Source organism: Vigna radiata, chromosome 1 (assembly GCF_000741045.1).
Source record: "Vigna radiata var. radiata cultivar VC1973A chromosome 1, Vradiata_ver6, whole genome shotgun sequence".
NCBI lineage: Eukaryota > Viridiplantae > Streptophyta > Magnoliopsida > Fabales > Fabaceae > Vigna > Vigna radiata.
Genome location: NC_028351.1, coordinates 2680332 through 2752420, shown reverse-complemented (window position 1 = coordinate 2752420; position 72089 = coordinate 2680332). Strand labels below are relative to the sequence as shown.

The window sequence follows — 72089 nt, the reverse complement described above, 5'->3', positions numbered from 1 at the left end:
GGTGGAATCCACCCATGTCTTGGTTAACTCACGCAAAAGTTTAGCATTCAATGTCACTTTACCACTGAACTCTAAATACCAAAAAAATGGAGTCTTGGAGATGACTTCCCTTTGGTCCTCTGTCAACCGTTCGTTGAGAGCGCTAATATACATGGTTGAAAATGAATGACGCACACTCAACTGTCCATAACAAAATAACAATCCAAATCAAATAACAAACAAACACCATACACAACCCACAAGAAACCATAAAAAAACCCTAAACCCAAACCTAAAACCGAATACCCAAACACAAATCCAAATACCCAAACCCACAATAAAGGAACTTACCTTCGTCCAGCGATGCTCGAATCCGGAACTTGCCATTTCAGAGCAGTGNAGAGCAATGGAGACGACNAGATTGTGGAGAAGAGTAGTCCGTGAGCGTTAATGGAGAAGACGATAAATGTGAGAGAGAAACCAATTCTGAGACAGAACCAATCCTTCACATTCAAACTCAAAATGTCCAGGGGTAGAAAAGGAAAACATTCTCTCTCTAAAACTCTGCATTTTTCAGACAAAATTTAAAAAAAAAAAAAAATTTATTGGCCAATAGCATGTTGACACATGGCAGTGTCAAATGAGTGTCGAATTTATGGTGTCAAAATAACGGGATCCTTATCAGTACACACAAAAAACATTGGAACATCATTATCATGTTAAAATAATAACATAATCAATTATATTTAAACCTTATTTAATCTTATTCCAAAATTTAAAATAAAAAGATTATTCATCAATTTTTTTATATCATCCCTAAACACTTTTATCACACAATAAAATACCTTAATTAAATATTTAATATTAGAATTATAAAATAAAAATACAAAGATATTTTTTCTTTTATCCAGGTATTACAATTAAATGAAAAGTAAAAAAAACTTCGAAATGAGAGGTTTGGATAAATTTTTTTAAAATTTTTTGAAAATAAATGTTTAATTGTTTTTATGGAAATTAGACGGTTTGCAACAAGTGTTAGACACTTAACACTTAAATATTTTTAAAAATGTTTAGAAAAAATTTTAAAAGGCAAACTTGATTTACTCTAAATTGTATCATGTCAAGAGTCTCGAGAGGAAATATATTGCTGCTTCCTCAAACATACCGGGTAACAAGCTCAGCAGTCTCAGAATCCCATTGAAGAACACAAAATGTCTTTGAATTAAGATAAACAGATACTCTTGTGCTTCATCCTGAGACCAAATATACGTTTAGGGTTTTTTCTTCATCTATTCCTTTTCTTTTTCGTTTAGGATTTTTTCTTCATCTATTCCTTTTCTTTTTCGCTTAGGGTTTTTTCTTCTTCTCCTTTTCACTTCTTTTTCATTATCATGAAATGTAAGTCCATCGAGATTCACTTTTTTTCACTTCTTTTGTTCTCAATATATCTTTGCAGCCTATGTTGGACGTCCCGATATATACCGCCAAACATCCGTTTTTCTTGAGTTATTTGTAATTTGTCTTTTGCTTCTTTTGGTCTCAAAGAGGGTGAAGCACATATTATCTCTTTATCGTAACTGAAAGATATACATCTTGAGGAAGCAGCAATATTTTTCCTTTGGAGTGGACTTACTCTTGCCATGATTGTTTTCGAATAGATTGAAATCAACTTTATTTTTAATCTTACCAATTATTACGACGTTTAGGGACATATAATCAGTCAGCTGGGGTGCCAACAATCTCAATGTGAATTTTGTAATGCAACCATCCTATTGGCCAGAATAGGAAACTTTATATGAAATGTCTCAAAGAGAGTTTTGTAACTCTGTATTCTCTCTTTGTTAATTACTTCATTAGTAATACTTTTATTGCTAAGCTTTCTGGTGTTGTTGGATGAAGAAATGGGAAGCAAACTGCGTTTCTGACATGTATTCTTTATATTGTTGCACATAACACAGCATGCCATCTCTGCATGACCAGAAAATTCCAATTGATATGTTTTGTACAGCTTTGCTTATGAAGACGGATAGGTGTATCCGTTAGAACGAACATGTGAAGGGAAATTTTAGTTTAGTAAATTGCATACTCTTGACCTCCTAGAGCTAGCCTCCTGCATTAGGCTGCCTCTTTTACTTTCTTTTGTGTGGGATTATTTTCTATACCTGTGATCTTGAGTAGTGTTCTAAATGTACAAGCTCAAAATTTCTTAGAAAAATGATTGGGATGTTTTCGTCACTTGACCTCCCAGACTGAGTCTCTAGCTTCGTTCTGCCACTTTACTTTCTTCTGGGCGGGATTATAGGCTGATAGCTTGGTGGTTTTGAGTGGTATCTTACGTATACAAGCTAGGATTTTCTATGAAAAATGAAGATTGGAATGTTTTCCGCAACCTGACCTTTCCATATCTTAATTGAATAGATATTGTCTGGGTCATTTGAGACCCAAACAGGACTCTGGAGGTGGAGTTATGCTGGGAGTTATAAGTCAAAATTAGAATGGGCCTCCAGATTCTTAACATAAGTGCCACTTAAATATGACAGAGTATGTTCAAATTGAAAACAAATGAAATAGTGAGCCAAAATAGCTCAAAGAATCAGCAAGATTTTCAATTTTTGTACGATATATTAAAAATTGGAATTCCTAGTAGGTGCCATAATGACTGTCTTGTTCATCAGTTTAATTCTCAATTTTACTGTCATCCAGGGCAATGCGGAAGGTTTCTGATGGGATAGGACGTCCCACTGATAACGTTCAGGTATCTATATTATTTTATTACTATTTACCAGTAAAGCTTGGTAGTTATTGTATTCTTTAAATTTTGATATTTGTAACAACATTAATGATAAGTCTAGGATCAGATGAAAGTTGTTCAGTGCATTTCAGCTGTTATCCATTTTCTTTCTGCAGATTGGCATTATTGATCCTGATTGTAGGTTGATTGGACTTCACTTTTATGTTGGTTTGTTCAAAGTATGTAACTTCTCATCTAGTATCCGGTAAAAAATTTAGATTCTAACGACAATATGCTCTGGTTTACAGTGTCATGTTACAGAGTTATAATGATTCACTGTTCATTGACATTCCAGGTTATTCCCTTTGACAACAATGGTCAGCTCAAGGAAGCATTTAATATAAGGTAATTCTTTTTGTTCTCTTGGTGGTCTACACATGAATTCTCTTTATCATGTGATCTTTGCAGGTGTGCGTAAATGTTGTACTAGTAGCCAAGTCCATGACGTTGAGTAATGATTACCAGTCACCACTGTCTGAAGAAGGAACTGTGAACCAATTTCTTGGATATTGGTGGTGTCTTTACATAAGATTGGAAGTGATTTCTGAATCTCATGCATAAAGTATTTGGATCAATAGTGAACTTAGATATAGCGTTCTTTGAAAAAAAAATATAGGAAAGTATGAGTATACTTTTCCTGGTTAATTCAATGTATGTTTAATTGACAAGATGATTTTAAAAATTCGAACTTTTTACCTGGTTAGGCAATCGATGTACCTCATTTCCCTTGGGTCTCAAATATCCTTGCCTAAAAAGAAATTATTATTTAGGTTGATAATGCCTTTTTTTTTGTTAATAAAGAGGCTTCATATGCGTGTTGAGGGATCAATAGAAACTTGGGTGCCTAGGTACCACATCAAGTAGCATGGTATGCTTGGTGGAGAATTTAAGTTTTCGGTTCACCCCCATTAATAGCTAGTTTCTAAGGGTGGGTTTCCCAAGTGCTTGGGTACTCTTTATGGATACAAAGTTATGTTAAAGATAGAACATAATGGAAACTGTATAACAGATGGGTGTTTGCTGGGAAGTTGGAGTTGAGAATAGAAGATTTAGAAAAGGTTGCTTGAGAGATTTTGCTCTTAATAGATCTATAGGCATGTGTGAGTGTGTATCAAGGGTCTGAACCATAAGTACATTTCAATAGGTTAGTTTTGTTTGGATTGGAGGATGGATTTGAGAGAGTGGAAAAGAAGAGAAAGAGAGTGGGAGGTGAGGATACATATGCTTCAGCATTAGGAGGAGCATTTAAAATATGAATTGATGATATTAATTAGGGCAATATGATATGATTTGATTACTTCAAATAGGGAATATCTACACTAGTATTTGTCATTATTAATTATTGATTTTGTTCCTTCTAGTGTATCACGTCTTCATTATAAATAAGAATATTCATGCGTGTACACTTCACACAATTATAAGAAGTCCTTAAACAGATAAGCTTATCTTGATTGTTGCACCTAAATCTACACTAACCGTAGTTTTTGTTCTTCCCCATTTTTGTTTCTTTTCAATTATGATTTGTTTGTTTTCAGGCTGGAGGAGCCTGAAGTTTTGGATATCAAATTTCTTTATGGTTGTTCAAAGCCAACCATCGTGGTTCTTTACCAGGTTCTTAATTCTATTCTACCTGTTAGAATTACTGGCAACACACTTTCTGTGACATGTTTGAATACTCTCTTTACTATGGGTTGAAGTTTATTGGAATTCACAGATTTTGGTGGGTCTCTCTTAGTTAATGAATTATTTTATTTTGTTGTTTTCAATAAATTTTAACAAATAATTAATTGTGTTAGAAACAGTATGTTAGAGGGTGTGTTGCGAGCATTCCTCTTCTACCTAATGTTTTGGGGTTATTAGTTGATTAGTTACTTGGAATAGATTGAGTCTGAGGTGTTTATCTAAGGAGGCTAAATTTCTGTGGCTGGTTTTGGTGTAAGCTGTCCTCCAGCATGTTTAGTTAGACCAGGATGCTTACCCCTTTAAGGTGTCTTTTGCCCCAAAATTTGTTAAGGGAGGGAATTACGTGCGTTTAACATTTTTTTACTGTTGTAGACCTGCCTACAATTGGTCGAAAGATTACTCATACAGTCAACATGGAATCATTATGGTACTTACCATGTTCTGTTTTTGTAAAAGGGACTTTCAATAGCTAATTTAACATACACTGAAGAATTAAATAATTCTTATGGGCAAGCTCTGTATGTAGTTTGTCGCTTAGAAGTGACACAGTCGTGATCATCACATTGATATGTATTAGAATTGTTGACACAGGTATAAGACAATTTAACAACTGCCAAAGAGGGTTTGGGATTGATTTCGTAGTTTTACTGTTGTAGTCTCAGTTTGAGTGGGTATACTCATATTCTTGCATACCTTGTGTACTCAATGTTTCTATGATTCTATCATCTATGAAAATGTATGATGCGTTTTTTTGCATGTCCTTTATGCAACGCATTTGGTTGGAAACAAATCTGTCTTTTTATTATGATGGCTTTAATATTATATTTTAATCTATGACTGGATAATAAAGATGTTCATCATGTTAAAACATATGAGGTTGTGCTGGAGGATAAAGATTTTGTTGAAGGTCCATGGTCCCGGAACAATCTTGATAATGGCCCTGATCTATTGATACCAGTTCCCCCACCACCACTTTGTGGCGTGCTTATTGTTGGAGAAGAAACCATTGTATACTGCAGTGCTAATGCTTTCCAGACTACCCAAATTGATCCTGTATGTTAAATAATAGTTTTTGTTTCTTCCATTTAAATCATCCATTCTGGCGTTTTGGATTTTCATGAAATTTATGCAATAAGTGTTTTTTGAATTCCCTTCAATTTTAATTATACCTTATGTGCTTTTCAGTCAATTACGAAAGCCTATGGAAGAGTTGATCCTGATGGTTCTAGATATTTACTTGGTGATCATATGGGGTTGCTTAGCCTACTTGTAATAATCCATACTAATGAAAAGTACGTGATCTGTCTCGTTTTCATGTTTGCTTAACAGATTTTTTACTGTCTAATCCTGTTGTCTTATCATTTGGATTTGTTTTGTAGGGTTACTGAACTCAAAATTATGCCCCTTGGGGAGACTTCCCTTGCATCTACAATATCATACCTTCATAGAGGATTCGAGTATATTGTTTCAAGTTTTGGAGTAATTTGCTATTTCATTAGGCCACCTGTGAGTCTCCAGAACTTGAACCGATATACACTAATCCATCATCAAGAAATAGCATATTATCTTACAATAACGGAGGGAAAGAAAGAACATATCTGTTTTAGCAAGCATTTGCAATATTATTGTAATTAGTAAGAACATAAATAAAACACGTGGGAATTGGTACACCCAGATCAATTTTTTTCAATTGATATTTTCTTTTGCTCTAATTTTTTTGCTTGGCAATATTAAGGAAGTTAAGAAAGGAATCTGTATTATGAAGCAATTGTAATACATTGTATTCCATATTTATCTTGTTTTGATGACTTTGAATTGTATTATGCCCTATCTAATACTTTTGCTTACATATTCAGACATATCATATTGACAATTTCTGATGGTAAATTGCACAGTTTATAAAACTAAATCTGCAGTCTGATGCGAAAGGTTTTTCAAATGATATTTTCTTTTGTTCTAATCTTTTTACTTGGTAATATTAAGGAAGGAAAAAACGGATCTGTATTATGAAGCAATTCTTTGCTTACATATTCAAACATAACATATTTACAATTTCTGATGGTAAATTGCACATCTTATACAGGTCAGCTCACCTTCCTCCTACCCTAGTGTGGAACATATTTATCCAAGACATTCAAAAGGAAAGATAAAATTAATTTTTATATCAATGGCACATGGCTTGTTTAATTTTTAATTTTTTCATACATTTATTTAATCAGTAGAGCTTCAAGGTATCAATGGAATGTGCTCACTAATATCCTTAACTGATTATCCTTTTGATATTTTCTGGTTGTGAGTTTTATTAGTGAAACAAGAGTCTTAGCAATGAATAATGAGATTGAGCTGGAAGAAATTGAGATTGAAGGATTCTGTTCTCAAGTGCAGACATTATTTTGCGACGATGCTGATCACAATCAACTTGTTCAAGTTGTGTCTTACCTTATTTTCTTTCCATATTGGTTTTCTTCTCTTGATTTAATCCCTAATGGCATTAATGTTAAGAAAGCTATTCACAACCTAATGATTATTAATACCTTTTATTTTTGGTTTTCTATAATAATGGTTGATATTTTTAATGCTTTGCACCATTGGGCTTTTCAGTAAATGTAGCTATAGCAAAAGAAAATATTGGGCAGCATAGCATTTGCTGTATAGAAATTGAAAATGTAAAATAATTTTATAGGGCTTGAAAGATCCTTCCCACTCTCATTCTATATATAAGAAAATTGTAATACAAAATACATGATAAATAAAGTAATCCTAAACATAATATATTCATAATAAGTAAGATAATTCTAGACACAATATAATCATGATAAATAAGATAACTCTAGACACAGTATAATTATAATAAATAAGGTAACCTAGACATAATATAATATAATAAATAAGATAACCTTAGATATAATATAATGATGATAAATAGGGTAAATATTTCTAACAGTATTGTTTCGATGGGGAAGGTCTCCCTAGTCTTCCTACACACTTTTATGCCGTAAGCCGTCCGATCTCCTACTTCCCTTGCCGAGTCCTCCTGATGAATGCTCTCGTCCGTTGAATCCGACTGTGTACCTGCTAATGGCACACCGACACTCAAGTCAGTATTAGTTAATGGGATGAAAAGGTAAAGATAGAGAGAGAAAGTGAAGTAAATGTGCATTCAATGGAACCACCTACCTTTGACCCTGAACTCATATTTATAGTTTTCTTCATGGGCCAATGATTAACAAAACCTTAATCACGACCCAATAGTAGGCCTGTTATAATTAATCTGGTTTTACCTTAATCCTGAAAGCTTACCAAATTCTAATTTTATCCTTGACCGGACGTGCCAGTCGTCCGTCACAACAGTTTTGGTGAGGAATCCGTTCAAACTGGTATCGGATCAACTCCTTTATGTGAACGTCCGTCGCTGATCGTCGGTCATTCAACGTACTGGCGGTCTACCCGTACGGCGACCTGGGGGTTCAACGTCTTAATCATACCCGACGTTTCGTCTCTCAGTACTTTTTTGAAGAACATTTTTTGTGAGCATGGAATGCGGTGTTATCTTGTGACGATAATGCTTCATGTGAATTCTTCAAGGTTTTTCTCACAAACAGATGTTACACCCGGTCGCCAAGACCGGGCTTCACCGTTGTGTTTCTTCGAGTTTCGTTGCATGATTATCCCTACGACCGTCCGTCCCATTCCATACGGTACAAATATAATTTCACAATTCCTAAAAAAGGTGGTATAGGTTATTTTTTTTAAGTCAAAAATTGATTCCTTCTTTGCAAAAATTTAGCATTCATGTATTGTAATTTTTTTTTTTTCATTTCAAAGATCAGACAATAATTTATCTGCAAATCCATTTCTCTTTATATATAATGTATTCCCTAGAGAACTTTATACCAATATTAAATACATAATCTAGTATATTAGAACAAGTTTTCTTTCATTACATCTAATCATAAATAATTTAATGGAGGCACTTACACTATATTTGTGCTTTTTTTTAGTTTATTTATTTGATCAGACATAGAAAATATAGAGTAATTATCAGTAACGCTATGAAAACCAGAACTGGTGAAAACTGTTGTCGTTTAATAATAACATTGAATCCACAACTATGGTTAACTTTATAACTATCACAATTATATATAGTATTGGTTGAAATTGAGAACTGTTTGATAATTAACTTGTGAAGAGTAACTGAAATTATTTATTCATGAAACGTTGAATCTTTCAGTCATCAACAACGTCAAACATCAAATAAAAATAATTTCTTTTTGGCCTGCTAGAGAGTTGGAAGAGTAATTTTTTATCTTACTGTCTAATAATTCAGGAAGTCTTTATTTTCGCAATTGTTGAAATGATCATTGTATGTTAATTTGACTAGGATGCTTTTTTTATATAAAAAATCTCTGTTCTTCCATGTACTAAAATCTTTGAACTACATTTTTTGTTTTCAGGTGGTTGGTTTCCAATGAACCAAACATTATTCTTTATACAAAGATGGCACAAACTGAGATGAAGTGAGTTCAATTTGCTAATCTAAGAAACATTGGAAAAACCAGAAGACAAGGAAAATAAAGATTTAGCAAAACAAGAAGTTTAATTAATTCTTTTTAAGCCAAGAAGCTACATTGGTAATTGGTAGATATTTCAAATTATCAATCCCAGTAGTAGTAGTGTACGGCAGTCATTACCACCAACTAATAGAAAATATAACTGGCTATATTTCCTTATTCTGAGTATATTCTTCTTTGGCTTTCTCCTCCAAAATTTCCTCTGCTTCTTCTTCTTCCTTTCTATTTGCATTCTCCTCCTTGTTCTTCTTAAGAGCATTAATCAAATTCTCCAGGCAAGTCTCCACATCTTCATCCTCAGACTTTGGCATTAGATTTTCAGCAACATCAGCAGGTGACATTTCTGTCTCTTGCAACAATGTCCCAATTCTACCAAACAAAAGGAGAGACTCAACATCCAAGTGGTTCTTGGCCAACACCTTGAATGCATCAAAACAACAATATATATATATATATATATATATATATACTCAACTCCACAAAACCAGCTTGTAAGGTGAGGTCTGCACCCCACTTATATATTATAAATTGGTCTTATCTCTAGTCGATGTGGGACTTCCAACACACACCCCTCACGCCGAGGTATATACATATCGAGCGTGAAACTAGATATTAATGGGTGGTCCGATAACGGCCCAATAGCGGGTGAAACAATCTGCCCAACAAATATCGCTAGGATAGACGCTAACCATAGCTCTGATACCATGTTAAGAAAGAAAATAGGGGAAAAACTGTCTTATTAATTTTGAATAAAATATGAGAAATATATACAAGAGAAAGAATCTATAATTCTGCTATTTTATCCCTATAAATATTCTATAATAATGTAACATTATTATTGTAATTATTCTATAATAATATAACATTATTACTCCAAATCACCTATAATAATAACAATATATTCTCTCAATAATCTCGGGATAAGATTTATTTTCTAACATTCCCCCTCAAGCTGGAGCATACAGATTGTATGGACAAAGCTTGGAATACATAAACTCAATTTGAAATATGTAATTTGTCTTCAAAGGTGTCATCGGCGCGACGTCATTTCCGCTGTTCGCCACTATTGATGAACAACAAATTGCAAGAACAAATGAAGGGCCTGCAGCAACAAACTGCAGGGGAAAACAGCAACAGACTTGTAGGGATTACACTATCCTGCAGCGGCTGGAATTAAAAGGCTAATAGCCACAAACCTGTAAGGACTTAATCACCCTAAACAGTAACAAAACTTCAAGGGACTTAAGTGCCCTAAACAGCAACAAGCCTTCCGGAAATATCTGTCCTCCAGAGGCAAACAACAACAGAGCTGTAGGGACTACACTACCCTGCAGCGATTGGAATTAAAAGGCTAACAGCCAAAAACCTGTAGGGACTTAATCACCCTAAACAGTAACAAACCTTCAAGGGACTTAACTGCCCTGAACATATGGAAGGCCTTCAGGAAACGACTGTCCTGCAGCGGCAAACAACAATAAACCTTCAGGGACTTCACTGCCCTGAGTAGCAACAAAACTTCAAGGGACTTAACTGCCCTGAACATAAGGGAGGCCTTCAGAATAGAGAAGAAGATAGCAGAAGCAATAGAGGTAGGACTAGGTGTTGGTGCATCGGTGGCACAAGTGGCAGAGACGATGGTCGCGAAAGTGGTCGACGACGGTGGCCGGTGACAGTGGTCGAAGAAGGTGGCCGGATGGCAACACCGGACATATGTGAGACAAAAACAAGAGATTGCCCATTGAAATATAAAAGCACAGGTTGAAAAGGAGATTTTTAGGGGGCCGCCGATAGCGACGGCCACCAGCGGCAACAAAGACAAAGTAGAAAAGGATCAGAATATATATACGTAAATAAATATACACAAACATATATATATATATATATATATATATATATTTATCAAACTTACGAATTAATTCATTAACTCAGACAAGTTTGAGTTCCTACTCAAAGTCGTCGAGTTAATTCGATAGTGAACTCGTTTTTTGCCGTGTTACCATGCCATTTACCATTTGCTGTAGGTACTCTTTTTCATTTCAATCCTTAATTCATAATTGATGAACTATTTTCATGAATGTAGTTTAATATCACTATTTTGTTCATATTTTATAACATTCCTATCATTTTAATTCCGGATCATTTCTTACTTAATTTCCTTTTCTTTATTAACAAACTTTTAAAAAAAATCTATTGAATTTTTAGTCTAGCTTATTATCATTGATATTCTATTCTCATTTTAATATCACGGATGAAAATAATTTTTCATATTTTACCAAATGTTATTTTTAAAAATCAAAGTAAAATTACTTTTAATAAATTCAAATATCTATAAAGGTTATTGTAGCTACAACTGAGGTGGTAGCTGTCCAATTTATCATCAGAAAAAGTTGAAGTTATTGTCTTCTTTTTAGAATATGATGAAGCAAAAACCAGAAAAGGAAGCAGGCAGCCAAAACTGAGTATGAAACAGTATTGCAAGGAAACAAGAAAATGAAATCAAAGGGTTACATTGTTTCATGGCAACTAAATGAATGCCATATTCATCTAGCTAGGAACAAAACTATATCACATCCTTACATAACACTTTCAAAGGAAAACTCAACTTAAAATAGACCATAACGTATCACTCTATTGGACAACATAATATAACTAAGCACACTCATAATAACTACTAACATAATTTAGAACATTCACGCACAAACATAAGGATTAAAAAGATTCATAATGGTTTGGAGGTAGGCGTGGCTTAACCAAAACCTCCAGAGGAGTAGCTCTGGTATTGACAAATCCAAAGAACTCAGTCATATCAACAGGTTCAGTGGAAGGATTTGAGATGTCAAAGGAATGCAACATATTAGCCAAAGTGAAATGAAGCACGTTTAAGCCAAGGGACATTCCAGCACACATTCTTCTCCCACTTCCAAATGGTAACAACTCAAAATGTCGACCTTTCAGATCTACATGTTGATGAGTGGTGAGGAACCTTTCTGGTTTGAATTCTAATGGATCTGACCAAACACTAGGGTCTCTGTGGATCTTCCACAGGTTATGCATTAGCCGAGTTCCCTTTCTTATGTGGTAGCCACCTAAGATGCAGTTTTCTGTGAATACACGAGGTGATGAAAGAGGTGCTGGTGGATACAATCTCAATGTCTCTTTGATTATGACTTGAAGATACACAAGTTTGCTTATGTCTGATTCTCTTATGTATCCATCTTTCCCAATATGCATGTCAATTTCTTCTTTAGCCTTTTCCATTGCAAGAGGATTTCGTACTAGCAGACTAAGTGCCCATGTAAGAGTAACTGCAGTTGAATCAGTTCCACCCAAAATCAATTCCTGCAAATAAACATGTTCAAGCTTCATCAAGAGTCCTTCGAACAAAAACAGTAAATACTACTCAATCTTTGACAGAATACAATTTTGCTTCCATGTCCATGTTCATAGCTTTTTTAGTAAATGGTTAATTATTCTACTTACCAGGGTAGTGGCTTTGCAAATGGTATCAGCATCAAACCCCTCAATCGGAGCTCCATTAAGTGCTGAAATCATCACATCCATGAAGTCTTGATCGCCCTTAACCTTTCCACGGTGCTCCTCCAACCACTCACTCAACAAATTGTCCATTTCCTTAGCCGTTGCTTTCATGGCCTTCTCATGGCCCCCCAAATCCAACCACCTCAAGCAAGGAACCCCATCAGCCACAGTGAAAGTGCCCATCAAATTCATGAACTCCTCTAAATTCTTCATAAACCTTTCTGCCTTCTCCTTGCCCTCCACATGCGCCACACCAAAGTACCTCTTCCCCACCACCATCCTCACTATTATATTGAAAGTCAAATGTTCAAGCCATTCTTTCATGTCCACCAGAGTAGCAGCACCATAACTAGATTCATTCTCCTTCTTGTTGTTTACACTAGTATAGCATAAATCGTAGAGCTCTTTGAACGAGGTTTGAACCTCTGAGATACGAATGTGGCTGAGTTGCTCTATTCTGCGGTTGGAGAGAAACTCTTTAGTCACAATCTTTCGAAGCTCTCGCCAATAGGGTCCGTATGGAGCCCACCCTACGAAGGCTTGGTTGTAGGACATGACTTCCCCAGCAACGAGTTTAGGGCGTGATGAAACGGCAACGTCGTTTGTGGTGAAGAGTTCCTTAGACATTTCCCAGTTGCTGAGCACCAAAGCCTCTTTCACACCGAGTTTGATGGTGAACAAGGGTCCATACTTGTCAGCCAAAGCAGCTAAAGTTCTATGGGGTGTTTTTGAACCGTTTATCAGTGAAAGATGACCGAGTATTGGCCATGCACCTTTCACTATTGGAGCCCGTTTCTCAGAAGAAATTCTTCGATATAGATAGAAAAATAACAAGATTAGAGAAAGAAACGATGCAAGAAGAGTGGTGGTGTTTAAGGTTAAGCAATTTAGGAGAAAGTCCATTTTTGCTTGTTAAGGTAGAGAATATCTTGAAACTGTTTTTTTTCTTTCTGCTTTTATAAGGAAAGCATGGGTCTAAGCTTTCTGCATAGCCACATGTTTTGACCAATATGGCGTCATTTTTTGTTTATGATAATGAATCGAAGCATGTGTGGAATAGTCCAAATTTATGTAATGTTGTGTATGAAATATAAGATATTCTACTATAGACAACTTTTTGTTACTTGATCTGCAAGTATTATTATATATTAGTAGATAGTTCTGCATAATGGAAACAAAACTGGAAGACACGAGAAGGGTTATCATAAATACTTCAAATATTGATTTTTTTTATAAAAAAAATACATTTTTTTATTTTTAAATAACTTTTTATATTACTGTAATATTTTTTATTTTTGTTCCTACAAAATTAAAATTCAGTATTTCTATTCTTATAACATTTATTTCTACTGAACATAAAACTTATTTTAGGAAATTTCGAAAGTTCTAAATTGACCAAACTCACATAGTAGTTTATTTTAGGAAAAGTTTTTTTTAATAATTTCTTTTAATAATTTTTTCATAATGATTAATTTGTAATTGGTTTATTTCAAATACTTTTTTAATAATAAATTTAAACACACCAATAAAATAAAATGATATGATGTAATAAAAGTGTTAAAAGAATTGATAGAATATAATGATTTTTAAGTTGGCTGAACCGAATAATCGGACAACCTTGGTGACCAAGGATAGTTGACCAGGAAAGAAAAAAAGTGATATTTGACTCCTCTGACCCATAACAAGACCACATTCATGCATCTTTCACATTTATTAATTATAACTAATTATAATCAAATAGAAAGAAAATACAAAAGAAAAAGGAAAGAGTAGAAAACAGTAATAATTCCTTATGGTAGAAAGATGAAAAATAATTTTTTTATATTTTTTGAAAAATACAATTTGAAATATATTAAAAAGTTTGTTAATTACGTATTTTAGAAACATTATGAAAAAACATGTACTTATAAATATTACATTGACCGACGAACTTGATCGAAAAATAGAAAATAAAAAGATAACGTGATAATGAGAAAACAAAAATTATATTCGTTCGTTAAACTCTACTAAATTGCATCAAAATAATTATAAAATAGTTTAAGTTATTTATAAAAAGTGGCACCCAAGATCAGTGTCTGCAAAGTGCAAGTTCTCTAATTAAGAAAAATGTTCGGCAAAACAAATGTTTTATAAATTTGTTTCTGTTAATATTAATAAAATAAGTAGCTAAAAATGATCTTAGAGATTAGACTATAATTCATAAATTAATTATAAATTTTATTATCGAATATAGATTATTTTAGATATTAATAAATTTTAATTTATATAATAATGTTTAAACTAGTCAATATAATAATTAATTGTATTTTTTTAATTATTTGCTATTTAATTTCTTATGATGAATTAAATTTTTTAAGAAATTAATTTAAGTGATTTTTGGTGGTATTGAAGTTTAATTTTTAATTATTTGACGGATTATCATTCAGAGAAAAAAAATAATTCTAATTGGAGAATTGATTATCTAATTTGTCAATTTAGTACTTTTAAATTGACATTTTTATAATTGAGTATCATGTTAATTAAAAAAAAAATCATTCAGGAAAATTACATGAAAGAAAACAATAAGGTGGAGTTTTTTTAAAAATGAAAAAGATACTCATAAATAAACCTATATTAATTATCATATAGATAAATAATATTTGGTAGTGTAAGAAGTCTTTTTATCTTGATTAAAAAAAAGTTATACCAGTTTCATAATTAATATAAATCGATGGTATAGAAAAGCATAAAAAGTTTTTGGAAAGAAATTTTTTTATAATTGAATAAAGTGAAAATTGGTATAATAAGTGTATTTTTTATACTGGTATTTGACATTTCTTGACAAAATCACAACACTAATTATTAATGTTTTAATATATTAATATTTTGATTATATTTGTCTACATCTTAATAACATTAATACATGTGTAGAAACGCTCAATTCAAATATGTAATTTAACAAAAGTTTATTACTAAATTTTCTAGACAGTTTTATTACAACTTTTAAATAGTTAATAAATATTTTTTAATAACATTTTTCTCACACATATTACTTATTTAAATCACATAAATAAAATAGGATCCTAAGATTATATAACTATACATGTATTTCATCACTGAAAGTAAAACTATATTTGTTCAACCTAAACTCTACTAAATTTCATTTAAATAATCAAAGTAATTATAAAATAGTTTAAGTTATTTATAAAAATAATCACTATGATATATTGACGCAAATTGTGCCCGAATATTAACAGGGACATTAATAATATGGCAATTTAATTATATTAATATTTATAAGTTAATTTGATATTATTTTACGCAATCTTAGTACTGAATTGTAATTGGCATATATGTTGTAAAAAAAAGTAAAATAGTAAAAATTGGTAAACATCACTGGTTTTGGAGAAGTAATAATTAAAGAGAAAATTTAAAATGATCTATTTGTTATTTAACCTTTTTATTTTAAGTGTTCAAATTCCTGTTCAAAAGTATCTTTTTATTTTGAAACCTCTTCAAATTCACAAGAAAAATAAGAGATAATATCATACAACACTATTAAAAAGTAGATATCATGGTTAAAATCGGTTAGAAACGTTGAAAATCTATTAGGAAATAATATATTTTTGATAGATTTTTGATCGATCAAAATTCCTTAGTACAATAATATTTATTGATGATAACTTATATTTATCAAGTAATTATCGAAAAAACTTATCCGTAAATATATTTTGAAATTTTTATCGACAAATTTATTCGCCGTAATTTTTCAATAATAAATTATATAATTACTAACAAATTTACATAAAAAACTATTAATAATTAAAATTTCAAAATTTATTAAAAAATTAATAATTCAAATTTATCAACAAATTTATTTTCATTAATAATTTTATAAATTTTTGTAATGAAATACAAAATCCTTGACTCACTTCTGTTAATAGAAACTCCAATAAATTTTTAAATACATTTATGAAAAAAAAAATTAAATTTTTTAATAACTTTTCATATTACTGTAATATTTTTTATTTTTGTTATTACAAAATTAAAGTTCAGTATTTCTATCATATAGTTACCGACCTTTAAATGTGGGAAGGATTTCAAAAAAATAATATTTGGTAGTGTAATAGAAATCTTTTTCTAGGGATTAAAAAATAATACTTCAATATATTAATATTATAATCTATTAATTTGAATATGTATTGAGTTTCATAATTTTCATAATATTCATGTTTTTGAATTAGTAAAAAAGTAGATCGATATGTGCTTCAAAGTTGGAGGTTAATTGTTTTAGAAGAACAATATTAACTCAATTAGGAAATTAAAAGTATTGGAGTGAATCATTTACAAGATAAAAAAGCTAAAAAAAAAATAGAAAAAATGTTATTTATTAAAAATAACAGAGATATTAAATATTCATTTTAAAATGATAAAAAGTGCATTATGATCTTATTAAAAGTATTAAAAAAGGTAAAAATATTTATTTTAAAATAGAAGAAATACGATAATTATAAAGAAAAAAAATTGTAAGTAGATTTTTTTTTTTGTAATATTTATATAGAGTAGATATTATTTTTTCTGTTGAATCAGGTCAAAACACAGGATTGTCTATCCAAGACATAAAAAAAAGTTACAAAAGGGATCCAATTGAGAACGGTGTGAGCATATCACATGAAGAAGACTCACACTGCTTAACCAGAGCATATTATGGCAATGAGACCGTGCTTCACTGGACAAGCTAATGGCTTCTTTGTCGGTTTTTCCTCAGTATTTCCTATCTTTCACTGCAGAAGTACCAACCTATGGAAAAAGAGTTTTACTACCCATGTCATTTGCCATGATACAAAGGTAGGTACCTTTTGCATTTCAATTCTAGTTGCAGTTTTTTAAGAGTAAGAGATGGATGAGAGAATAATGTAGATATGATGTTATGATGAAGAATTGATGAGTTTTAAACTATAAAAAGTATAGAAGTGTGAAAATGGACGCCCGTGTACTAGGAGGCACTTTGAGTTGAGAGAGAAAGAGACAGAGCAGCAAATAGGTTAAGATATGACTGATGATATCACATAATTAGAAGAAAGAAATAGAGAAAGAATTATGAGTGTTGAACAATATAAAAATATAGAATTATTAAAATGATGCGTAGACACTCACACAGGACTAAGCAATTTGAGAGAGAGAATATTGTAAGATACGATTGGTAATATGATGTGATGAAAAGAAAAAGTTAAGAAAAATGACGAGTGTTAAGTGTTTGACCTGTTGAGGTTGAGGTATCCAAATAAAATCATTTTTTATGTGTTTATGTTACTTTACTAACTTTTGTATTTATTGTAATCAACTACGCTTTTGAGCTCTAGTTAATGTGATTATGATTCCAACACTGTATTTTTTGCCGTGAAGTCAAAGGAAGAGCTGTTGGTGGTTGTTGGGGGTGGGGCAGCTGGGGTGTATGGAGCAATTCATGCCAAGACTGTGGCACCCCATCTCAGGGTCGTAGTTATTGAGAAGGGAAAGCCTCTCTCCAAGGTTGTGTCACAATGCCATCATGCTATTCAATTTCTGTGCAATGTTCTCATTCTCTGTTATTCTTCTCATTGGTACCGTCTGCAGGTAAAAGTTTCTGGAGGAGGACGGTGCAATGTGACTAATGGGCATTGTGTTGACAATATGGTAGGTAGTCCTGCTCTCCTTGTGAAGTTAAAAACATGTATGTTTTTTGTGGGATAGTCTGTTAACTGTCTTGCACTAGCATATTACTTTTTCGTTCTCAGCATTTAGAGAAATGCAACAAGTTAATTTGGTGTTTGTAATAAAATGCAGGTGAGCAGGTCATTCTACTGGTTTCTCTCCTCTGAGGAATTAATATATTGTCAGTTTTGGTTTGTTTTGTTGTGTCTTGCATGTAATTATTTTATTGGATTGCCATAATAGAAGCTTGAATGTTTTGAATATGATTATTTTGTAGATTTTGGCAGAAAACTATCCGAGAGGTCACAAGGAACTGAGAGGATCTTTTTTTAATATACATGGTCCAGCGGATACAATGTCCTGGTTTACCTCTCATGGAGTGGAGCTGAAGGTTTTCCTGTGAAAAAATGCTCATTACTTGTTTCTGTTTCAACTTCCAAGTGTGCATTTCTGATTCATGATTAACTGCTCTTAGATTGAGGATGATGGCAGGGTATTTCCTGTCAGCAACAGTTCTTCTTCTATAATTGATTGTCTCATGTCCGAAGTGAAGCAAAGGGGAGGTATGTGATATTAAACTACCATTCTTGAGATTGAATTAAGACAGTTCCCAAAGAGGTTGCAACTAAGGGGGACTAGGGGTAACCACAATTAAGGTGGCTTTCCAATATATTTCATAAATTTCTATGACCAAGAACATTTATTATCTCAAATGCAGTGAAAGTTACCAAAATTTAATTTTACGTAAAATACAATATATAATATAAAAAGTTATGGTGTGAGATCATTCTCACCTGTTGTCTGATTGCTTTCTCCTTGGGCATCAGGTAGATTTTTCTTTATGTTACCAAATGATTGAGCTTTGGAAAATATATGTATCTGTATGAAAGAGTTTTTTTACTTTTTTTTTTCATATAAAGAAGTGATATGTTTTTCTATTTGTTGGAGTTCTCACAAGATGAGAATTGTTCTCCACTTATATTATTACACTATTTTGGCTATATTGTATGATAGTGAAATCTCTGACACTATTTATTATTCGTAAGTCCTTAAAATCCACTCTACATGAAGTTTTCACTCCACAAAATCAATTCTGCATGTCTAGCACTACTGAGCTTGATATGAGTAAATCATCGTACAAAGTAGTTTATGCCTAACTTAATCTTTCAAAAGGGGCTTTTAAAGTGAAGTTTTTATCTACTTATATAATATAATTTAGCCATATCTTTAGTCAATCTGTTTGTGTTTTACACTCATTTGATTTCAAGATTTCTATGATGTACGTTGAACTTGTCAGTGCTGAACTTTGCATTCTCAAATAGTTTCTCTGCAGACCAGAAAAGCTGTAGCAGCAATATCGATTTTATCTGGTGGCAAATTCCTTCTTGAGATTCAGCAGCACACATCTATTCATGTTGAACGTGTTGAAGCTGATTATCTATTGATTGCTAGTGGTAGTAGTCGTCAGGTTGTGGTGGATAATTGATTTATTTGAATTAAGAGGAATGAATCTTGTCATATTTTCTTAAACCAGTTTCTTTCTGTCATAGGGTTATACTCTTGCATCTCAGCTTGGTCATTCAATTGTAGATCCAGTGCCAAGCTTGTTTACTTTCAAAATAGAAGATTTGTGTCTGCGGGAGTTGTCTGGGGTAAAGTATCAATTTGTGAAGTTCTTGCTGTATGATAGTAAGAAACCTTAAGTTCTGGTTCCTTTTATAAACCTTTTTCTTTTTCTGCGGCCTTCCTACTTTCTTTAGTATAGTTTTTCAGTACAAGCATGCTTATTTATTTTTATTGTGTTAATGAGACTTTCTATTATTCTTTTCTGACTATAGACTGAGAAAGGAGAATGATAGGTTTGGTATTGTATATAGGAGAAGGAAGAAACTAGACAGTTAATACAGTTATAATTTTATAACTGTGACAGACATTATATAGTCTATTTAGGTGCCAGGAAGGGGTCTGGTCTGTTTTTCCTTGAGAGCTAGGAGGGGCTAAGGAGAGTGAGGTCTCTCGAACACCTCATTGGTGTCCGTTGTATAACAATCCAGGATCAAGGGATTTGATATATGGAAACCAATCCGTATTAATGTAGTCAGATTTATGCTGTTAATATTAGGATTTGATGTCATATGAATGCATTGTAGTTTGTGAAAGTTTTTAACAGTGTTCTCTATCACAATATTTGGGAAGTTGTTAACAATGGCTGAAGGGGTGGTTAGGTAAGAGTTACGGGTATGGTTGGAGGCTGAAGAAGCTTGTGTTATCGGATGGCATCTCCAATGTAGTTGTTTGGTGGCCGAAAATGTTTTACATAGTAAGCTGTGTTGAGAATATTTGGAGTTTTTGGACTTTACAGAATTGACTATGAATATTTGTGGAACTAACTCTTCTCTGCAACATTAAGTGCCAGCATTTGAGTTTAGTGCTTCTATGAGGCAGAAAATCTCTTCCGCCAGACCTCTGCTGCTACGATTCAAGGTTGCCCCTTCTCATTTTCTTTAAATGTGTCCTGATTTGGACACCTGTTTGCAATTTTCTAAGGATCTCTGGGTGAGTGCTGTGGGAATAACAGAATGATAGAAAGCCTTCTGAAAAGGACACACAACCGTCTATTTGATCAGACTGGAATTAGGTGTGTTATGAGGATGGAATTAAAGAGAAGTGAAAATATCCATACTGTGTAAAGAAATTATAGGTTGCATCCAATTTTCCAACTGAGGAAAGCTCACCTTATATATGAGGTATGGTCTTGAAGAGTGGTCTAAGTGTGGTTAGATAAGATTCTCTACTTATTCTGCCAGGGAGTGGTTTGATTTACCCTTTGCCTTTCACCTAGTGGTAGGGATCTTCAGTAGAGGGATTAAAGTGGACCTCTCGAGGGTATAAGTTGCTAAGATATTTTAAGGATATATCATGAAGGAAATAGAAGTTGGCAATGAACCAATCCCCATTCCTAGTGTAGATGGTACGTAATATTTTAGAACCAGTCATTGTGAAAATGGTACTATGTGAAAGTAACCATTAAGGAACATGGCAGAAATTGTCTGGTCAGGAAGCTTGAAAGGCTTCATCTGGTGGAAATTTTTCCATTGTTCATAGTCTGTACCCAGTAAGTTTGAAAGATCCACATTTTGAATGTGTTTTAGCTCAGATATCAACACCTTGCTCAGACGGATGAGCTTTACTACATATATCATGTAGATCTGTTTCACGGTTCAGAAATACGTGCTTAGAATGGATTTCCCATGATTTGAGAAGCATGCTTGTGAGTTTTGGTTCATTGCATTACCTTTGTCAAGGAAGCTGTCGCCGGTGGCCTTTCTCTTGCAAAGATTGGCAACATCATGAGTAGGGAATTTCTGGGACATGATAGAGAGCCTGGTGAGTTTAAGCCGGTTTTTAGGATTGAATTATTTCTAACATTTAACAAAGCTTTTTGCTGTTTACATGATATTTAGAGGTAGTTTCCACCATGCATTGCCATCTCTAGAGGACGGTATTGGAAACTCATGTCTCTTATTTCAATTATTACTAGGGTATAACCCATATACTTGTTGGATAACTTCACGGTATGCCAATTGGTCTTAAGACAATGTTTGATATACGATAGGAGAACAATAAGTGTGGGGGTCTTTCTAGCCATCTATTACAAATAGTCCTTGCTTAGTACTTCATTCGCGGTTTTGGCTTCAATTTGATCACTACATGGAGTCATTTACATTCTGTTTATTTACACACTGCATTCTTCATTTGGTCATCATGTTATATGTATTAAGTAGGGAATTCAAACTCATTATTCATGATTTGTACTTACAGAGTTGTTTCTGCATATATTTAAGCTTCTTTTCTACTCCTTTATATTTGGTTTCCTTAACTGTCAGGTTACATTCCCTAAAGTTAAAGTGAGGCTAAAATTGGATAGTGTCCAAAGGAATATACCTAAGCTTACACAGGTATGCTTTGTTTTTACCACAGGTCAAAACTAGTTTACCCCGGTGCTGTTATTACAACAGATTAAAAATTGAAAGACCATGATATTGTCAAATTTTAGGTTGGTCCCATGTTAATTACACATTGGGGGCTCAGTGGACCTGTTATTCTTCGGTTATCTGCTTGGGGTGCTCGTTTTCTGTTCAGTTCAAGTTACAAGGGTAAGGAAAATATTTCCCAATATTCTGCGTTAGGAATCTTTAAAATTATTATTAAAATTTAAGTCAATTCTGGTATGAAACTTCTTGAGATAATAGTATAGGATTTCAATTCATTTACAAATCATTCTGCTTAATATCTTCTAATTTTGTAATATTTTGGTATGATTTGTAAATCATTTTCACTCAAGCAAATTCTTTTATACTCTGCAGTGTTCCAACATCTCCACTTTCCTTTTACAGATATTTTATAATTTGGATGCAGGCAAACTTTTTGTGGATTTTATCCCTGATCTGCATGTGGAAACTTTGAAGTCAATTCTTTCTCATCACAAGCTTCAATATGCGGTAAATTATGGCTCTATGTGCTCTCTACAAAATTCTACAAATCTATATTTCATTGTATTAAGTTAGACGTGGAAGGTGATTTTATGATTTTGCTAATGAGATTCTTATCTTAATCAGTTAATATTTATAGCATAAATACATTTATCTGGCTCAACGTTTTATGGAACTTGCATGGTTAAGGAAGAAAAAATGGAAATTGGAATGTCTAATATGAGTCTGCAAAATGGGTTTGCATGGTAGATGCACTCTGTCTAATATTGTTGATTTAGTATAAACTTGTATCAAGACAGCCACAATCATGCTATAGTTTTCTTCTTTCCTCAAATTTTCTTTTAATTGAGTTTAGGAACTTGCATTAATTCAATGTAAGCAGTTTGATCAAAGACTAGTTCCATGTAAATTTCGATCATCGTATCCTTCACTAAAAAATTGTAACCAATTGTGTTCACATTGGTTGCACTAAGTTGTTTTGCTTGTGCCGTTGCAGAAACAAAAGGTACTAAATTCATGTCCTCCTGAATTTGGCATAACAAAAAGATTTTGGAGCTATGTGCTGGAAAGACAGGTTTCATAGAAATTCCTAGTTTTTTTTTTATGGAAAGTAGTGTGTTTTAAATCCCTATACTTTCATTAAACTTGGTATTGGTCACTGCTTTTAAATTGATGAACTTTGTCCTGCAATTTTTCAAAATATATGAATTTACTCCCTCTTCATGCTTAAACTTAGCATTTGATAATGGTATTTTACTACCAAGAAATTGATAGAGGAACTAAATTCACCTATTTTCTAGAATTGGAGGACCATGTTCATTTATTTGAAAGTACAGAGATTAAAATCAATTTCTAAAATTGCAAAAGTACATTTTTCTTTTTTTGCTAATTTAGTGTTGTAACTAACAAAATGTTGAGAAATTATATAAATAATGTTCATATGTAGGGTTTAAGTGGAGATGTCTTGTGGGCTTCTATGTCAAATAGTTCATTGATGTCCATAGGTTCTTTGTTAAAGGACTGCATATTTGAAGTGACTGGCAAGGTAAGGTTTCTTATCCTTTCTTTAGTGTTACTTAATTTTGTTCATATATTTTTTATTTAACATTTCTTCTGTCCTATCAAAGGGTCAATTTAAGGATGAATTTGTTACTGCTGGTGGTGTTCCCTTATCAGAGGTTCCCTTTCTTAACTTTCTTCACTTTTTCCTTCTTCCTTCCTACTCTAGCTTCCATTAATTAGAAATATTATTTAACTGAATATTTTTAAAAATTTTTCTTTTAAGATTTCGCTGAATACAATGGAAAGCAAAGTTTGCCCACGTCTATTCTTTGCTGGAGAGGTATATCAAATTTACAAAATTGTCTTTATTTCAATTTTTGAAGTAGAACTAGAAAATGTTACATGTAGAACAATTCATACAGCAGTTGTTTGTGTATGTCTCTTTCGTACATTATTTATCACATATCAGAGTGATAGAGAAAGATAAACACAAAACTGTTGTGTAAAACATTAAGGTCTTGGTAATCCATTAATTATTTAGGCATGCGTTAGCAAAAAGAATCAAATCAAATCAATGAAAATTAGGACTAAATTGAAAAAACAATAAGTATTAGAACTAAATTGAATAATTCAATGAAAATAAGGATCAAATTAGTATCTAAGCCAAAATCTTCTCTCTTAATTCCTTAACTAAGGTAAATAATTGCAAAAACTATAAAGTTTTGCATGTGTATTACATCTCAAACTATACAAAATGATAATGCAATATTAAATGTTTATTCTGCAGATTCTGAATGTTGATGGGGTAACTGGTGGTTTCAATTTCCAGGTAAAATGCATGTAACTATACTAATGAAGGGTTAATTGACATATGATTATTGATAACCTGGAATTCCAATTTTCTATTATTAGTAATAAAATCTTGTATGACATACATGTTGAATTGTTCAATTCTTACCACCATAAATAACAGTTCTTTTGGTCTTGAGGTATATTCTTGTCTGAAATTTCTATTCAACTTCAATTGTCATAGGATATTCTTGTGCTTTTATGTTGCCCCCATATTTGACTTTTTGTTTAAAATAGCATAAATCTCAAAGTATTATAATTTAGCATAATTTGAGGGTCCAGTTTTCCTTAGAACCATTGGATCATTTACTTTGGCATAAAAAGAAAAAGGAGAACAACTTTATGACTAATTGATTGATGTCTGATGGTATAATGAAGAGTCAATAGAGAGCTTCTTCATTGATTTTCCTTGGTTCTCTGTGCAGAATGCTTGGTCAGGAGGATTTATTGCAGGAACCACCATTGGTGGATTAGCACTTGAATCTTGTATAGGTTTAAAGTAAATGCTAATTTGCAAATTGCATGCTTTTGTTGGCAACTTGACTTCTCTTTTCTGGGTGCCAATGAGGACAAGTACTGCATTTTCCTTTTTTTTAGCATAAGCATAATTTAATGGATGAGATTTGATACCAAAAGTTCTTGAAAAATGAGATTCTTCTAGCAAACAAAAAATATACTTTTAACAGTCTAAATCATACCAAAGGAGAAAACATGAATGGAGTATCCACTTATTATATACTTTTTATATAATACAGATTTATATATAAAAAAAAATAGAAATGGCGAAATGGACCAACCTAATTCGTTTAAGTCCGACTAGCTTGATAAAAAAATGGGTGTGAATGAAATTTACAATCTACCCAGTTTAGTTATCGAGTTGACCTATTATTTCTTATTTTTATTTTATGTAATATACATGAAAACAGGCTGAAATTGGTTGTCAAATTGTAGGGTTTATAGGTTGTCATTTTGTGTTAATAAAGTTAGATTATGTTAATATGAAGTGTTGTAATGAAGATTGTAATTTCTTTTAAAAAAGTTGGATTGTTAGGTTGATCTGACTTGATCCACAAGTTAGCTTATCGAGAAACTAGCTAGTCTTCCGGAAGCTACCTTGTTAGGTTATCGAACTTGATGGGTTATCAAACTTGATGGGTTGGATTGGTTTGAACTCTTACGTCGAACATGTTCTTTCAGACTGTTTGTTTTTATCGGACTTGTTCGAACTCTTGTTTTGAAAATGTTGTTTCTAGACATTTTTTTTATCGTGCCTGAACTCATCCGGCTTGATTTTTTTATTATCCCTACAAAAATATGTATTAAAATTTTGAAAGTTCAATTTTAAGTTTGTTTTTAATAAATGGTGTACTTAGTTTATATTTAATTTTGCAAAAAAAAAATGGTTTGGTTTGTATTCACCTACCATGTTCTGTTTGTGCATAACACATTTGCCTCACAAAACATGTGGACTACACAGGGTATAAAATGCAAACTCATTTATTTATATATATATATATATATATATATATATATATATATATATATATATATATATATATATATATATATATATATTAAATGCATTTCAAGGGTTAAAAAAGTCAAATTCAACTCAAACATACATTTAAATACAAAATAAAGATATTAAACTCTAAGTAGAAAGGACGCTAAATATTAAATTGAAAAAGGAAATGCAAACCAACGTCAATTTTTTCATTAATAATGATTTATCTCAGTTGGTTTTTTCAACTTTTCACGTTTTGATATTTTTCTTTTTACTTTATTTATAGTGGTGCAAAACATTATAAATAGAAAATAAATGAAATGTTTAAAATACGTTAACAATGTGTTTGCATAAAACTTTTACAATTTTAAAGAAAATTTAAATGTATTAATTTTAAATTTCTTTCAATATTCAAATTTGTTAAATTTATTTTTTTTCTTAGGAGGGAGTATTCTAATTACTAGTATATAAAAAAATATTTTAATATCAAATAATATTTAATTATTCAAAAGTTCATTATCATTCTCATTTTTGGTGGAAGCTATTTTCTTGGAAAAGTGTGTAAAAGAAATAATTGGGTAGATGAAGAAATTTGTTTCTTCATTAACATTAGTTAAGGTTATTTATTTTGGATTGAGCAGTTGAGCTGAAAAATTCTCCAATTGACTTTAATGAAAAAAAAAAAACAATCTTGGTTGTGGTTGGATATGAGTTCTTTAACATTAAAGTTGATGTGAAAACACATTTATATGTAAAACTAAGTACCTCTTTGATTATTAGACACGTAATCAGGTGCATTAAGTCATATAACATCTCCAAAAGTCAAATCTACACATTTTAAAACTAAATTATGCAAACTAGAGGCCTAAACAAGTCATAATAGATTCGATAACATACCTTAACACCTCATTTTCATCACAACTCCTATACTTTAAATTTTCACTAGTTAGAATCTCCAAAATAGACTAAAACGCGACAAAAAAGATCAACATATGAATCAAGTATCAGATCCACCTTATATTTTGCCTAACTCAACACTTAAACAAGTTCTAATTGACTTAAAAACTGACCTTAAACTTGTGATTTTCCAATCCAACCATTATCTCAAAAACTCGCCTATTAAAACCCCAAAAATATACTTTAAACAATATTGCAAACACACTAAAAATGACTATCACTACATTCTAAAACACATATCAACTAATTCTCATCCTAAACAAATCACAAAAGACTAAATTAACTGTACCAAACCACAAATTCTTACATTAGACCAATATTTCAGGAAATCACCTCTTAATACTCCATTCTCGAACAAAATTGACCTATAGTTCTACTCATACCTTTCCTCTTAATATTTTAACCAAAATTAACACCAATACCATCGTAATAATTGCATTTCACAAGGTTATTCCAAGTTCACACATAAATCACACAAAACATCAAACATTATCCTCAATAAATGACAATTAACACCAAAACAAGGATTTTATACATAGACAACCATTTATACAACAACATTCATACCCTCAGTCACAATTTCATACATTATAATTCAATTTAAATACAAACACTAGCTTCCATTATCTTAGAGAGGATGCTATCAAGCTCTACACGATACATTACCTTTGCTACGAGCTCAAGAAATTCTAGAAACGTCTACAAATCACAAAATCATGATCGAAATCCTTAGGACCACAAATTAACAAAGAACCAAGAATAGAGTATGAACGACACATGCGAAGGGGTTCCTAAGCATGATCATAGACAGATAACAAAAGAAAAAAAAATGTAAAAATTTACTTGCTTTAAACCATAAACTGATCAAATAGGAATGAAGATTACTCAGTTGTGATCTTCTAGACATTTCTTAAACAAATGATCGAGAAATTAGATTTCTTAGAGATAAGGTAGAGAAACTCAAAAAACGAGTTTTGGAGAGATGATTTGTACTTTAGATAATGAGACGAATTTAAAAAAATTTATTTATATTATTAAATTATTGCAGAGTCTCATTATTTTAAAACTAAAATACATAGTCTCATTATTTTAAAATACTTATAAACTTTGGTACTCTATTTTCTATATTCTTACATTCAACAAATTATTTTTTAATTTAGTTTAATTTAAGTCATTTAATAACGTTTATAAATTTGATCATAAATCGGGTTTTGAATTATGCAAGTTTCAATTTTAATATTCCATCAAGTCATCTTAATATCAATTCATTTATATTATCGCTGTCAATAAATACACAAAAGAGTAATATCATTGAGTTTCGTCGTTAAATAACCAAATGACATAAACACAAAATCAAACAATGCAGAAAAAATGGACAGGACCATGGAAATGGAAATTGAGAGCGACACAAAGGGAAAAGAGAGAGAAAAAAATGAAAGCAAATGAAGACCGTGACGGAACTGAGAAAGATAGATAAAGGCAAGGGAGGGATGACGACACATGCATATATAAGTAAATAATAAAACATGAATAAATAATTCATTTAATATAAAAAATTAATTATATTAATTTTATTTAAACTTGTTAATATAATTAAACATGGGATTAATTTATTTTTTTTTTGTAAACATTCAAAACAAATGACAATTATTAAAAACAGAACATGTGCTCAATTATTAATTATTAATGAAACTTAGAAAAAAAAATTAAAATTATTATATTGATTTCTTTATTAAATTAAAATTAACATGTATATATTAATATAAGAATAAACTTCATAAAATATTAAAGAATATATAACAGCAATTATTCTTGTAACTATTACAGAATAGAAAATGAGAACTCACAGAAAAAATTCAAACAACCTTAAAAAAGTGATTTTAAAAAAAAGAATGTATTTTAAAATAATCAAATTAAAAACAATTCAAATTCAAAACATTTTCTAAGTCCTCACATTTTCACTATACGAAATGGTTATCATCTCATGACTAATAATAACCTAAACTAATAATTTTGAAAAAAAATTGTCAACTAATGCTTTTAATTTATTAAATATTAGAATACATTTTATATTTAATAATGGTTGAAATAATTTATTAAATAAAAATTCTATAAGCAAAACACAAACAAAATATTTAAAATTAAACCAATTTAAATTAAAAACAATTCAAATTCAGAATATTTTATATATACTATTCTCATCCTCAAATTTATCACCAGGAAATGTAGACAAGATTGGATTTGAAACTTAATTCTTTATCATGGATAAAATTTGCGTTCTTAATTATTTATTGACAAACTAATATTACAGTAACAAAAGGAATCTTTTCCTGTTATATGTTAACAAACAAAAAAAGTGTCTGGATGAGATAAAGAAAGTGCATCAAAAGCTTAAATAACGGATAAAAGTAAAAAAAGCATATGATCTTATTTTTAATGTAAACTCCTACAAAATATAAAACTAGTTGGGTCAATAATGTTGAGAAAGGTTTATTTGGATATTTTTTTATATAGGTTTATATTTCGATAAATTTAAAAAATTATTAAATAGTGTAATATTTAATGTAAATTATATAAGTATCATGCAATCTCTGTATGATATTGATTAAAGGTGATTCTTATCGAGAATCACATTTGACATTCCTTAATGCTTTTCTTTTTATCTTCAGTGACATTTTAGGTTTAAGTTACAAAGTTTTTTTTTTTGTCTTCAAGTTAAGGAGGTGGATACATGCGAAAGGTATTTTGATATTCAAGTTATTTATATGTTCGATTATTATAATAAAATCTTAAATTTATAATAAATATAAACATATAACTTTTTATTTTATGTGTATATTTATAAGTTTTGAAGTAAATTTTTTAATTGTCTAATAAAAGCATGACTTATCGTCTTATAAAAAAACTGTCTAGTTTGCAATAACTTAAAATAAAAAATATTTTTCTAATATTCTTTTATAAATGTTGACTGTCTAGTAAACGATAGACTGATCGATCATACGATACAATATATTTAATGTATATGTTACAAATAGTTTTTTAAATAAATTTCTATCTAAAAAAAACGAGTCCATGATACACAACCACGATTTACCCCAACTTCACCAAATAAAAAACAATTGGTGCAAAAAGTTTGAGTCCATGATAGTGACGAAGAAAGCGGCTTTAAGGAAAACGTAACAGTTGGGTTCACTTTGATGCTTTGGAATCGGAAAATCCCAAAATCCAATTCAACAACTTGTTTTATTCACCTTTTTCTACCCGTCTTTCTTCAAGTCTATTTCCTGCTAAAGGTTTCCATTGCATATTCCAGCATCCCAAAATGCACATTCCCATTACAAACCAACAACATTTTTAACTATATTCATTATTTTTCTTCTAAATATAAAAGAAATTTAATATAATATCCTATATCTCTTTAAAACTTTTATATGGATTTTTCCAACTTCTTTTTTCTCTTATAAACTATTTATTCTCTATTTAAATGATAGATAATGATATTTAGACAATATTTTTTTGACAACATTTGAACATTGATTATGTGTCAATCTGTGATTGGTTAATCAATAATAATAATCATAAATATTATTGTAGAATAATTTTTGACCAATCACATATTAACATATAATCAATATTTAAATGTTGTCTAAATATCATTATCCTTAAATGATAATCTTAAATCCATATCACCAAAACTTTAAATATTTAAAATAACATATTCTATTTAAAATAAAACAATATAAAATAAATAAATATGTATTAGAAAGTATATAATTTACTAATTTTTTTAATCAGCCTTCATGAAACATTCCTTGTCTTAAGGAATTTGATTCGCCACAGTTAAACCAACGTAGGGTGGCTGTTATACAGTGCTCACAACATTCTTTCTTTTTAAACGTTTATTTTTTGTTTCTCTCTGTTTTTTTTTTTTTTTCTTTTATTTGTGTTTCCTTTCAGACTCAGTTTGCCTTTGTTGGAACAAATTTTCTTTCAGTAGTTATTCATATATTTACCGAGACGCAACACTCGAACAGTTTCCGCCATTTTTCTCGGTGCTCACGTTCACGCATTTTCTCAAGCGGTATGCGCAGGGATTACGTAACGACGACACCGTTTCGTTGATAATTTATTGCCATTGGGTTCGAAGACGCCAGCGAGGGTGAATCGATCGCAGAGATGGCGGTGGCGCTCGCGGACAAGGTTAAGATCGGTGTCTGCGTGATGGAAAAGAAGGTGAAATGTCACTCAGAGGTTCTCTCTTTCATTAAACTTAATCAATTTTCTTCGTCTTTTATTTCGTCTTTTGTTTTGCGTTTTGATGATTTGGTACTACGGCGCCATATTTCGGATTTCGAAGCGAGTTTGAACTTCGAAGAATGCGCGCGATTCCCTGCCTCTGTTTTTCTGTCCTCATTGCTGGATTGGATTTTGCAGGTCTTCTCCGCCCCTATGGGACAGATTTTTGATAGGCTACAAGCATTTGGTGAATTCGAGGTAAGTGAACGAGTTTGCGTTTGCAGTGTTCTGATTTTTTTGTATCAGATGTGGTGGCTTGTTGTTGAATAAACTAGGAATAACAGAGTTTGGATTATATCGTAATAGTTTATTTTCCTTTCACAACTTTACATTTTCAACATATAAAAAATTGCAGTTGGTATTTATACGACTTTTACTATAATTATAAGAATTCACAAATCATCTATCACGTGAGATGCGTGATGATTCATTGTCAGCACATATACTGCTTACTCAAAGTTTATAATGTATTTTTATGAGTTGACTCTTAATGCATTGTTAGTATAAAATAGGTTATATTATGATATATAAATCTTTATTTTTAACCAAATTATAGTAAAAGTCAACAAACTTATCTGAACTTGATATTCTGTGATTACACGATAGAATACTATCAAAGCTCAGTACATACTCCATACACTATTTATCCTGTTTCTATTATATATTATTTTGTTGTGTGAAAGAAATGGTTTTGGTAATTCTGTTTTCCATTTTTTTTTGCAATGTTTTTTTCTGTTTATTTCTATTCTTATTTGATATTTTGTATTATTTGTAGGTCATACATTTTGGGGACAAGGTGATCCTTGAAGAACCAATAGAGAGGTATGATAGTCTTATTCGTATAGCTGAAACCTAGTTTGAACTCTAAATTTGGAGAGCAATATTTTGTGGTCCTGTTTGAGAAAAAAAAGTTTCACGTGAGAATTTAGTCGACTCTTTTATTATAATGCATCCAACCTAGGGAATAGGAATGTAACAGTTGGGCAGACAGAAATTGGGAATGCAAACTTTTGTAATTATAAGGGTATCAACAAAAAATACAAATGAAAATAAACTAAACATTCCCTAAGTTTTAGTTTTCACCATGGGAAAATGATGGAATTTCTTAGAACGTAGAAAGTTTCATTCACATGTATCAGTTAAACATTTATAATATCTTATTGTATGTTCGTGATAACATTCTTTTAAGTTATTTTGCTACTGTTTGTGTTTGCTATAACATTTATTTTTACTGGAGTTTGAGATTGCTGAAGTGTTTAAACTTTGTTGATTTCGAAAGGAACTAAAAACAACAGTGCCAACGTTTCTTTACCCCGCGCATAAGTTACAGCTGAACTGTTTTATTTTTGTTGACCTTGTGGATGTTTGAGGCTATGTGGTTCCACTAATGTTTAAATATTGTGTTATTTCAGCTGGCCAATATGTGATTGTTTGATTGCTTTCTATTCCTCGGGATATCCTCTTGAAAAGGCAGAGGCGTATGCTGCTTTAAGGAAGTAAGCTTGTTTATTTACCAACTTCATTTGATTTAAATGTTAAATGTATGTCTTGTTACTCACCAGCCTGTATAAGATAGTGTAAGAGCGTTAAAAGTTGGGTTATTAAGCACTAAAATGTTCTTGAATTACATATAAGCCCATGAACAGCTACATCCGTGATGGTCAAATTCTTTTATAAATATAATATGACAATAGATATATGCTAGGTTATCAACAATCATCTTCTCAAAAAAGAAACCTGTATTTAGTTTACATGACTTTTGATATGAGAATTTTTATGGTTCTTTGCTGGCTGATATTTCAAGGTAAATTTCTTTTTCTGACGCTGAAATTGGGAGGGGATATATTGCTGTTACGTGCAAGGAACCCTGTTTATGATGCTAATGTTGCACTATTCTGTAGCCTGTAAGAGGTTTTTTAGTCTAGTGGAACTGTAAGGTCTTTGTGCTACTCTTTTCAAATGTTGTGTTGAGAATTAGGCTTCATCACTGACAGGAAATCCTCCGCTAAGTTTGGTATGAGTGTAAAATGTATTCATGAATTTGCATGCAGATTAAGACACGTGAAGTGTACAATTGTGAGAAACTAGTCATTCTTGTGTATAAACTTTTATTAGATAGAGAGAAATCAGAGAGCATATCTTGTAATTAGATAAATGCCAGTAATACACTATTATTGGTTGAAATTTATTGATACTTAAAAATTTTGGTAGGTCCCTCTTCTTATTCAGTGAATTTCTCTTGATTTTTTAGTTTTCAATAAATTGTATTGTGTTAGGAAGAGTACTGGTAGAATGATGAAAGTACAAAGATGACGAGTCACCAGGTAACAACTCTACTAAGTCAGACTGATTTTGTTATTACAGTCTGACAATGGCAGCTGTAACTAACTATGCTGAAATACAAATGTCAGGCTATAGAATATCCTGAGATATACTCAAGAAGAATATTCTCTTGCAACTTTTGGGTTGCTTCTTAATCTTATTGAAACTGATCGTAACTGGAATTAGCCTCTAATTTCTAGTAAGATTTTGAAATCTTCACAGGGTATTATTGACCCACAAATGGTTTGACTTTCACCTCCTTTTTCCTAGTGGAGGTTCCTGCAATATTGAATCTATCATCCTGAAACCGTTTTCTTTCCTGGAGAAGGATATGGTAGAGATCTCAATTAACCACACTGAATCATTCTTGTTTAATTAGTGTTACTGTAGAATTAGTGGGCTAATGCTCAAATTTACAGCATATATTGCCTGTTGCTTTGTTTTCTGTTTTTCAGTTGTATAACATATGCACTCATATAATAGTTTCTTAAAATTTATAAATGGAGTAATTCCAAGAAAATGAGAAGAGTGAGAAAGCTAGAGAAAATACGGAGAGAGATCTGAACTAGTATTCTGTTGTTAAAACCTTATCTCTGAAAAATATGAACTATGAAAGTTGACCGGCAACTGCTAACAGCATTCAGATAGAGTGTCAGGGTTGAGTTGCGGAGTATGAGGCTTAAGTCGTACATAGGAAGTGTGGGATTGTTAGATTAATATTGGCATTGTAGCGTTTCGATTGGGACTAGTCACAGGGCTAGTGCACAACCAGCCGGTGAGTTCTAAGACTATGGAGCGTCGTGGGGTTCTAGGATCCAAATGAAAGGTATGGGACTCCAGTTTTACATTGGGAGTTGTGATTCTGGTGTAGGATTTTTATAGGTTTTGGACTCTTCCTACTACATTTGTGGTGTGGTTCTTCCAAGGTTCTTATCATAGTGTCAGTTTTATCCAAGTTTAACTTAATTTAAGTGCCGACAAAAGGACTAGACAAGCGGAAGATTATCTTCTCTAACAATGATTATCTACTATTTGTTACACTTTTACTTTGAATGTTTGGATGAGAAGGTTTACTGGTCCAAAAACTACTCATGCACTGGGATGCAGGCCTTTTGTGGTAAATGAACTGGAGCCCCAGCACCTTCTTCATGACCGAAGGAAAGTATACGAGGTACATGGATTGAATCAATCTCCCTCTTTTTTAGGTTTTAATCTAAACTCTTTGCAATTTTCACGTATGATGAAGCTTTGTTCTTTTGGCTTTGAATACCTTGCTAATGTGCTATCTCGCTTTGACTGCTCATAACTCTGCTCCGCATGCTGTATTGGCTTTTCCTTCATGGTCTGGCTTGGGTTTCGAATTAAGGCCTTAACTTTTTCTCATTGTTTATTTAACGTCTGATATTTATATGTACATTTATAGCATGAAGCCAAGCCAAGGAAGTGAAAAACTGAACTTTGAGTTTGTGTTAGTTCGAGTGTTGTTAAGTAAGGAAAAAGAAAAATAAATTCACTCATTAAAGTTATATTGGCTTGTCCTCTACTCTTCCCCTGGGATAGACTTTTAAACTTAGTGAAGATCAAATTTCTATTTATTGTTGTTAGTTATGAATTTATGTCCAATTACAGTAAAAAATGCTATGCTATTTCTTTGATGATATATATAATTTATTTTTATAAATGTTCAATTTTGGGCTTCAAGCGTCTTGAAATGTTTGGAATCCCCGTTCCAAGATATGCCCTTGTAATTAGGGAAGTCCCGTACCAACAACTGGATTACTTTATTGAGGAAGAAGATTTTGTTGAGGTTCATGGCATGCGGTTTTTTAAGCCATTTGTAGAGAAGCCTGTTGATGGTAAGCTCGTTTCTTGTGTGGGTGATACTCTTTACTTTGCTTCCGTCTCTTTCATTAGTATTTTTTTTAGTACAAAGTAACTGATGAATGATATGTGCGTTCTATTGGCTTGTTTTATCGTGGGTTGGGGGATGTTCATTTTGTTCCATTTTTTTTCTGCGAATCATTGTTACATGTAATGTACATTGGCTTCTTTTATCATGATAATGATTTTCGGGGGTTTTCTTTTTGATGCTTTATCTTTTACCAAGGAGTCACTGATATACGTAATTTACATTGGATTGTTTTGTCAAAACAAAGATTTTCGGTCGTATTTTTTTTGTCCTATTTTCTTTTATTAGGCAGCCCAACTGTTAACTCATGATATATGGAGTGCGATCATTGTTCCTGCAATCGAATTTTCAACTGCGGGAATCCCAATCAATAAAAGTTAATCTTAATAAAATAAATATAATTTAAAAGTTCTTACAGCATTGATTCGAAACTACATCACTCGGCAGTTTTATTGGACTCCAAGTGATCATATCCTGTGCGGTGCAGACACAAAATACCCAGAAATTTTTTTCAATATTACTTCTCAGCTTAATATCGACATTAATATAGATGAAAATCAACTAACATGTTTTGAATATGTGATATTCAAAATTTCAGGCGGAAACAATAGGGAATAGCATTCACTCACACTATGGCTTACAAGTTCTGTGATGTAAATACATCTTTTGTGTTTTTTAGTATGCAAGGAGTATAAAAGGGATTACATCTTCAAATCACGAGTAGTAACTTCTATAACTGGTTATTATATCTTTATGTCATTTCTTGAAATGATGGAACTCAACTACATGTGGTCATTGACTATTTGAACTCGAAGTTGATTTTTTCAGTGATTCCTAAGAAGTGCTTTTGTGAGAATATCAACAACCTACTGTCTTGTTTGAATGTAGGACAATCGAACAATTTAATTGTTTACGTTTTTTCTCAGAAAAAAATGTCTATTGATATTAATGTGTTTTGTCCGATCATGATAGACTGCATGCTGGGCAATACTGATTATTGTTTTTGATGTTTTGAAGGAAGAAACTCCTTGTTTTGGGGAAACCTTGTGTTTGTGCTAGAATCTCAACTATAAACAGATGATTTCTATAATTTATTTAGAATTCTGTGTATCTTTTTTTCCTTAGCTTCAACAATAAACACTTTTTGTTGGTAAAATTAAAATTTCATATTCCTTTTCCTTGCTCTTTAGGATGTAATGAGAATCTTAGATAATTTGATGAAGGGCCTGTTGAAACCATTTGCATCATGTTTTATCTCTTGCGTACCTTAATATTATGTTGGTGTTTACTTATTGTACATTCAATTTTGTGGGTTTTTCCATTGCAAGTCCTCTAGCATGATTTTCTTGTTGTATCTGATACTAAATGAATGGAAGTTATAACTCCAAAATGCGTTAATTGTGCAATCATTATTGAATTATACACTCACATACTCATGATTGGAAATATATTTCTCAAATTTTATAATAACTGTCATTTTTGTGCTTTTTGAAGCTGATAACCACAGTATAATGATATATTATCCCAGTTCAGCTGGTGGAGGTATGAAGGAATTGTTTAGGAAGGTGAGCTTTAGGCACTCTCCCTAGGTAGGTGGGTCATGTGTGTAATATTCTACAATAAACTGATATGATCTGTAGAAGACATTCTTTTTCTAATAGACTTGTTCAAACTGATTACTGTTTTGGTTTGTTTTTCTGTCGAAATAACTAACCCAGTGATGAGGTTTTATTAGTTCTCATCTGTGTAATAAACATCATCCTATTCTATCATATTTATTTTCAAATGGGAGGATTACATTGGTTGGATGCCTGTATGCTATCTTCAGCAGTTATATTGCAATACAATCTTTTGAAAGCATATATAATTAGTTGTAAATATAAATGTATAATATGCCTTCTTACAACTTGAGCTTTAACATCGCTTGTTTTTCAGTAACATGCTCTTTGGATAATTTATTGTGGTTCCTTTATCTCTTTTATGAGTTATAGTTAATCAACTTGGTCTCTGTTTTGGGTATAACATTATCTTAGGTTGGAAATAGGTCAAGTGAGTTTCACCCAGACGTGAGAAGAGTAAGGCGTGAAGGATCCTACATTTATGAGGAGTTTATGCCAACTGGAGGAACAGATGTTAAGGTTTGGCAGTTTTGAGATTTATGTTGCTTTCTATTCTTTTTCTCTTAAATGTATTTCAAATGTTTCTCCATATCTTTTTGCATATTAGAATGGTCTCTTAAAATTTTGATAAATGACTGTAGGTGTACACAGTAGGTCCTGAATATGCTCATGCTGAGGCAAGGAAGTCACCTGTTGTTGATGGTGTTGTTATGAGAAATCCTGATGGGAAGGAAGTAAGTAGAATTCATCGCTTTTCTCAGATATTCTTTCTCTGTTCTCATGGTATAAATTTGGTCTTCGTTGCCTATCCATTTAGCATTACAAGATGGTCCTTCTTAGTTATTAGTCCATTCCTAGGAAAAGCTTTTTTCCTACTTAGGTTTCATCATGTTGTTTTCTGTCAATCTCTAGGTTTCCAGTTATGCAGCTTTAAAGCAATATATGTTTCTGTATGAGTTTCTTTTTTCATCTTTTTGGGTTGCATTTTAGTTAATTGAAGGACACAGATACTTTTGGTTGGGCCAAACGTAGTTCTTTAAATATTCTTCTTTTCATACATTCAATCTATGAAACGGTTCTTGGTATATCTGTTTATGATTATTAATTACCAATAGAAAGCCTTATATTAAAATTGATCTTTTTAGTCCTTGTAATTTGAGCAAAAATTGTTTTAATTCCTCTTTCCAAATGTCTTTTACCTAAATATTGTCTAAATGAATACTTTAGAAGAAAACAATCATGTGGCTTGGTAATTGATAATGCAAAATCAAATTAGTTTATCCAGTGTTATTCATATAAAAGAAATCTTTGATAATATTTGGACAGAGCGACCAAAACCGGCTTTTTTCAAATTACAAGGACTAAATACATCAATTTAAATATAGGGACAAAAACTTTTACACCAAATTTAGACCAGAAACATATTTTGAGTAAATAGTCCATGCACTAAGTTGTAAAGGTTCTTTTACATTTTTATCTGATCAATGTCGTAGTGTATGGTATTTGCTAACTTTCGCAATGACTATTTAAAAAGTCGTACTTTCATGATTCTGATTAACATGGTAAAACTTTAATTAGTGCGTAAAAATTATAGAATATTCTTTTTATTAGAATTTAATGATTATACACGGATAATCTGAAACTGTATTGTACCGTCATCCAATCACAAATCATCATTAAAAATCATTGTGAAATTAAAAAAAAAACTTACCATACATAATTGTTTGTGATTGGATTACAATGTAAATTATTTTACCCTAGTTGTGGTTAGCCTTTTTTTTTTTCTAATTATTATTTGTATAAAAGAAGTAATTCATTCAGAAAAGAAAAGATTATTACAAAGAATTAGGCGGCCAAGAGATCCTCGTTACAAAAAAAAAAAATTTAGAGAACGAAGAAACGTCAATGAAGAAAAACTTTCCTATCTGGTTCAATATAGCCATTTGGCCTATTGTTTGCAATATAAGCCCATTGACAACCAACAATAATCTTCACAGCAGGTAAAAGAACTAGCTCCCAAGTGCCACTAGCCTTTGAGCCTATACACTTAGGTACATACACAAAATACGTAGAGAAACTAAGAGCAATATGAAGGAGATAGTCAGTCATAACGAAGAGTACATACACATAAAGGACTAGGACTAAATACCTTTATGTAGGACAACGAGGAATTCATGTGCCTGAGACGTTGTTGGTGGTGGGGCTAAAGCAGAAGACGAGGCTGGGTGAATTAGCAGCTGCATTTGTTTGTGAAACTGTAGTATGGAAGGTGAAAAATTCGTTTGGGACTCGAAGTTGTTTGACCTGGGATTAGAGAGGATGTGAAATTGTTTGTCCACAATTTTGGTTATAGCTCACTAGGGTTTGTGTATACTTGTGACTGTTAATTACAGTCATAATTCCATGAGTATTGCTTATCTTTAGGAGCACTAATTAACCAAAATATTGTAGATAACAGTGGAATGCAAAGATTTTGATTTTCGCTTTGTTGCTTGGTGAAGGGTAGTAAATAACTATGAACTAATTTTATGATATAGGAATGGACTAAATTGTACAGTACTAAGGTGTGGCATAGGTAAGTTGCAATCTTAATTGTCGAAAATTTGCATTTGTACCCAAAAAGTGTGGGTGTAATTTATATTCCAAATTATCCACTTCCTCAAACAAGCAAGGCCTAAATATTTTTCAGAAGTCTTCCTGGCTCTATCTGTTTCTTTTGTCTTTTGAGTCTTTCTGGTTGCCTAAATTGGTTATTCTTTTTTGTTAAAAAGTGTTTGGTCCCTAATCGTGCAAACATCTCATGGTTGTCTTAATTTTTGAGCGTATGAATAGAAGGAACAAACATGTGCCATTACAAAGCAAGTCAGAATTGCTTGCTTGAAACAATATTTTAACATGTTGAAGCAGTTTGCCTTCTCATTTGACAGGTCAGGTATCCAGTGTTACTATCTCCTGCTGAGAAGGAAATGGCAAGAGACGTTTGCATTGCATTCAGTCAAGCGGTATGTGGTATTTAATGTGGTAACTATACGTTAATAAAATATATTGTTTTTTAGTGGGTATTATCTTTTAAAACAGTGTGTACGGCTCCTTGGTTGTATAGTTGGATTTATTTTGTGAACAATTTCTGTTCTAATCACTAATCCTAATGTTGTGTTGGATTGTATTTCTAAAACTGCTACTGAATCATGTCAATAGCCAAGTTTCTATTTCTCTTTCCATTTTAGCTGCTTGTTCTTTTATTTTATAGCTTTTTTGCCTCTATGAATTTTGATCTGCAGCGTAGAAAATATGTTCTAAATCATTTTGCTGATAGTTTAACCATCTTGATAAGTCCTATCATAAAATCAATCTAGTGTTTTAGAAAAATGAATCTTATTATTTCAGTGGATTTAATCCAAAAGAGTGCATCTCTAATTTTAATTTTCTAAGGAAATCCTAAAGTGAATTAAATTCTATTACTTCACTTTATCTGACTTTCTAACTATTGGGTTGGGAATCTGTGAGCTAACTGTTATGTAGGTAAAATGTGGCTGGGCCAATGAAGTTTACACAGTATTTTATGAGTTTCTATTTAATGAATGTGATTCTCTTTAGAATATTGATTCAATGAAATATTTACATGAGTATAAGAAAATAATTTGTCTGATCATATTTATGCCCTCCTTTAAATTTATGTTGCTTTCAGGTTTGTGGATTTGATCTCTTGAGAAGTCAGGGACGCTCGTATGTTTGTGATGTGAATGGATGGAGCTTTGTTAAAAATTCGTACAAGTAAATTTTGTAATTAGATATTTTTGTTTTGATATGGACAAAACGGTTTAAAATACTCTATTAGTTTTTTACTTTCTTTACATTAACAGAAAATCATAGGATCAGTTCTTCCCAATTTGATATATATCTGATTTTCCCTTCTTTAGTAAATATTGGGAAGGATAGAGATTACAGTACTTTAAAAAGTTATAAATGCTACACTGAGTGATTAGTGAGAACTTCTATCATCGTAACCAATGCGAATAGGGTGTTGAACTCTGATTCCATACAATAAAGTTCCTTTTGCTAGAAGCAACATTTCTAATAGTTTCCATTGGGATTAATATGCATATGTAACTGATCTCTGGAAAAGAATGTCGCAAATTAAAATTCTTATCTTGTTTTAGGCAATCACTTGTCATGCTGAATGGTTGACTGGATATTGTCTATCATTTTTTATATTCTAATTTGTAATTGTTGAAGATCTCACATCAATTAGAAATGTGGTCAAAGTATATTGGTGCAAGCTTCACTTTACAAATTTGTTTTGTGAAGTTGAATTAGATTTAAAATTTATTTTCTAAACTTAACGTCTATTTTCTGAAATAAGATCAAAGCCCATCCTAGTGAAGTTTGTTTGGCCTATCATAGATATTCATACCCATGCTCAAAATGCATAGTCCTTGGCTAAGAATTTGTGTTATAAATCTCGTATTGACTTGAGATATGACTAAACTATAATATATAAGTAGGTGCAAACTTAACCTTACTATCCAATTTTGTGAAGCTGAGTTATATTTAAAGTTGACTTGATGGTATAAAAACCTATATTAGTAGTGGTAAATTGGTAATTAGTTTTATCATGCCACCTTTTATTGAACCACTATTGGACCGATCATAGATATCTAGTCTCAAGCTCAATGTGTCCATTCCTTAACAAGGAGTGTTGGAGATTCCACATCAACTAGAAGTATAGTCAAATTATACTATATAAGTGAAAAACCCACACTTTACAAGTTGGTTTTGTAAGGTTGAATTAGATTAAAATCAAGTTTCTAAATATACCAAATAGTAATTTCATATGAAGAGTATATATGATCAATTTACAGAGTATGTATATCAAGTGCTCGATGAATTAAGGAAAGACAAATGAAATGTTTCCATTTCATACTTTAAACCATTATTGAGCTATCACTAAAGCTTATGGCATGCCCTAGCTCTCGAATAGGCAAAAATTGTCAAACCAAAGGTAAATAATCAAAGAGAAGAGAGTATGAAAAGGAATGTAGGTGAAAAAACCTTTAAATTTGTCTCTTGTCTCTTATATACTTTGCTTATTACTATTACAAAGTCAAATGCTTTATATTACCCATAATGACTACATTTACAATGTATATATTATCCATAATGATTTTTGTTACGTAATTTGCTTGTGTCATAGTCATTACAAAATGATGAAAACTAGTTCAATGGAAAAAAAATTCCCCTTGTCATTTATGTACTCTTACACAAATTACAAATTTGGAACTCTAGAAAACGATGTCACACTTCTAAGAAAATAAAAACTTTTACTTGATTCAAGAAATTTTGCTTGATGTATGACAAATTAACCTTTCTTCTAATTTTATTTTTGTTCTACACGTTGTCTCTAGACCTTTTTATAGTATACATTGTTTCTCAACTTTTTTGTGCTTTTCAAAATCGTATTATTTTGTTTTTCTACTGAAGGTATTATGATGATTCTGCCTGTGTGCTACGGAAGATGTTGTTAGATGCAAAAGCTCCCCATCTTTCTTCAGTGGTTCCACCAACTTTACCATGGAAAGTAAATGAACTAACCCAACCTTCTGAGCCTCTAACTCGTGAGCCACTAACTCGTCAGGGTAGTGGTATTAATGGCACTTTTGGACAATCTGAGGAACTGCGATGTGTAATTGCTGTTATTCGTCAGTATGTACTAATTTTTTTTTTTTTCATTTGATTAGTATAATGTGTGGTTTCTCATATACTATTCACTTTCGGTAGTGGTGATAGAACTCCAAAACAGAAGGTGAAGCTAAAGGTTACTGAGGAAAAGTTGTTGAACTTAATGTTGAAATACAATGGTGGCCGACCCAAATCTGAGGTAATGTTATTTTTGGTCCTTCAATGACTATTATTAAGACTTTAACTATGTGGCAAACAAGTAGTTATCTGATTGAGACCAATTATATTCTCATCATTTCTATTTGTAGTAATCAATATGGAGATAAGAATACTCTGAAATGAATTAGATGATTCTAAAGATATTTTGAACCTAATCAATATGGAGATATTGAAGAAATTTTTATCCTTATAATCTTGTATTTATAACACTCTCCCTCTAGTTGGAATATTGATCATTCCCAACTTCACAAATATCTTGAATATACAATGAGGAAGCTCCTTAACGAAAATGTCTGCTATCTAAATTGTAAGTGCGAGACCTTTATCTAAATTCTATTGGGTAAATAGTCAATTCAGTACAATCTAATAAGCATTGCCATATTTCCCTTTTAGTACAAGAAGCAAAAGAAGAATCATCTTAGTACAAAAACTTTAACTCCACTAGTTTTGTTTGAACTGTATTAAGGGTTGAGTTAATTGAACATGTGTTTGGGTATTTAATAATTGTTACGTATGTTTGTTAAGGGAAAATTAACGTCAATATGCAGTCAACTTGAAGGACACGTTGATATGTGAGGGAGCGTTGTTGCTCCGTTGGATTTAGTACCAGCAGTGCAGCAAACATGTAGAATCGATGCGGACTGTGATTTTGCTGGCTTAGAAATGTTATTATGGAGGTTACTGGCTTAGAAATTTCTTATATTGTACCTGATATAGGACTAATGTAATTATTAAATATAGTAAAACTAGGTGTAGAATTAATCTTCCTTGTGTTTAAAATACGAATGTATTTAAAATAGTGAAAATGTAAACTAAGTCCAAATACAAACGAAATATATCACCGTTTTTTGTATTGATCCGACTATTTACCCTTAAAAATATGATGAATTGAATAGTAAGATTTTGTTGATATTTTTTCCTAATTTACAACGTGAAGGTTTATTCAAGATTCTGAATTCTTAATCTTTTGTGGTGTATAATTGGTATCTTGTTTACAGACAAGACTTAAAAGTCCTTTAATAATTTTTATATAGTTTTATTTTAGCTAGTGATTTCTTAATCTACGTGGTTGATCTATTGGTCTTTTTTGTTGCAGACAAAACTTAAAAGTGCTGTTCAGCTGCAAGACCTTTTAGATGCCACACGGATGCTGGTGCCTCGCACCAGGTATGTCAACCGAACAAATATTGATCTAGTTAGCATCCCATGCAGTTTATTAGCTTACTTTTTGGGTAACTGGTTTCAGGATTTTAGCATACATGCATGTGTTCTTGCATGTGTGTTGAGTGCCCAGATTGCATGTTCCTAATTTAGGTTTAAAAGTAATTATTTTTCCCAACTTGTTGGAGTTATTAATTCAACTGCTCTAATGATGCTCATTAAAGTAAAAATCTTTATTATGTGGTCTCCTTGTGACAATAACTTGATAGATAAATCAGGTTTTTACTAATTATAGCATTATAATGTTTCTAGGAATTATGTTGTATCCATCAAAAACCTTTTTAGGGACTTTCTGAACAGGTTAAGAATCACATTCGCCATGTTCTTGCTCATGCTAGTAGAGCTTTTGATCAACTAATACTCACCTCGAGTATTACAGTTAAATTTTCAATAAATTTAATATATACTTCTGTGAAAGGTAGTTCGGTGCTTATAGTCTGTCTAGTTTTAACTTTTTTTCTGGGTGTTGGTTGTTTATAGTTAGTTACGCAAACTAACTCTTGCTCTGCCCAGCTTTGTTGCTAGAGAGGTGATTGATATGAGGTCTGAAAGGCTTCTAGACATGCAGAGTTGAAAAGCTCTTTCCTGCTTTGCTTTTATTCTTAGTTTTGTCAGTTTCTCAAGGATTCAAGGGGCAGTTATTCTAAAACCTGAACATTTTGGACTGATTTTGCTTTGGTCATGGTTTTAGAGCTTCTATGGTCTATCACTCCTATCCTTACTTCATTATTTAGTGACAATAACAACCAAGCATGTCCCTCTAAATTGGGTCCGGCTACATGAATATCTTTGCGGAGGACCTCTTATATGCATATTTTCTTTCCTTTCAAGTGAAATTTCCTCATTTTTTAAATGTTCAAGCAAGAATAATGCATCTTTCATTTCGTTAGCTATGCTAAAAAACGGACTCTTTCTGTTGCATGTATACTTTGCCATTTATACGTACTACTAATAGTTTCCACCAATTTGTTAGTCAATACATGCATAGGCTTAGTTGGGTTTTTGAATTAACTTTATATTTTATATATTTAGACCAGATAGTGACAGTGAGGCTGAAGATGTGGATCATGCTGAAAAGCTTCGTCAAGTTAAAGTAGTTCTCGAGGAGGTTATTAATTCCCTTGGCACTCTTTTATCTATTATTAATAATCTATTATACTTTGTATTATGAACCCATTAGTCATTGGAATTTGAATTAAATTCAGTTTTTCTTGAATGTTCTCTGCGTTAACTTATGCCCTTGATTGGGTTTGTTTTTCATTCCACGAGAAATATCAGTTCTATATTATCTGTCAGGTACAGCTCTATATGAAAAAAAAAAAAATTCAAATTGATGGCCATTTTGGATTGGACACATACTCTTACGAGGGTGTAAAAGAATTCATTCTTATTTTTTTCACGATGTTGATTAAGCTATATGGTGGAATGCAATGCCCAACATGGCTGAAGCCCATGACTTGTTGACCAAAAACTGGGCAAAGTAAGGAAAGGTGGAAACACTTTCCTACCTGGGTTGTCAGTCATATAAAATGAAATTAATGATGTTTCTCTTTGTGCATAATACAGGATATTGTCTGTTAGCTGAGACATGCCAAGCGAAACTGATACAGCATATAAGCTTGCGTGTCCTTTTAAAACCTGTAAAATTGCTACCTTTGCTTTTTATCAAAGTCGTAAATTATTTCATTTCTTTTCCTTTTCTAATATTATCAGGGAGGACATTTCTCTGGCATATATAGGAAAGTTCAACTAAAACCACTGAAGTGGATCAAAGTGACAAAAGGCAATGGTGAAATTGAAGAACAACCTGTTGAAGCTCTTATGATTCTTAAATATGGTGGCGTTCTTACGCATGCTGGCAGAAAGCAGGTTATGAGGCTTAATTTTATATACTGTTAATATTGGTAGAAATAAAAAACAATTTCCATTTATAATCTTCTTTCCTAGTTGTTTGAATTACTTTCTCTTTTGCAGGCTGAAGAGCTGGGAAGATATTTCCGGAATAAAATGTATCCAGGTAAAAATTCAGTTTGGTTTTATTCAATAAATAGTTGAAATAGGAGGAATATTGTTGATGTTCAAACTGTCCAGCTATTCTTCTTTTATATAGGAAATTACATAAAATAATAAAGTAATTTACTAAAGTATGGAAATTGAACATCCTAAATTAGGGACCAAAACTTACAAATAGGGTCATCTGTAAGGACCAAGGGAATAGTTTAACCTAGTATGTATTTGTGTTTTAGTCTGTGTAAGACATGTTTCATACAGAACCACATTCTTATTTCATATAGCATGAACTTGTTAATGGCTTGTACTGTGTATGAAGGCAAACTTTTTGTGTGCTTTAAATCACAGGAGAAGGTACAGGGCTACTTCGCCTCCATAGTACATACCGTCATGATATGAAGATTTACAGCTCTGACGAGGGTCGAGTGCAGGTATGGGCTAAGTTGTGCTCACCTTAATAAAGAAAGTCCAAGTGGTTATCATTATTAGTGCTGCAATTATGTTTTAGGCTTTTTAGTCATCCTAATTTGTTCTTTGGCATCATATGTGAGCCATTTTTTCATGACCTGTGTTAAACAGATGTCTGCAGCTGCTTTTGCCAAAGGTCTTCTCGACCTCGAAGGGCAGCTAACTCCAATCCTGGTTTGTGTTCTTTCTGGTGAAGAAAATATTTTATCTGTTTTTATTATTGGATATTCTTGAGATATATCTAAAAAAGAGAGAAAATTATTTAGAGTGCTTAATTTTCCTTTCTTAGGTTCTCATATTCATATTGGGAGTGGTTGTCCTCATATACAATGAGGAGACAGATTAGTAAATAACAAGAAAAGTCATATATATTCTAACACTCACTCTCAATCTGGAACATACAAATATTATATATCAAGCTTGAAATAAATAAATTCAATTTGAGGTCCCCTCAAAGATTTTGTTAACACATGCAAGTTGATCATTGGATCTAATAAGTTTTCTTCCATTATTTAGATTGATTGTATGGTACATTACTCCCATCTTCTTCTAGGTTATCGTGGAAACCTTGGCCAAAGAACCATATTTCAATTGAGGTAGATTGAGAGATATAATTTTTCTCATTCAGTTTCTCATAATTAGTAAAAGGAGTTCCAGAAAAGGAGGTAGTAGGTTTGGAAGACATATTGACATAGGAGAACAACAAAAAAGAACAGAGTAAGAAACAAACCGTGAATCATATTTGACCTTCAACCAAGAGAGAAATGGAGAATCAAAGGGTAAAACAGGGGCTAGGAGGTCTGGAAATCCCTATGGAGGAAGCGTGATGTCACTCTTGTGAGAGAAAGGTGGCGTGTGGACATAATGTGCCTAGGAGTAGCAAATGGAAAAGGTGCACATGGGGCAAATTCAGTCTCTAAGACTTGTGGGTTTGGCCGTCACTTAGAGAGGCACTCCAAATCCAGTGGTCACCAAATAAAATTGTGACAAGGACGGTGATGGACAATGGTGGATGCTAGTCGGAAGGCATGTACTTTTGCAAACAAAACTAAGAGAGGCAAAGTGGATAGATATTTTCTGATATCAACTTGAGATAAACAAAAAAGAGATTATTATTTAGATAGTTTAATTTTCCTATCTTAGGTTCTCGTATTTATATTAATAATGGTTGCTCTTAGATACAATGAGGAGAGGGAAGAGTAAGAAACAAGACAAGTATATCTAGAGTCCTAGGCACAGGATAGGTACAACACAAAACATTTTTTCAATAAAGCCTATATATATATATATATATATATATATATATTTGACTGATTTTTTATTATTTTTTTAAGGTTTCCCTTGTTAGCAAGGACTCCTCCATGTTGGATGGACTTGAAAATGCCAGCTTTGAAATGGATGAAGCCAAGGTTTGTAATCTCTTTTGCTATTTATATTGCCTTCTATACTAGAGGAATTTCTCAATGTTTGTGAAAGTGAATTATGATTGGAAACACAAAGAACTTGGTTGCTCGACATTTAAGAGACGGATGGATGGGAAAATATAAATGACATACCTTAGCTTTACTGGAGAGTAACCGTGTAGTTAAATTTGATCAACAAATTTGTTCATGACTTCTTTTGTAAATTGATAAAATTATTTCTTGAGCAGGAGTTGGAGAACTTGTTGTCTATCTTCCTCTATTATCTTATATTTAGCTTAACATGAAAATTGTATATTCAGTATTTTTGAGCCATAACAAATGATTGCATGTTATGATTGGATGTCATTAATATCATATGGTTTGGAATGTTGAGAACAAAATAATTGATTAGTACGATCTTTATTGGCATATGATTGTTGTGGGTATCAGTTTAGTTGAAATGTCAAAGTAAATAGTAATGTCTAACAGTTGAAATGTTTAACTATTATTTAGTGATTGTATCCTTATGTAATTAACTCCATTGCTATTTTTTTCTGAATTGTGTTAACCATAGCAAGAGGGAGGGAACCTCTGTAAAAAACGTTTAGCGTTATGAGACTTAAAATTTGAAAGAAATATAACATCTTTTTAGTTTAAACCAAATTTCTAAAATTTATTAATTAACATATATAATACTATATAAACATTGGATCTTTGTCTCAAATAATTTACTCGGTAAAATAACTAGAGAAATGGTCAGTTTGCAACCCAGGTCCAAATTTCTAATAACGGATGTAAGGTGCTTAAGCCCTTCCCGGTTCCTACATTTTAGTAAGATTTGGGGTTACTGCAATGCTAATGTACCTTTTATCTTCCTCTTTTTGTAGGCTCGGTTGAATGAAATTATTACATGTAAAGCTACGACAAGTGATACCAATGGATCATCTGAATTTCCCTGGACGGTTGATGGTGCTGGATTGCCACCCAATGCATCAGAATTACTGTCCACTTTGGTATTGTTTTGTAAATCTTGCTCTTAAACTTGGTTCCTTAGAATTTGAACAATGGTGTTTACAAATTTTCATCACATAAAAGGATTCAAAATACACTTGCAACATTATATGAAAAGAGACTATTTCCAAATTTGAAGGCTAACTGGTCTTGGATGTGCAACTTTACCATTACGCTAAGGGTCATCTTCTAATAGACCTTAAATAAAGATGTAATCAAAATTTTCCTTGTTGGTTCTTACCTTTAATCTCATCCTAATTGCTACTTCTTCTATCAATAGAATTTTAAATTATTCGGGTGAAATTGCAAGCCTCTCTAGCAAAATAGCTAATTGATATTCACGGTCTATTTAATTTCTTAATTTTCCTGTTGTCTGTAGGTAAAGTTGACTAAGAAGGTTACGGAACAAGTAAGACTACTTGCAAAGGATGAAAATGATAAACTTACAGAAAGAAACTTATATGATATAGTCCCTCCCTATGACCAAGCGAATGCACTTGGTAAGACAAATATTGATGTTGACCGAATAGCTGCTGGATTACCTTGTGGTAGTGAAGGATTTCTACTAATGTATGCTCGATGGAAAAAACTTGAAACGGACTTGTACAATGAACGCAAGGAGTAAGTATTTTACCTTTTCCGGTTTAATCTTGTTACTGTGTTTTTCCCTTGTTTTATTTCTTATGTTAGTCAGAAAAAAATAGTTCCATATGCAGGAATTTTTCTGAAATAAATTATTTCTTATGTAAGAAATTAAAAGTTAGTACATAATTTATAATGACATTGTCTAGATTTTATCTTAATCCGTGGATGTAATTATTCTTTAATACAGACATCTACTTAAGCTATCTCACCTAAGCTATATTTGTTCTGTTTGTAGAAATATATATAGTATTTCAGTTGTATCTTGCATCTCGTTAAATAACTGAAGAAAGGTGGCTTTTAGGCCACTTTGTCAAAAAAAAGCGAGAAAAAGCTATTACTTAGAATATTTACTTGTGCCTGTTAGTTAGAGTTTTTCTAAAAACTGATAAGTTCAGTTTTGAAATAATACTTTCCGATGGCAATTTCACTTGCAATTCCATGAATGCCAGTACCTTGCATGTGTTGCCAACGGACTTCTGTTTTTCTGGTTGTATATGTGTTCTAGATTGGAAGACATACTAACAGAACTTTTACACCTACACAGACGCTATGATATCACCCAAATTCCTGATGTTTATGATTCATGCAAGTAAGTCATCCCTTTTATCTTTTTTTATTATTATTATAATTAAGTAGTTCATTTCCAACTCTACACTATTTGTGCAATATTGCAGTTATGGGGATAGATTATGATTATTTTCTGGAACTCTATCATTGAATAATGTAATTTAAATAAAACAACCGTGTTCATTGCTATCAATTTCTGGGAGCTTTTTCATTTAGATTTCAAGGAGAAATTATATTATCGAAGATTCTTTTGTTCCCCTATGGCTATAATGGTACTGCCGCTAAAATTTAGTTCTCTTTTAGTTTCCCCACGACTCTTGGATGTTTTTGTATCAAAGAACTAAAAGTTCAAATTGTTTGATTAAACGTGGCAATTGCAGAGATATAAGCAAATATGAATCAAGGCATATGATCTTCACATTCAAGGACACTATTCAATTATTAAAGTTAAATTTTTAATGTCGCACCAATAACAAGGAGTTATCAACCAAGCCTCATCCCACTAGACCCCTCCAGGAGGTTTCATTTAAATTATGTATGTTTTTCTGATGGTAAGTTAATGTTGACTTTCTTACAGATATGATCTTTTGCACAATGCACATCTTAATCTAGAAGGACTGGATGAGCTTTTCAAAGTTGCTCAGGTATGTAGAACTGTGTTTGGTATATTGCTGCCTGATTAAAAAATGATAAGATTTGAAAAGAGATAAGAGAGAATTAAATCAAGATCAGAGAGGAAGGTGTGAGAAAAAAACAATTTAGTACTAGAGACTTTATCTATTTGTAATGGTGAGAAAGAGAGAGAAGATAGAATGAATTCCGTGTGTATAATTTCCTCCATAGATACTCTTATTTATGATGAGTTATAAATACAAGGATTACCGATTTCCGTAATTTATACAAATATAAAACTAAAATCCCACAGTATCCGTAATTACAATATTTATGTAATTCTTAGTACTCTCCCTCAATTTAGAGCATGATGCTAGTTAAGTAGACAACTAATTCAAAGATTTCCTCAACGAGATTTGTGAGGATGTCTTCTAGTTTTTTATCATTTGAATTAACAAATCATCCGGTTTTGATTCCTTAGGATACCTTTTCGTGATGAAGTGGCAATCTTTATTGACAACAAATACATATGTATTTTCTTTTTTTATGATAACAAAAATAAAAAAATTATAATTATGAAAATAAATATAATAATTTATTCAATAATTTTTACAATTTGATTGTAAATATTTTTTATTTATTTTGTAAATTATTTTTATTTATTTAATTTAAAAAATAGTCAAGTTTCAAAAAATGGTCAAATAGAAAAAATGGCTAAATTTAAAAAAAAAAGTGATAAAATTGAAAGAAAATGTGCACAACAAAAAAATGAATTTCCTTTATAATGGTATAGATGTTTGGCCATGTTTGGTTGTCATGAAAATATTGGATTTGAGACAACATGGGCTAGTGCTTCATTGTAAAATATAGGGTCATTTGTGCAAATTTCCCCACCTCAGTTCTTAGAGCAATTCTTCGAGCTAGATTAAGTTCAAAAGTGGCTTAGGGAGTGGCTCGATGATTTGCTTCTGCACTTTATGTTGCAGGAAATCTTTTCAGATTATTAGCAATAAGAACTGTGTTGCCATAAGGGCCAAGTATTAGCATCATTCAACCTATATCAGGCAATTCTGAACAGTGTTGGTTTAGCCTTTCGGAAAGAAACTATATAATTAAATAACTCGAATTTATTACTTAGAATATTCCCTGCACAGAAATAAAACCTCTAATACGTACTATTTTCCTTTGTATATTGGCTAATTTGTTGAACCTTATCACTTCCCCAATTGCTTAGCCTATTTATTTGCAGATGCTTGCTGATGGTGTAATTCCAAATGAGTATGGAATTAATCCAAAGCAGAAGCTGAAGATTGGAGCAAAGGTAAACTCCCGTAGTAAAGATTACTCAATTTTCATTTTACCTTACAAACCTCTAAAGAGTAATCATAGTATTCCCTTCGGCATAATCTTAGAGCCAGCCACCCAAGAGAAGAAAACCAAAACCATACCATCGTCATTGATATCCACTGAATTTATGGAGTCCTAAGAACTTCAGCATGAGACACCTCCAGAGATCTCTCTCACACCCCTAAAGACCCATGGTTCACTTTATATATTGTTGATATTCATTGAGAATAATGTATTTCAGTTTGTACACTATGAATTTCTGTATCAGATTGTCTGAGGCATAAGTGCGTTTTGCAGTAATCTGTGTTTTATGCTTTCTATCTTGAGGAAGAAAACGAAGAAAGCAGAATTCATGTTTTATAAATCTTGTGGAATTGATTTAACCTGAATTTTTGAAATATGTTGCACAAAAGGTTCAACTCCTGCTTTAAGTGTTATTGCCGTACCATGTTGCCTCACCTTGATTGTTAAAGATAATAACCTTATAAATTTCTTTCGTCATACTATATCCACATTGATGATTTAAATGTTGCACAAAAAGAAGGTTTTTATAACGTCTTCAGTTTCATGCAGGTTATATTGTTTATGAACATGTACTTAAAACTCTAACACCTGGTTAATTTTCTTTATGCTGTTTCAATTCAGGTTGCTCGTAGGTTGCTGGGGAAGCTTTTAATTGATCTGAGGAATACTCGAGAGGAAGCCATTAATGTTATAAAGAACAACGAAGACCTTTCATTATCTGAAAAAATTAAGAAAGATGCAGAGGCCAAATCAAAACTATTCCATAAGAATGACGAAATAGATCAAGATGATGATGATGATAAAGAGACCAAATATCGTTTAGATCCAAAGTGAATATCAAGTTCTCATGTGATTTTCTACACTATTTTGGTCTACTCTACTTTAATCTTCTTGTTTTGCACCAGGTATGCAAATGTGAAGACACCTGATCGCCACGTGCGAACACGCCTGTACTTCACATCAGTGAGTGTTGTATCCACACTCGCCTAACGAGAGATTGAAGAGTAATTGTTGGAGCTGTTTTGAAATATAAAGTTGATAATCAGAGCAGTTAATAATATTCTATTGCCATATTGTATTGATTTATTAACCGAACAAAATTATCAAAAGCTCATATGTCAAGTTATAGTTATATCGAAACCTCAACTACAAATATGCATTTATCTGAAATTCTAAATGGATACATGAAAACGAACTGATCCATAAAATTTGTAGCTTAGAATTGTCTGTAAATTTGATCTTCATACTCTGTTTCACTTGGATAATTTTGTTGATAGGAATCACACATACATTCTCTTATGAATGTTCTTCGTTACTGTAATTTGGATGAATCCCTTCAAGAAGAAGAGGGTCTTGTCTGCCATAGTGCTCTAGAGCGACTATCTAAAACAAAGGAGCTTGATTATATGAGCCACATTGTTCTTAGGATGTTTGAGAACACAGAGGTGAGTCATTTTGACCATTTACCTGTAGAATTACTAATTATTCCCAAATGTTTTGCGTTACAAGAATAGGTTAAGTTATTGTAGTTCCTTATGTTTGTATCTGTGGAACCTTCTTTTGACTTTGAAATCACAGGTGGCTCTAGAAGATCCTAAAAGGTACCGCATAGAGCTGAGCTACAGCCGTGGTGCCGATCTGTCTCCCCTGGAGGTAAATCATATGCAACAAAAAAATATACATTTTGCATTTTGTTCATTTGTTATTACCATATCGGCGGCCTTGTTGTATAAAATTGAAATCCCTCATATATGTTATCCAAAGAGAAAAATGATATTGAAATCCCACTCAACGTCAATGCATGTTGTCTGTTGTTTCATAGAAGTGGAAGCCTTACCTGAATCCATGTAAATTCCGTGATGTTACGTGAGGAATATACGCAAACGTGCTGAATTTTCAAAAGCTTACATAATTGTGTTATCTATATGGTTGGCAGAAGGAAGGTAGTGAGTGTACACTGCACCAGGAGCACACACTGCCCATCATGGGTCCCGAAAGGCTGCAACAAGTAGGATCATATTTGACATTAGAAACCATGGAAAACATGATTCGTCCATTTGCTATGCCAGCAGAAGACTTTCCTCCTACACCTGCAGGATTTTCGGGCTACTTCTCAAAAAGCGTTCTTGATCGTCTCGTTAATCTTTGGCCTTTCCATAGGCAATTCAGTAATCTTGGAAAATAGTCCTACACATTTAATCTGTCCTTCCTCTTTTATTTTTTTCACTTCAATATATTTTTGCTTTCTGAAAATATAATGTCCTTTGGAATAGTTTTCTTTACATTTTATTTTTTATTTCTTCAAATGTACAAAAATTATGTAATTTGGTCCACAGAGGGAGACCGAAATGCATCGTCCTACAGAAGAATTAAAAGTAAATAAAATTTGAATACAAGCCATTTTAATAGTATTCTACTTGAGACAATTATTTAAGCTTTTCTTTTATCGTACGGTAAACTCTTGATTATCCAAAGCCTTCTTTTGGTGTCTCCTTTGGAAAAAATTTGGGACAACTAGCTACTTTACATTACCTAATTTAGAAAGTGATTTATGACTTCTAAAATAAGTAAGGAAAAAGTCTCTTTAACAACTCTTTTTTGACAATTTTTTTACAACGCATACGTGGCAGTTTATGATTGGTCCGTTTCAAATATTTTTTTAAAGATAAATTCAAAGATACATATAAAATGATGACATATGTCCTGTTGTAAAAAAGTTGTTAAAAAAGAGTTGTCAAACTATCATTGTCCAATAAGTAATTCAAAAGATATTTGACCATTTCAGATTGACCAATATGGAAGGTTGTAGCATGTGTTATACATAAGGACAATGATATTTTAACAACTTTTTTACAACAGGACACGTGTCACAATTCTATTGGTCTGTTTGAATTTATTCTAAAAAAATATTTGAAACGGACCAATCACAAACTGTCACGTATGCATTGTAAAAAAATTGTCAAAAAAAAAATTGTTAAAGAGACTTTTTCCTATACATAATGTCATATAGAAAATATTTTATACTTATGGATTACTTGTTTCACAGTATAATTACTTTTCTGAAATCTAATGAATTTATTTTATAGAATTATGATGGATGATTAATTGGAGTAAAATATCATATAAAGTCTATATATTGATTGGTATGGATGAAGTTTATGTTATTATGAAATTTGAATTAACTATATAAGAATTAGTTAAAGGAGACTGCCGTATTCTCATTGAGATATATAGTGTATTTTGATAATTTTACCCAATATGAGCAAAAGAAATAAAATTATGCTGTAATATATTTATGTAAGTGTTTAGAATGTGAAAACTCGTATTTTGATGATCGTAAAAGAAGTGACAAATATAAAAAGGATTTTCAATCCATAAGAATTGAAAAAGAAAATATGAATGTATTTAAATTGTGTTCTAATGTAGTAAATAGCAAGAGAATTTATTCCCAAATTATGATATCATAATAATGAATTAGTAAATAAATAAGCAGGTCGTTGTGAGAGATTTTGTATTTTAATTAGTGATTCTTTTTCTCATTTTTAATATGCATATCTTAAAATGCACATTTATTTTGCAATTATCTTGTGTTCCTTTTAAGTCAATAAAATGTTTATAAGCTTTACTAAATCCTTATATCACACCAAGAAACACGAGTTTTTGTTATTTTTATATCTCCCACAATATAAATGATTTACTTATTTATTTGCTAATTCAATATTATGACCTCTCTTCCCCCACTTTTACTATATTTATATAAAATAATATATAATTTAAAATATTTTTTTAAACATTAATATATTTTATATATTTGTCACCTCTACAAACTTTTATAATCTATATAAAAAATTTGACATCCCTAACATATACGTTGAAGATCCTCCACTGCTTAACTTCAGCCCTTTTTTTGAGAGTGATATACTTAGCTTTATATAAAATCACTATTGATTGCAGTTTAAAAAAATTCTTTTGAACTGTAAAATTTATCTCTTGATACAATATCTCCTCATTATCAAACATATTATTATATTTGAATTCATCTCAAATAACTAGTATAGTTTTCTTAAAAAAATTATATAATATCCATAAGTATCTAATAGAAAGTATAGAAGGAGTTAAATTTGTGGTGAAACATATCCAACATGAACTTGTAAAGCAGAGACATAAAATGACTAATTCTTAAGACTCTATCAGGAATATTAGATTCTGCGTCATCAAATAAAGATATCAGCAAAGGGCCATTTATGAATTTCGAAAGATAAGGAAAGTATTTTAAAAGGTGAGGATAATGTTCCTTTACCACATTAATTATTCATTCCACTGTTAACTTTCTACAAGAATTTCTTTTAACAAAACTATAAATCAATGTTTTTCAGAATGGCAAATTCACCAACTTCACACTCACTATATTTCAAAATTACATTTAAAAACTTTTGTGTGTCATGCTTTTGAATAATGACAAATTTGTTTGATTTAATTTGTATTTTTTTCACCATTTTAATCCTTATTTATGAAATCTGTACTTTTTTACCAAGGATTTGACATTTTGTTTAAACCTTAAATCTAACATTTTCATCCAAAATATCATTAATAAATAATGAATTAAATATGTTTTAATCCTTGAACTTGAATCCAAAATTAGAATTTATTTTTGTCTCAAATTTTAATACATTTTAGTTCTCAATCTTTAAAAATAAATAAATAAAATTATTTTAATATAATGATGTTAAATTTTTTATATGTTAAATAGTATTTTAAGTTGGTATTTGAGTTATAATGAGTCAAATGGTCTAAATAACTCAAATACTAGCCTAAAACATCACTTAATACATAAAAAAAAAATAATATCATTGGATTAAAAAGATTACATTAATTCATTTTTAAAATTTAAAGACTACAATTTATCAAATTTTGAAATAGGATAAATTTCAATTTCAAAGTTAAAACACTAAAAATGCATAAATAAATTTAACTATAAGTAAATGGATTAAATATACATTTAACTCATAAATAATTTTAATTGTCTACATCATTTAATAATAGAGTTTAAGAATAATTTAAATATATTTTCTTTCTTTAATTCTCAAAACATGTTTTAAGGACAATAAATTCAGATGTAGTCATTAATTTTAAGAATTTTATTTCAACGGCTTTGAATTAATACCATATATAGAGAAAAAAAAATTCTTTATCTTTTAACAGGAGAGTTTGTTATAATACACTTAATAATTTCATATTATTTAATTACGTCTCTTAAATTATTGAATATAGAAAATCATTAATCAATTAAAATATAAAAAAATAAACAAACATAAAACTTATCTAAACTTTTTCTTTTTAAATAATTTTGGAACTCATTACGAAATACTATAATATAAAAAGGTAGTAATCAATTCTTATTTTCTTAAGAGCAAATAGGATGAGAAATGAGAATAAAGTTTCCAAAGACAATTTCCTCATCTGGTCGGAATCTTGCAATATTTGGCTTCAATTGAATTCCCAGTCACTTGCATTATTCATCTCATTACTTTTTTTAATACTTTTCTTTATTACTTGAGATTATATATATATATATATATATATGGATAATGATATTTAGACAACATTTTTTTTATAACATTTGAACATTGATTATGTGTCAATCTGTGATTAGTAAAATTTACTTCACAATAATGTCTATGATTATTATTATTATTGATTGTGGAATAAATTTTTACTAATCACGTATTAACACGTAATTAATGTTTAAATATTGTCAAAAAAATGTTGTTAAATATCATTATCTATATATATATATCAATTATTTTTCAACTTAGACATGAAAACACGTATATGATATGTTGTTTCACTTTAATATAATTATTATATCACATTTCTAAATCAATAGTAAATTGTCTAATGATTCCTTAAGCTTTTTATCATATTTTTATGCTTCTTTCAGTTATTCCTAAGCATATTTTCTTTATATGATTCCTTTTGATGCTACTATTTATGCCCTACAAGAAAGCTATCAGAATGGTTTATATTAGATGTGTAGTGAGAAAGAAAAGAAATAAATGATATGTAATGAGATTTAATATTAAATAATATTGAGTTACATAAAATCACATTTTTTTAAAAGAAAAAATAACAAGATAAGATAAGAACAATATCTTTTGATTAAAAAATTAATATAAATATTTTAAAAAATTAAAAATTAAAATAATTAAGATAGATTCACTTAACAATAATCAAATTCAAGACATTAAAATTTAATTAAATCTATTTTTAAACAATACTAAATCTCTTTATATGATGTTAAGTTACATACTCAAATATAAGGTTTAATATTTTAGACATTTTTATTTGTATAGATTCACATCAATTAGGTCTTCGTAATATTCAATTTGATTTGTATTTATGTAAAATGGGTTAATTATGCTTTTATGTTAATTACTATAAACAGTATTAAATTTTTTGCCTACGAACATATTCATTTAATAACCATATAACACAATACAATTCATTACATAGATTTATTTTAAAGATAAATTTATTTTAAATTTTAAATAAAATTCATGTTATTTAAAACTTAAAATAAATCTACCTTAAAATAAATCTACCCTCAAATTAAATGCTACTTAGCCGGAGATAAGAAATTTAAAGCATGCAGTAATTAACAAAGACATTATTAACTCAATTGTACGTAAATAAAAACCAAATTGAGTACTATGAGACTTGACACTAATATACATATAAACCTGGAAAGTAATTAAACCTAAAAATAAATCATATATTTGAAACGGTAACAAAGTTGGGTTTTGATACCTTTCTCGGATTTACCAAAAAAGTGCCCAAAATAATTGTTGGGAAATTCTTATTTCTTTTATGCTTTAACCGATATTTTAAAGTGATAAAAATAAAATGGAAATGAAAGACGAAAATCACATTTGAAATTCAAGATTGAACCACTCCACGTCACACTGGCAACAGAAAGCTTTCAAACTTTTTTACTTTTCTTTTATTATTTCACAACAATGAAATTCTGAACACTTCTTTTACATTTTTATCTTATTTTTCCTATTTCTAATTGCACATATTTCTATCAACTCAGTTGCACTTGTATCTCATTTACCACTGTATAAATTTATCTGTTTACATTTAATCATATTAGTTGGATCGTTAAGGTAGTATAATCCACAATATCAGTTTAGGTCTAAATAGCTCTTTTAATATCATAAATTATGTGATTATAATACTTTCATGTTGAAATGCATTATTATTTTTATTTTAATAATTAATTTCTTGTTTTTATGACTAGAGAAGATGTGTTTTTTTATTAAATAAAGTTTATAACATAGAGAGAAAGGAAAATCATTTCATTCTCACAACATACTCATATTATATCAAAAGAAAAAACTATTATCAAAACATATGCATCATAAACCAAATCATACAATAACATAATTTTCTTCACAATAACTCGACACATCCACTAAGTAAGAAAAATGATTTAAAAACTCTCACCAACAGTTCGAGAAGGTTCCAAAACCCCCCAAAACAACCTTAAGAATGCCCAAAATTGATGTCTAGAATTCTAAATGTGAGATTCCCAATAACTTCATTATTGGTAGACAACTCGTACCACCAAGCGATCTATCAAACACTTATCCCTAGATGATCCATCAAACGCTTACCACCAAACAATTTCTTACCAGACGATCTATCAAACGCTTACCACCAAATAACTCCTTACCAGACGATCCATCATGCAACTCATTACCAAACGCTCTACCATACGTTTACCACTAGACAACTCCTTACCAGACGCTTACCACCATACGACTTCTTTCTAGGCAATCTACTAGACATTTACCACCAAACAACTCCTTACCATACAATTATCATACGCTTACCACCAGACTACTCCTTACCAGAAGATCTACAAGACGCTTATCACTAGACGATTCCTTACCAGACGCTTATCACTAGACGATTCCTTACCAGACGCTTACCACCAGACAATTATCATTAGACACTTACTATCAGACAATTATCACCACACACTTACTACCAGATTATTATAACTAGATTTTTAGTATAATAAGAGGTCAACTAAGTTCTAAATGGCCTTAAGATAGTTCCCAAAACTAAAGACTTTCCCCATAACCATGACCTTAGAATTTTACTAGTCAAAATCCCCATTTTATGCCCATAACTCACTCTTCTTCTAATTTATTCTAAACCAAAGTTTTGAACGATACATCAACTCAGATTCACTAAATCTACATTTACAAATTCATCAATAAACAACTTTTCACATCAGCAAACCAAATACACACCAACATGCATAGGTTTTCAATTCAACACACCACCATTTTCAAGCACCAAATAAACCAAATTTCACGATTTAATTAAAGTTCACAAATCCATCATCACATCATCATACAAACCTCAAATATCACATGCATGCCAAATCCAAACCAAATAAACTAGTTTTCCTTACCTATGACGCTCTAACGATTCTAAGAACTCTAAAATTCCTCCTACGGCTCCAAGATCTCTATTTGCTCCTACAATTCACGACAATTTGATTAAAGTATACCTTTAGTACCATTGATCAACAGAGAGTCTTAGATAATACTCAAACTCCACAAGAGTGAAGAAAATCCCTACATTAAAAGACACCAAAATTTAAAGAAAAAGGACAGATATCAACTTACTCTATAGCTAAAATCAATCGTCTAGAAATGAAGATCTCGCCTAAATGAACCCTTAGACGGTCTCTGATCTTCTGACAAATTAGTAGGGAGTTAGAGTTTCTAGAGAGAGGTTAGAAGAAATTTTAAAAAAGGAAGCTTTTAGAAAGATAAAGCTTCTCAAATAATGAAACTCCTCATGCGGAAATTTTATTTATATTGTTGATAGTTTTCAAATAAAATAATGGAGTATCATTATTAAAACACTTTATCGAATCTAATACTTGATTTTTTAGGGTCTTACATAATATGTATATTTTAATATATCATAAACTTAAAAGATATCCATTTGTAATAATGTATAATATTGATATTTGAATATCTCCATTCAGACATTATAAGATCTAGATAATAATAAATGTTCATTGTATATTCAATTCACATATACATTCTATAATATAAAAGAACAAATTATTTTTATACCTATACATAATACCAACATTATACATGAATATTTTAAATCAATATATAGTAAAAATACCATAGAAAATTAACCTGAAATTAAATTATAATAAAAGTAAATTAAAAACTTCATCTCGTAGATTCTGCCATTTTATAGTAAAAGAAATTTTTTTTCGAGCATAGCAGGATTTTCTCCATACTAGGTTCATCTTTTACACTGCTCTTTCTTGAATTCAGGTATAGGAACGTTGGGTTGTTATCTGTTTTTGTACTCGAAAATTGGAATGCCAAGTTACTCCAGTACTGGGACATTGGAATGTTGATTTGCTCTTGTACTCGATCACTAGAACATTGAGTTCAAACACTAGAACACTAAGTTTCTAATGTACTCGAGCATTTTTATGTCAAGTTACTCCTGCTCTTGTAGTGGGTTTTTGAATGTTGAGTTGTTCTTGCTCTTGTACTCGGGTGTTGGAACACCAAACTGCTCTTTTACTCAGCTACTGAAACATCGAACTGCTCTTTGTACTTAGGCATTGGAATGTTGAGTTGTTGTACTCAGACATTAGAACACCAAGTTGTTGTACCCAAGAACTATAACACCGACTTGTTCTTATACTTGGCACTGGAATCCAACTTTACTCCTATATAATTACTCTTGTATTCGAATATTATCACGTTGAATTACTCCTTCTATAGTCAACTTTAGGTGATAAAAATTATTATTCACTTTGTAGTTTTATTTTAATTTTATCCTTAAAAAACATAAAAAAACAAATATTTAAATTACCATTTACCTCCCTTTCTAAACAATATAAAACTATTTACCTATCAAAATATCATCAAAATAAAATTAAATGAGTTACTTTTAAGTCAATCCATCTTTCGTATCAATACATATCAAATTTAATAAACATTATCTATGTAATAATTTATAAAAGTGTTTGATAGATACATTTAACTCTATCTATAAATAAGATCATGAAACTAACCTTCTCACAAAATAATGCTAGTAAAGTATATAATAAACAAATGATTAGTCATAGCCTTAGTCAAAAATAGTGACTCCTAAATTTGAATTCATAATATTAATACCTTTTATATTGTGACTCACTACTGCATGCTACTAAATTGAAAAGACGATTACTTACAAACTTCAAGAAGATGCAGTCATGAAGTCTCAGTCCAAGTGTTTGAATTCTTCTAATATAGTGTTATTTAATTTATTATTTAATGTTAAAAATGAATTTGATGATTGAGATTAACTACTATTCATATGTTAACCAACACACACATAATAAAAACATGTATTAACTAGTTAATTAATAATTTTATCTCTCCCTGCCCGAATTTATTATATAATAAAATCCAATCATATCTAATTAATTTTATAATATCAATTAAATTAAAATATGTTACAACACCATGATTCAAGCAATCGTTTATTTGTTATATATATATATATATATATATATATATATATATATATATATATATATATATATATATATATATATATATATATATATATATAATAGATTAAATAGTAAATATTATGTGAATAGTTTGTTTTATTTATTTTCTATATCTTTTACATTCCAATTCAGCTAAGAAAACCTTATAAATACAATATAGTTTTATAACAATTACGCACTCAATCTGTGATACCTACTCTTATATACTTAATTTTTTCTATATATTCTTATTAATTTGAGTATTGGAGAATAAAGATTTTTCTTTTTCATAAAAGTTTGCCATAAACTTTCTTGCTACACCTCTGAAAATCTGCATTATTTTTTCTGTAAAAAACAATGATAAAGAATTATGATAAAGGAATACAAGTTCTTACTACTTTTGTGGATTAAGATAAAGTCAATTTGATTTTTTCATTTATTGAAAATCTAATGCTTTTAATTAAATTAATTTTAGTTTTTCTAATCCGATAAATTAATCAGTTAAGTTTTATAAAAAAAAACCACAAATATTATCAAAGCTAGGAATAAGAGAAAATAGATATGTTCAATTAAAAACTCACCATACCCTTCAAACATCATTCCACAAAAACAAACATATAATTAGTCAAATTCTATATAATAACTCCTATGAAACATGAAACCTAATAACACATGTTGTTGCTGAAGCAATGCTTGAATTGGGAAGTCTAAGATTTAGGTAAAGGTTTTGCAAGCCTAGAAAGAAGATAACTTCAAAATACATTAATTGAGAAGGTCAGCATTTTTGTCTTATGTGAAGAGAGAATGAAGAAGATAAGGAAATAATGAAGATGAAGTGTCTTGTTTTAAATAACTTGCACAACTCATGTTTCCACCATCAATGGTTATTAACCCTAGTTTGGCCCTTAGAAATTCAAGTGAGACACGACACTTCATGCATATATTTTCTTATTCTTAAAGCCAATATTTTTTATTCCAACAAGAAAACTCAAGTAGATACATTTCAAGATCACCAACTTGCTCATATTACTTCATACTATTATATTATATTTCAACATAAAGAATCTAAACCAAAACTACTTTTGAAAATTTTAATATTTTTTTACGATGTGTAATTCTTTATAAGTTTATAATTTTACTCTACAATTTTATTGTTTCTATTATTATTTCTCACTAGTATAAAAATTATATTTTATAATATACAAAAACATAAAAAACTATATATATGTTATAGTTCGGTTTTTGTACATCATAAAATATGATTTTTATATTAATGTCTTTTATTTTATTATGTTTTTTTATCTCTCCAACCCTTTTTCTTTATTTGTTAAATAAATTTATGCTCGATATAAATAATCATAAATTGATTCAATAAAAGTTAATTAATTTAAATTTAAATATATTGTGATCATTCTCCTATTTTTTGTTTTATCTTAAAAGTAATAAATTTAGGTGAATATAAATATGAAACTAAACAATTTCTAAAATGTAATAATTTACTTTAATGATACCATCTTAATAAACATTTATAAGATGAAAATAATGAACACAAATTTTCATTTTTAGAAATTGAAACTTTTGTTCCCTTAACTTCAACCTTTTCTTAGCCATTGATTAAGAATAGTTTCACAATTTTTCGAATGAAGAAATTAATCTTTATATTATCTCGATAAGTTTAATATTAAAACAAAAAGCATTTAATATTGTGAGTATAAAATCTCATTTTAATGAAGTTTAGAATTAATTGTAGTTTCTGGTAGATATTGTTCACTTTAAGCGTCTCTCACAGATTTGTTTTTAGTATCATTCCAAAAGACCTTTTATTAATAATAGTATCTTATGTTCATCTATTACTTTTTTTCTGATGTAAAAATTTGTTTGTACCCAACACCAGCAACATCAGCATCAGACTGAGAGTTAAAGATTGATTCAAACAATGCTTAAGCTATATGATTAATTAGTCAAATACTAATCAACCATCAAATTCCTTAAAAGCATTATAGCAACTGAAGAGTGCACACGTTAATCTCTTCACTAATGCTTATTATTAAGCAAAAAATATGTGGTGGACAAGATTTGATTGTAATTGGTAGCTGTGTGTTGTCTTTTGCAGTGCCTAATCATAGTTTGTGTTTGTGTGGATACCTCTATTGTTCTTCCAAAGGCTGTTTTTTCTCTTTGTTTTGTTTTATTACATGCTATTTTTAATTTCGTGGTCAATAAAAAAAATATTTTCTTTTGATTTTGTATTTAATAATAATTATTAACAATATTAATTTCATACTTTCACGAAATCGCTTTTAAATTATTTGTTAGGTAATTATAGGAAAAGGTAAGAAGTTTACCCTTTCTCCGTAATTTATAATAGAATAATATTTTGTAATGATTTTTTTCTTGAGAATTCATTTCTCCTTAAAAATATTATTTATTTTCTCTGGTTTGACATTATATTTACTATAACATTTCTTAGATTTGTTAAGCTGTCATGTCAGAAATTGTCAAGACAAATTTCTTGAATATATATATTTTTTAATTATATATCTTTAACTAAGAATTAAATTCGTGACTTTGAACTTAATGTTAATAATTAAATTTAATGCTTATTAATTTACCTCACTTGTCCTAAAAACAATTAGTACATCATATAAGAGTAAAAAATTGTTTATTTACTTATAGTATTAAAAGTAAAGATATGGCTTGTAAAACAATTAATACTTTATTTGATCTTAAAATATTATTTAGATTGCTTTTTCAAGAACATTTTTCTTCTTTCAATGCAAGAAGCATTTTATGTGATGTTAAAGTAAGGTAGGAAAATAATAAGTTTAGGAACAAATTGTGATTTTGTGAAGAAAATCATTTACATTGAGAGTTATAACTATCGAATTTATGGTGCCCTAAACTAATTTATATTAATGATTTAATAATGGCAATGATGTAACGTAGGGTACCCTACACTCACTCATAGAAAACTATTTTTTTTTCTTCTTGATTGGTATGCTCTCTACGTCACCTTTTCAACAACTCAATTAATATAAGTAATTTTTTCATTAAACACGTTGTCATTAAATCATATTATAAAAATTGTAAAATATCACTTCTTTATTATCATTAAGTTGAGGCACCAAAACCCATTGAAGCTGTTAACACAAGAAAAAGTTAAGTATAAATGTTTCTTTTTATATGTTAATTTTTAACTATAATTAGAGTTTTATTTAGACAATACGGTCAATTTTAGTAAAATAATATTTTTTGTCTTTAATGAGAAATTATGTGACTGATATAAATTAGAAAACAATCTAACTATTTTCTAAATAATAAGGGTGGAAATAAAAAATAATATTAAAAACTTATAATATTTAAGATTTGAAATAATAAATAGACTAAAATAAATAAGAACATCTCTATATTCTAAAACTATGAATCTTGATATTTATGATCGAAGTTACTAAAGTAGAATTATAATAATAATCAAAACAACATCCAAAACACCAAATGAAAAAACTCTTAATTTATATTTAGAAAAATTTAAATCCAAACAGGAATTTGCATGAAATGATATCACTATCAATGAAGACATTAGGGCACTATATTGAGAACTGAGCACAAATATATATACTAGAACAAAAAAACAAACATTAGGAGAATTTTTGCGATTAATAAATAATTCTATATTTAATATAGGTACAATATCAAATAAACTAAAGTTGAAAAGTATAATTTTTATGATTAATAAATAATTCTATATTTAATATGGAGGTAGAAAAGAGTCTAGAATAAATAATAAATAAAGACACAATAAGTACAAGTGTGGAATATTATAGAAACAGAGTGTACCTGAAAGTACATGAAATCCTCATAGAGGTGTTTACCATGCTGTCGTTAAAAAGCTGCCACATCAAGAGTTAGGACACACAATAAACCAAAAGCAGAAGAAACGTCACAGCACACATTCTAAATTGGGAAGAAGAGGTGAAGAGAGAAAAAAAAAACAGAGGAAGTGCTCTGTTTTCATTGTGGTTTCTCTGGGTTTGTGATATTCATCAAAAGCTCTCACCTTTAGTGCTGTGGAACAAGTTTTGTTGAGATGGCTGACAAGGAAGAAGCCATGCATGCTGTTTTGAAGGAAGCTGTGGATTTGGTACTGAACAGACCAACCCATACCTCTGTTTCTTACTTCTTTGTTCACAGAATTGCTTCAACTTTGTGAACTGTTTATCTTTGGTTCCTGTCCTGTGATTTTGCAGTTTTTTTTAGTACTTTTTAAAGAAAAAAATATGGGGATGATGAGTGTTTTCTGGGTTTTGTTTTGTTGTTTTTGGAGTTGGGAGTTTAAAGTTTTGTTCTGTTTTTGGCAAATTTCCTCCGTTTTTGTTTGGATTTTTGTTGTTTTGAATTTATTTATTTATTGTTACATTGGTTAAATTTTTTTGCAGGAAAACGTGCCACTTGAAGAGGTTTTTCAGACTCTGAGGTGTGATTCAAATGGACTCACAACAAAATCTGCTGAGGAGAGATTGGCCATTTTTGGTCACAACAAACTTGAGGAGAAACAGGTGCTTCCCTTCAATTTTTCTTCTTGTTCTTCTTCTTTTGCCTTTTCCCTCTTCAGTAGGGAAAGGTGGTTTGTAGTTGCAGATGGGGAAGCCTCCCTTTCTCCATTATTTGATGGGAAAAATTTAAAGTACACCTCCATTTTGGGTTGAAAGCAAAAGAGAGATGGACAGGGAAAAAAAGAGTAAGGAAAGTGACATATATGGTAACTGATATGATGAAAAAGGAATAGACATAGAAAGAAAAATGAGGTCAAAGGAAACCAAATAGAGTTGATATCATATTATGAGTTGCTGGTTAATAAATTTATTGAAGAACTTAGAAAGCGAGCTGCTCCTACTTTTAATTGGAAGCTGGTTCCTAGAGGAAATTTTAGTTTTTTGTGCTGAGCTTTTTGTTGTTTTTGCAGGAGAGCAAGGTTTTGAAGTTCTTGGGATTTATGTGGAATCCTCTTTCATGGGTCATGGAAGCTGCAGCAATCATGGCCATTGCTTTGGCCAATGGAGGCGTAAGTTGCTGCACACCTTTAATAATTGTTTTGTTTAAAATGTTTATTTTGATTTCTGTGTGTGAATGCTGAGAATGGAAGAAAGACTTTCTGAAATGGTAGTACAAATTTCTTTTGGAATTGCATTATATTATTGGTTTTGCCAATTTCCTGAATTTTTCCTCTTGACATTCATCAGGGAAAGCCTCCTGATTGGCAAGACTTCGTTGGGATTATCACACTCCTTATTATCAATTCCACAATAAGTTTCATAGAGGAGAACAATGCTGGTAATGCCGCTGCAGCTTTGATGGCTCGTCTAGCACCTAAAGCAAAGGTATTAGTTGTTAGGTAACTCATTTTCAAGAAAGTGAAAATAATTTGCTTCCATTTGATGTATCTCAATTCATGCACCGATTAATATCAGCCGTAATAACTGGTTTTATGTTGGGCTAACATGATTCCTAAGAGATCCTATGTTGTTGTGGATAGCATACAATAATGGACTTTGGTGTGAAGTATGATGTTTTGTCTTAATTTGACTTTTACTGATAATATTATAAAATTCTTATTCAGGTCCTTCGGGATGGGAAATGGATTGAAGAGGATGCTAGTGTTCTTGTTCCAGGGGATATAGTTAGTGTTAAGCTAGGTGATATTATCCCTGCGGATGCTCGTTTACTGGAAGGTGATCCTTTGAAGATTGATCAGGTGCAACTTGTAGTCTTTACTGTTTCATCTTCTGCTATTTGATTATCATATTTATTTTGTCGGTTGCTTAAGTTTCTGGTTTGGGTTACAGTCCGCACTTACTGGTGAGTCTCTTCCTGTCACAAAAGGCCCTGGTGATAGTGTTTATTCAGGCTCCACATGCAAGCAGGGAGAGATAAATGCAGTTGTTATAGCCACGGGAGTTCATACCTTCTTTGGCAAAGCTGCTCACCTTGTGGACTCCACAAATCAAGTTGGTCATTTTCAGAAGGTAAAATGAACTTCAATCTCTTTAATAAAACTGTATTTGTTCAAAAATAAGAAGGAAATATATAATTTACTGGGCAGATGCAACTTCATGTCACTCAGTGCAGGACTAGGTACATTTTTAAATGTCTCGGAACAGAATATATGGGTTTTGTTCTATGTCTGGTACATTTTTAAATTAGAACATAATAGAAGAACATTAAGAAGGTGGTACATTTTGGTTTCACTGAAAACGGAAGAACCAAAAGGAAAAGAATATAACAAAATGTCTTGTATTATCCTCTCCATATGCTTACCACTACCTATACATAATATAGATAATTTAAGAAAACATGCAGTGATATGTGATTTTAATTTGTTGGCTTCAATGAGGCCCCTAAAAGGCCCCCTTTTGATTTTGTTGTCTCCTTTATATATAGAATGATTTGCTTCACAATGACACTTAGCTTGTTCTGAGTTACTAAAATAGGTCCTGACTGCTATTGGGAACTTCTGCATATGTTCCATTGCTGTGGGAATGATAATAGAGATCATTGTCATGTACCCAATTCAACACCGACAGTATCGTCCTGGGATTGACAATCTGCTTGTGCTTCTCATTGGAGGAATTCCTATAGCCATGCCTACTGTTTTGTCAGTGACAATGGCTATTGGATCCCATCGCTTAGCTCAACAGGTAGACATTAGTGCTTCTCGAAAAGTGGTTGTCTCATATTTTATATCAAATAGTATAGAATTTAAGGGGTTATGTCTTATACGATCATTGCAGGGTGCTATTACTAAAAGAATGACAGCCATAGAAGAGATGGCAGGAATGGATGTATTATGTAGTGACAAAACTGGAACTTTGACTTTGAATAAACTGTCAGTGGACAAGAATCTCATTGAGGTTAGAAGTGGTCAGTTTTGAATTGTGTTGTTTGCTGATTTTTGTGGTATTCTTACACAGGTGCTTTTGATGTTCTCTGTAGATTTTTACTAAAGGAGTTGATGTAGATACAGTTGTTCTCATGGCTGCTCGGGCTGCAAGATTGGAAAACCAAGATGCTATAGATGCTGCAGTTGTAGGGATGCTAGGTGATCCAAAAGAGGTAAAGTCATATATGATAATCCATCTCTTTTTCCTGTATGAAAAACATGCTGTTGAATTTAAATGTTGTAGCATTGTGCTCATTACTACCTTTTCTGATTGCTACATGCTGTTGTATCTGATTTGTCTAAAACTTAGGCAAGGGCTGGTATTCAAGAGGTTCACTTCCTTCCCTTCAATCCAACTGACAAACGGACTGCCATGACTTATGTAGACAGTGAAGGTAAAATGCATCGCGTGAGCAAAGGTGCACCTGAACAGGTACTTTCATGAGCCAGCTCACTACTTTTGTATAACGGTTGCTCATAACTACAGAACTGATTCATACTTTTAATTATGACTAGATTTTGAATCTTTCACACAATAAGTCAGAGATAGAACGCAGAGTTCATTCTGTCATCGATAAGTTTGCAGAGCGTGGCTTACGGTCTCTTGCAGTGGCTTACCAGGTACATCATACATGTGTGTTTGTGCTCTTACTTTTGCGGTAGAAATAGCAAATTAAAGTTACATTGCATGTCACTGCTGACAGCATTTATCACTATTTCACAGGAAGTTCCTGATGGGATAAAAGAAAGCCAAGGAGGGCCTTGGCAATTTCTTGGACTCTTGCCTCTGTTTGACCCCCCTAGGCATGATAGTGCTGAGACAATAAGAAGGGCATTAAACCTTGGAGTAAATGTTAAAATGATAACAGGTATTTGTCCCCTGCAATGTATTATATATTCAAAGGCAGAAAGTAATACATTAATGTCGCTTTTGATGGCTCTACATCTTTTTATATTAAATTCTAACATTGATAAATGTAATGGCATTGGTGTCAATCTTGCTGTTGGTTATGTAATTGATGTTAAGAAAGTACAGTAAGGAATACTTTTGCTTCCAACTTGAATAACACTTGTTATTACAAGTGTGGCTAATATTAACAGTTTTGGCCTCTCCACTAAGTGCTTGAATTTCTAATCATTTGTATAGTTTGTTTGTGAAGCAATCTTTGTAGAAAGTCTTATAACTTTTAGGTGTATCACTTGTGCGTTGAACATAATAATAGGCTTGTTTATGGATTTTTCAGTATAATATAATATCTTTGTGTATAAATTTTTTTAGGTGATCAACTAGCAATAGGAAAAGAAACAGGGCGCCGTCTGGGAATGGGAACCAACATGTACCCCTCGTCCGCTTTACTGGGCCAAAACAAGGATGAATCGGTTGCTACCTTGCCAGTTGATGATTTGATTGAAAAAGCAGATGGATTTGCTGGTGTTTTTCCTGGTATAACACCATTGTTTTCTGATGGTTTACTTTCATATGGTATAATTCTCTTTTTTATTTCTTTGACTTAACATTTGTTTAATACAGAACACAAATATGAGATTGTGAAACGTTTACAAGCTAGAAAACACATATGTGGGATGACTGGTGATGGGGTTAATGATGCTCCTGCTCTTAAAAAGGCAGATATTGGAATAGCTGTTGCTGATGCTACTGATGCAGCTCGTAGTGCTTCTGACATTGTTCTAACTGAACCTGGTCTCAGTGTTATCATCAGTGCTGTATTGACTAGTCGAGCCATATTCCAAAGGATGAAGAATTACACGGTGAGCCTACATTCAGTTCTAACTTCTTTTTCTAACTGTGGGAGGTAGAAAAAGGCAAATCCCTACATAAGAACCATTATCTCACCTCAGTTAAAAAAATGGTGATTATTTACTCTTCGTTTATGATTTTCTTTTGAGCAGATCTACGCAGTTTCCATTACAATTCGTATTGTGGTAAGTTTCATGGTCTAAGGTTGTTGTTTATAAGCTATTATTCTTGCAGACACACGACTTTAATTGCCAACTTTGCTTTTATTTTGACAGCTTGGTTTCATGTTACTGGCCCTCATATGGCAATTTGATTTTCCACCATTCATGGTGCTGATCATTGCTATTCTTAATGACGGTATGCACCTCATTCTTTTACTCTTATGTAGATCCCCTTTCCTTACCAATG

The 72089-nt window shown here is 31.2% G+C and overlaps 5 protein-coding genes across 21 annotated transcripts in view; 4 read left to right on the top strand and 1 right to left on the bottom strand.

The window, feature by feature from the left end:
• Positions 1-1087: 1087 nt before the first annotated feature.
• Positions 1088-6276, top strand: LOC106756526 (DNA damage-binding protein 1a). 9 transcript variants are annotated; one of them, XM_022781869.1, is made up of 8 exons: positions 1088-1806; positions 2683-2734; positions 2887-2949; positions 3066-3115; positions 4306-4381; positions 5294-5506; positions 5639-5745; positions 5833-6276. In XM_022781869.1, exons 1-8 carry the CDS (start codon positions 1775-1777, stop codon positions 6086-6088), a joined length of 849 nt encoding a protein of 282 aa, XP_022637590.1. In that variant the 5' UTR covers positions 1088-1774; the 3' UTR covers positions 6089-6276. The 9 variants fall into 9 exon arrangements, with proteins under 9 accessions (XP_022637590.1, XP_022637593.1, XP_022637599.1 ...); XM_022781872.1 differs by having other exon boundaries at positions 1088-2520; XM_022781878.1 differs by having other exon boundaries at positions 1089-1734.
• A 5192-nt stretch (positions 6277-11468) lies between these two features.
• On the bottom strand, positions 11469-13499 carry LOC106773401 (cytochrome P450 82A3). The gene is made up of 2 exons (XM_014660100.2): positions 12505-13499; positions 11469-12363 (listed from the first exon to the last, which is right to left on the bottom strand). The coding sequence occupies exons 1-2, from the start codon at positions 13462-13464 to the stop codon at positions 11734-11736; spliced, it is 1590 nt and encodes a 529-aa protein (XP_014515586.1). The 5' UTR covers positions 13465-13499; the 3' UTR covers positions 11469-11733.
• Positions 13500-17140: 3641 nt separating this feature from the next.
• Positions 17141-25230, top strand: LOC106773409 (uncharacterized protein YtfP). Of its 2 annotated transcripts, none has more exons than XM_022781860.1 (16): positions 17141-17388; positions 17947-18072; positions 18157-18216; positions 18512-18625; positions 18710-18797; positions 19557-19702; positions 19785-19886; positions 22122-22193; positions 22292-22391; positions 22654-22736; positions 23224-23232; positions 23674-23772; positions 23855-23905; positions 24013-24069; positions 24517-24558; positions 25004-25230. In XM_022781860.1, exons 1-16 carry the CDS (start codon positions 17248-17250, stop codon positions 25079-25081), a joined length of 1368 nt encoding a protein of 455 aa, XP_022637581.1. In that variant the 5' UTR covers positions 17141-17247; the 3' UTR covers positions 25082-25230. The 2 variants fall into 2 exon arrangements, with proteins under 2 accessions (XP_022637581.1, XP_014515598.1); XM_014660112.2 differs by having other exon boundaries at positions 23224-23301.
• Positions 25231-30905: 5675 nt separating this feature from the next.
• On the top strand, positions 30906-54804 carry LOC106774350 (inositol hexakisphosphate and diphosphoinositol-pentakisphosphate kinase VIP2). 8 transcript variants are annotated; one of them, XM_014661326.2, is made up of 30 exons: positions 30906-31272; positions 31474-31533; positions 32111-32157; positions 32748-32831; positions 34765-34828; positions 35360-35513; positions 37061-37131; positions 37600-37704; positions 37827-37919; positions 40113-40187; positions 40874-40959; positions 42667-42888; positions 42964-43063; positions 44180-44250; positions 45337-45412; positions 46018-46173; positions 46279-46321; positions 46663-46745; positions 46894-46956; positions 48117-48191; positions 49073-49198; positions 49576-49817; positions 50386-50430; positions 50986-51052; positions 52270-52341; positions 53013-53221; positions 53297-53354; positions 53669-53836; positions 53970-54044; positions 54328-54804. In XM_014661326.2, the coding sequence occupies exons 1-30, from the start codon at positions 31216-31218 to the stop codon at positions 54574-54576; spliced, it is 3096 nt and encodes a 1031-aa protein (XP_014516812.1). In that variant the 5' UTR covers positions 30906-31215; the 3' UTR covers positions 54577-54804. The 8 variants fall into 8 exon arrangements, with proteins under 8 accessions (XP_014516812.1, XP_022637563.1, XP_014516802.1 ...); XM_022781842.1 differs by having other exon boundaries at positions 34726-34828; XM_014661316.2 differs by having other exon boundaries at positions 30906-31290.
• Positions 54805-66859: 12055 nt separating this feature from the next.
• The window catches only part of LOC106770684 (ATPase 11, plasma membrane-type), a 7107-nt gene continuing 1877 nt past the window's right edge, over positions 66860-72089 (top strand). Inside the window, exons 1-16 of the mRNA XM_014656484.2 lie at positions 66860-67126; positions 67422-67541; positions 67949-68047; positions 68226-68363; positions 68603-68737; positions 68829-69008; positions 69474-69680; positions 69774-69893; positions 69976-70095; positions 70233-70355; positions 70439-70543; positions 70647-70791; positions 71202-71366; positions 71454-71692; positions 71834-71866; positions 71957-72038. Coding sequence (XP_014511970.1) covers positions 67073-67126; positions 67422-67541; positions 67949-68047; positions 68226-68363; positions 68603-68737; positions 68829-69008; positions 69474-69680; positions 69774-69893; positions 69976-70095; positions 70233-70355; positions 70439-70543; positions 70647-70791; positions 71202-71366; positions 71454-71692; positions 71834-71866; positions 71957-72038 — 2065 coding nt within the window. The 5' untranslated portion in view covers positions 66860-67072. The remainder of the gene's footprint in view (positions 67127-67421; positions 67542-67948; positions 68048-68225; positions 68364-68602; positions 68738-68828; positions 69009-69473; positions 69681-69773; positions 69894-69975; positions 70096-70232; positions 70356-70438; positions 70544-70646; positions 70792-71201; positions 71367-71453; positions 71693-71833; positions 71867-71956; positions 72039-72089) is intronic.

Bases quoted from the DNA above. Each gene is read 5' to 3' on its own strand.
- LOC106756526 (XM_022781869.1), top strand. From the start codon at position 1,775: ATGAAATGTCTCAAAGAGAGTTTTGTAACTCT. The intron at 2,950-3,065 runs GTATGTAACTTC...TTGACATTCCAG, and splicing joins TTTATGTTGGTTTGTTCAAA to GTTATTCCCTTTGACAACAA. The intron at 5,507-5,638 runs GTATGTTAAATA...TGTGCTTTTCAG, and splicing joins AGACTACCCAAATTGATCCT to TCAATTACGAAAGCCTATGG.
- LOC106773401 (XM_014660100.2), bottom strand. From the start codon at position 13,464: ATGGACTTTCTCCTAAATTGCTTAACCTTAAACACCACCACTCTTCTT. The intron at 12,364-12,504 runs GTAAGTAGAATA...GTTTATTTGCAG, and splicing joins TTTGCAAAGCCACTACCCTG to GAATTGATTTTGGGTGGAAC.
- LOC106773409 (XM_014660112.2), top strand. From the start codon at position 17,248: ATGGCAATGAGACCGTGCTTCACTGGACAAGCTAATGGCTTCTTTGTC. The intron at 19,703-19,784 runs GTTGTGGTGGAT...TTTCTGTCATAG, and splicing joins CTAGTGGTAGTAGTCGTCAG to GGTTATACTCTTGCATCTCA. The intron at 22,737-23,223 runs GTAAATTATGGC...GTGCCGTTGCAG, and splicing joins ATCACAAGCTTCAATATGCG to AAACAAAAGGTACTAAATTC.
- LOC106774350 (XM_022781837.1), top strand. From the start codon at position 31,216: ATGGCGGTGGCGCTCGCGGACAAGGTTAAGATCGGTGTCTGCGTGATG. The intron at 40,960-42,666 runs GTAAATTTTGTA...TTTCTACTGAAG, and splicing joins TTTGTTAAAAATTCGTACAA to GTATTATGATGATTCTGCCT. The intron at 44,251-45,336 runs GTATGTCAACCG...TTATATATTTAG, and splicing joins ATGCTGGTGCCTCGCACCAG to ACCAGATAGTGACAGTGAGG.